Genomic DNA, 66070 nt, shown 5'->3' on the forward strand with positions numbered 1-66070 from the left:
TCTGCTGATTTTTGGGTTAGTTGGAAGTATGTGTGTCGAGGAGGCACAAATGCTATGCATTCATTAGAGCACATTTCATTAAAGTACTTGTAACACAGACACAAGGATGTAACATTGTGGTGATGTAACAGAGGTTGGAGCTTGGCTAATAGTGTGGGATCTATTAGATTGAAGATACTTTTGGGATTCTGTCCAAGAGGAAGAGACTAGTAATATATACACTAGCCCAAATGTGGCAACAATACATCATGCATGGGCGAATGGTGGCTTTGCAAAGATATAGGATACTTTCAGGTGTAATTTTTTAGCATGGTAGCAGGAGCCCACCTTTTTTTGCAGAGGTCCTTTCTCATTCATATTACTTATGAATGTGTTTTGGCCCTAGGAAAAGATCATGAAAAAGATGTGAACAATAGTGTTAAGTAGAAAGAATATATTGTACAAGAAAGTGAATACAAAGAAAGGTTGCCAATATTTACTGATTGTTGAGTTAAGCAATCTGTAGTCTCATGTTAGCTTGCAATATTTTTCCCATAAAAGTATTAACTCTTGAAGTTTTTATAATGGTTAGAAGAGTCCATTATGAGTGAATATGTTAGTCCTCATAACACCCCCCTCCTACTTCCGCAAGAGGTACCAATATGTTTTCCTTTTTGGGATCAATAATTAAAGAATCTGTAAACTACCTTTTCCTTCCCGATTTAATACGGCATAATCATGTTGACACACCGGTTCCCGTCAGATCACTGAAGTTAAGCAACGTTGAGCCTGGTCATTACTAAAATGGGTGACCAATTTGGGAAGTCCAGGTGCTGTATGTAGGAGGACGTCGACACCTGCCTGCAAAAAGTTACAAAAACCTAACGTCGTTATCTCCCCTAACGGGGATATACATGCGACTGGGGACCGCTTGTGAATTTCATACTCCCATGAAACTTCCTCCTTCGGAGGAAGCCGGTTAAACCCTGAATAGAATTGGTGCTGACTGCACGCACACACTTCCCGATTGGCTGTATTCTGGAGCTGTTTGGGGTGGTTCGATGTCGAAAGCGTCATATATCGTCTCAATGGCATCTTCTTCTGTGAGATCCATAGTTGGGATCATCCAGCAGACACTTTCTCGTTTGGTTAAGATGTCTTTTACACGTGAATTTAAGACCTTGAATAATGTACATCATATTTCTGATTCTTTTGTTTATTTATTGTGTCTAGTTTCCAGAAACACGTGTTGTTTTTGTAAGTTTTGTAGAAAACTTTTTCTTTTGGGTCATAGCATTTCTCTGGCACAATAGAGATCATTCTCCATTTTGTTTGCTTTGGTAACAGTTTTTCAAATACACGTCTTATTTTTTGCTCGAACATAGTTTCTGCTGGGGATACTGCTGATGGAATATTAGGGTTACGTGTGACCTGTAGAAACTGTTGCAATGCTGTTTCTGTACATGTGCTGCATGTTTTTTTTGTTTTTTGGGTGCTGCTTGGGGTGGTTCAATGTGTAAAGTGTCGTAAATAGTCTCAATGGCCTCCTCTCCATGGGGGGCATAGTTGGGATCATCTAACGGATGCTTTATTATTTGGTTATGGTGTCTTTTATTCATGAATTTAGGACCTTGAATGATGTATGCTACATTTCTGATTCTTTTGTGTATTATATCCAGTCCCCCCCCCAAAAAAAAACATGTGTTGTTTTGTAAGTTTTATAGAAAACGTTTTCTCTTGGATTATAGTGTTTTTTTAGACATAATAGAGTTTCTTCTCCATTTTATTTTCTTTGGCAGTAGTTTTTCAAATATAGGTCTTATTTTTTGCTTAGTCTTCACTGGGTATACTGCTGATGGTATATTAGGGTTAGGTGTGATCCTATAAACCTGTAGACACTGTTACAGTGCTATTTCTATAGGTGTGCTGCATGCTTTTTGTTTTTAATGCTATATGAATTCTAGACAGGGATTGGTTTGTTTTGGGCAATGGCTTAAAAATGATTGGGAATGCCTTTGCCGTCAAAGCAGAACCCTTGCATAAGTCAATCATACTTTTAATGTCTTTGGCCATCATTAGTCAGTGCACGTAACTACGCATGAAGCTCTTAATTGTGTTTATTCCTGAGTGACCCAGATGAAAATTTTTCATCATCCTTTTTTCTAATGCTTTCAAATGATAACCCTCTTACTGTATCATCACACATTAAAAAACTATTCAGTATTTGCTGGACTTTATTTCTGATTTTATCTTTTGTGGGATATATAAATTCGTCTTTCTGTGCTTCATGTTCAATTTTATGTAGTGTAACTGGAAGGTTTCTGATAGTATTGCACATCATGGTTTTAATTTCACTATTGGTATGTAGGAAGTAATGAATGAGTCTTCAAGAGGTTCACTCCATCTCGGGACTAACTTTGAAAGTCCATCTGCATTTTCGATCTGCTTTGAGGAGAAGTTCTCTAACTTGAAATATTAATTCAGAAGAATCACAGCACAATCATGTTGACACACCGGTTCTCGCTCAGTTCAAAACAAATATGAATATTTATCCTATTGCTAACGAATAAGCAGAAAATATATAATGTCGAGGTGGCCGTCTATAACAGCAGCCACAAAATCAAGGCCCCTCCACATAGTATCCATAATTTCTTGAAAAATGGCAAGTGCTACCTTGACTCCAAATGCTAACCTTTCAAATTTGAATAACCCCTTATGAGTGTTAATAGAAACAAGCTATTTTCCTTGACTGGAATTTGATGATATGCATCACTCAGATCGACTTTAGAGAAGATCTTTCCTCTATTTAGCTTAGTGAAAACTTCTTCTGGGCTAGGAAGTAAGTAATGGTAGTTTTTTAGTACTAAGTTTAAACCCATACTGAATTCAGCTCAAATGCAAATTTCTTTTGACTTCTTTTTAACATAGACAATAGTGGCTGCCCATTGATTGAATTCAACTTTTGATAAGAAGCTGATGTTTATAAGTCTTTCAATCTCCACATTAGTTTTCTCCAATGAAGTGAACAGTACATATCTTTTTTTCTTGAATACGGGTTGCATATTATCTTTGAGTTTGAATCTGGCTGACATTTTTATGCATTTTTCCAGACCAGCTTTAGGGAAATTTTCTTTTAATTCTGACTTTAAATTTTCCTGCTTAATCATTAGTCTCCAATTTTTGACAAAATGCATTTATAAGCAAATCCCACAAACTGACTGCATCCAATCTGTCCCAAATTTGCTTTATTTCTTAACATGAATACTTTTATTTTTTTTTGTTGTACCATTAAATGTAACATTAGTGATTAATTCACCTTCAACATTTATTTTGACCCAATCACCATTCTGGCTGTTTTGCAAGACTTTGGCATAGTAAGTTTATTTAATCTCTTCCATGTATGCAAATTTATGATCGATATGTCTATTTCTGAATCTAACTGAAACTTTTTTTATTTAATATTTTCACCAGTAAATATTTAAGTATATTTTTATCATCTTTTTCGTTTGTTTTAGCGTGTCATACCCAACTTTTAATTTTGTTCTTTGCTCTACAATGGGAGCTTTTATGTCCAATTCAGGCAAGTTTTTGTGCAGTATGGGTAGTTTTTACCCCAATGTAGGGCTCACCATTGATAACATTGACTTGGTGTTGCCTTACTTTGATTTTCGGTGAATTGTCTTTTCTGTAGATGAGTATGTGTGTGTGTGGGGGGGTGGACAATGGTATTTTCATTTTTATTTTCTCTAGAAAATAGGGTTTTGACTTTTATTCTTCAATGTCTTTTGAATCGTTTTTAGTGCTAATCACTCATTGGCAGTATTTAGTTAATTTTTGTAGTGTCAGGTTTGGTTCACTTTCTAATTTCTGTGTTGAATTTCAGAGTCTTTTGTTGATACTAATCCTTGTACAAATATCAGGCATTTGAAATCGTCAGCACTCAGTTCAGCTAGTTTAAAATCATTATAATGTTTGTTGACTATTGATACAGATGTTAAATAGTTCTCGTCATCTTTCTTGGTTAAATGCAGGCATTTCCACCTCTTATGAAATAATAATGTGTTTGGGTTGAACAGTTCTGTTAAGCGTTTGTTAACTTGAATAGAGCACATGGTTGATAAATTCTGTGCAAGGAGATGTAAACACAAGAATCCAAGGTAAAGTGTGTATGTTTTGCCGAATGAGTGAATGTATCCACAAAAGGCCGAATTGTAAGTTTAAACACAAGTAGCTTTATTGACCGGAAGGTGTCAACATACCAAGCTGTGCTCGTTTCAAACATATAGTTTCATACTCAGTTGAAGCCATAGCTATGTACTTCATAACAAAGGATAAACTCTTAGGTATTTACCGGAAGACGTTGACATACCAAATAGTGCTTGTTTCACACATACGGTTTCGTACTCATTGAAGCCATAGCTATGTACTTCATAACAAAGGATAAACTCTCAGGTAAGGTGTTATTTGTCATGGCAATTGGTAGTTGAAAAGATTTCTTGCAATTGTTAAATAAAAGAAGCTTAGTTTTAGCAGCATTAAATGTTCCGATCCATTTGCAGCCAATTCCACTACAGGTTGTTTTCTAGGATTTCTGCCATTGAATTTCAGGAATAATAACGGTCCGAAGATCGACCCTTGAGGCACATCTGCATTAATATCATGTTTGGATGTACATCCATCGAGGACAACCTGGACTTTTCTTTTGTCTAAAAAGGATCTGATTATGTTAAGTGTTCGTCCAGAAATACTGTATGATTTATGAGAAGCCTTTTATGCTTAACCTTGTCAAATGCTTGTGATATATTGCGGACTATTGCCCTAGCTTCCCCTGCCTCATCCAATACAAGGTATTCGCATTCATAGATGACTATTAAAAACTTCACAGGTATTAATTGAGAAGGTTACTTTTACCAAAATTCTTGAATACTGATACTACAGAGGCAATTTTCCAGCTCTCGGCAAAGCAAGACTTGGCAAGCCATTTGTTGAAGAGTTTGGAGAAAGCAGGAGCTAGCTCAGCAGAGCATTTCTTTATTAGTATAGCTGGTATGAGATCAGGCCCAAACTCCTTGGAGGTGTCTACATTTTCTATAATATCATGAACATGACAAAAGATGATTTTCAAATCTACGAGTGTGGCTTCTGTCTACAAAGGGAAGTTGGGGAGGAAATGGTTTGTTAGGTCAAAGTGGAGTTGGAGATGAACTGTCGAGCAAGCAGTTCAGCCTTCTCGGTTGCTATGTAATGGATTTCATGGTTGTTGGATAGTGGGAGAATTGTTGATTACCCATTATTCACTATACTATTATAAATTTTCTGGAAATCATAATTTCTGCGACTAAATAAGTTTCCTTGTCATTTCGGTATACCTTCTTTAGACTGTAACTATTTCACTCCTATGATTTCTAGTTTTTATAAATTTTTGTCTATGTGTACTTGACTTATGAAGGACAAATCAGCAGAACGCATGTTAGCTTTGTACAATAGCTGCTGTACACGTTAAAGTAAATCATTGGGGAGAGCTTGCTATAGAACTTCTGTGTGTGAACATGTGCTTCAGTAGGAAAATAAAATATATTAATCTAGGAGGCATCTCTGATGTGGTCTCTGATTGGTTTGTTGGCAGTTGCCTTGACTGAGGAATGCTGATAAGTTCCTATTTATTTGCCTACCCATGAGGGCAGAGTTAGGCATAAACTTTGGTTGAGAAAATCCAGTTCCCAAAAAGAGGGTATTCTGGATTGGGACAAAAATACAAATTGCCTCAGTTTAAAATGATCCGTTCTTTCACTGAACATACAATAGGACGGAAAATATGAAGTGTAATATCGAAATAGATACTATACTTTTCTCCTAGCAAAACTATCAAGGAATTTACCTTCATTCGGAGTGCCTCTTTTTAGGGTGGGCTTGATTCCCATTATGTCTAAGATAAATGTGGTGACAGTGTCATCATTCGTCCGTAGCCAGGGAATTCCTTGGCACACTCTAATACTAGGGTCTGGCCACAACCGTTGTTATGTTGGCCATGGTCTGGCTCATTTAGGTGTCATTGTGTGCCGAATTACCACCTCCATTTTAGTAAAAAATGGCTGCACTTGATAACAGGAACAGTTACGTGACCAACGCATCACAAGCATGCATACTAATGCCTTCTGTTTTGTTTTCATCACAATCGAGAGAACAGAAACATAAAACTTCACTTTTCACAACTAAACAAAAATAGCAGACTTTTAATTTTGAAACGGAATTAATATAGACTGACGTTAAATAGGCTGGTAAACAGCAAAACAAAATAAACTGAATACAATACGCAAAAGTCCAGCTAGAATTCGTCACTGACAACTTTCTCTCTCAACTTCCAGCACGTCTCTCCCCACTGCCTCTGCCAACAGACATTTTATCAGAAAACTGACCCCATTCCATTTGCATACGTGTGCAGTGGAAGATGAGATCTCGTGAGATTCCACAAGACTACACCTTATAAATCCATGACTACCATCTTTAATTTCTCTTTCTCTCAGATCCAATCCGAAGGTAAGTTGTATGACCGCACGACACACACACACACACACACACACACACACACACACACACACACACACACACACACACACACACACACACACACACACACACGGGGGTGCTTTCCTGTTTGATTATTACATTCAACTCTACACTCCCCCTGGTCTTCAGACTACACATTTGGCATGGTGGACACGGTCATTTGTTGCGGGGACTCTTACGAAGAGGGATTGGCTGGACTATTTCATCTTCATTGGAACTCTCAGAAGATATGTCGGAACCATTAGCATCAGCATTAGGGCGTACAGTCATACCATCAAGCTGGACTTCTTCATCTTCATCAGAGCTCTCAGAAGGGGTGCTGGAACTATTGGTGTCAGCGTTGGGGTTCATAGTTGTACCATCGCGGGGAATAGAACGGATCCACAGGTCATCGTTGGATGATTCACCATCACTGCTACTTGCCAACTGGTTCATATTCAGGGCAGGCCGGATATCCTTCACATGGCGTGGAGTACCATTGACTAGCACAGCTTGCTCACTGATGATGCCAGTGATTTGCCCTCTTTGAAAGCTGCTGGTGCATCGATTATTAGGAGGCTTCACCCAAAGTGTCCCCTAACTCATACGACCCTTGGGTTTCCTGCCGATCAGGCAGACGGGCGTCAATGTCCTTGATGCGCACTCGATAGCAATGGATCGCATTGGTGGGTGCACTTGCAGCAGTCATGTCATCTCTTGGAGTTGCATTATATTTATAGACTGCCTCTGTGATCATGCATTGTTTTCTTGCTGTGATTCACTTCACGTTTTGATGGCACCGCTCTGCTATGCTGTTGCCACTTGGTACATATGCACATCTGTGTCTGAGCTGGATCCCCCACTCGTCTACAAAATGTCTGAACTCCCCACTGCAGAAGGCTTTCATTGTCTGTGAGGATCTCTTCAGGCGGCCCCCCCCCTTTCATAAAATATGGACTCCACGGATTACACTGGAGGAATCCTGTCTTATTAACGGGTGCCAGATTGCAAACCTTGTCGGTCCACAATCAATCAGGGTGAGGAAGTGCTGGCTGCTGTAGTGGGTTATGTCCATACCCAGTCGGCTCCAAGTTACGCTTACTTCCAGCTGACTTTTCCGCCAATCTGGCTGGGGCGGGGTCGATTGACTGGCATGTTTGGCATTCCCTGACTATCGCTTTCACTGCACTTTTGGACATCGACGGATTGGACAACTGCACAAAATAAAATGTCCGTCTCACTCCGGGGTGTCTACTGAGGTGGTGTATCTTCCTGATTTCATCTGCCACCTCAATAGAGGCGGCACATAATGGTACTGGCTCGGCTTTCTTCTTCATGGTGTCATACCATCTCTGTGGCACCCAAGGGAGCCTATCAGCAAGATTGCAATTTGAAGTGACCAGTACCGCATCCACAGACAGGTTGTACTCTGTTACCAGCTTTTTTATAGTCTCCAACCTCCATCTGATCAGCATCTTGCTGGCTGCCTTAGTGCCTGTCAGTGTGTCTTATATCCAGTGGTACACGCATAATGAATCTGTGTGTATGTGTAATTTCCTGACTTTCCACTGAAATGCCAGGTTGATACCTTTTATCACCGCATCGAGCTCTGCCAGGTTGATATGGGCAGCGTCACTCGCCGGTCGCAACCAGCAAGCATCCTCAATCGCAGCACCATTCTTCTCCAACAGCGCACCAATTGCCAGAGAGTTTGCATCCACCCACACATTCAGTTTGTCTCCTTGCACGCACTAGTCTCCTTTGGCGGGGTCATCCTGCTTTACCCTTGCGATGGTTTCCTTCACCATGCAAACCAACAGATCGTCGGCTGTTTCATCATCCCAGCCTTTGGTGACTGCACTTGCACTCCTTTTTAGGATGCCTGTTGCCATGCAAGTCCATCCATACACAAGTTTTCCACACAGGAAAAATACTGCTCGCTTTGTGAAGACATCGGGCACTTCAGGAACTGCAGTTCCACGCCTCCATTTCAAAGTCCCTCGCTCCTGTCGAACGTTCAGGCCCAAGACATGAACGCCATTCACCAAACATTCTGGATCCTTGTATATCAAACTAAACTCAGCCAGTTTGGCCTTCACATGTGACAATGACACAATGTCTTCGTTCACATATATGTCATCAAGGTACGCCAATGTCCCATCTTTTATTGTCTCTTCTTGTAACAACACAGTGCTAATAATGGTCTTCATTATTTGGGATGCCACGTTCAGCCCAAAGCCTAGTCTGGTAAGGCAGTACCTCTTGCCAGCAAACACTACCGTCTGAAATGGCCACATTGTTTCACTGATTCGGACCTGCAGGTATGCTTTTCTTAGATCCAGCAGGGACACATTTAAACCTTGCTAGTGCCACTCTTGTAACTTGCTGGCACAAACGTTAGCAACTGCTGTGAATGCATCAACATGCGCATTCAGTTTGTGATAGTCCATCCCTGGCCTCACCTTTGCTTTGTTGTGCTGAGTGACCGCCATCAGCAGAATCAGGCCTTTGGGAGGTCCAAGTTTCTTATAGGGGTAGGGAATCAACCAGCCATCCTTGATCCGATCACGAAGTTCTTCTTCATATGCAGGCCTCATTTGGTTGGGCATATGGTACTCTGTTACCTCATTTTGCAGTTTGGCTGGTTCCTGGTTTTCTGACCACTTCCACACGGCTGACCAAGCCTTCTGCTGCCGGTCAAACTTGACAATAAAGTCTGGCTGATCAATCTTCAAAGCAGCACACACTGGAACCTTCTCCTGAAACTATATCGCCCCCTCCCCGTCTGCATTATGTGAGCATCCCCTAGGGCTCTGATGGCGTCATAGCCTAGGAGCCGGTCAAAGCTGAGCGGTTTCTCAAGTGCTACCAGCACTTCGATGTTAGCTGAATTTTCAGTTTTAGTGCGAATGTTCACAGTGCCCACCCCGCAACATGTCTGCGTCGCTCCACTGAGGGTGGTTAATCTAGTAGTCTTCTTCTTCCAAGTGCGGCAGAGGCCCACACTCACTATGGTGTGAGAGCACCCAGAGTCGAAGAGTGCTGAGCACAATGTCGAAAGCGCCTTGTCTAATTTCTGTTTAGGGAAGAGGTCAACGCTGGCACCTTGTCCCCGACCCCGTTTCCCGAAAAATCCCGGACCATATGACCAGTCTTATTACATCGGTAGCAGCGAATAGCTGTCAGTCGCCGCCGGCAGTGCCTCACAATGTGGCCCTGGTCATTGCACCTATAACACATGACTTCACCGCACAGGACGGGCCCCTGGGACGATCTATCCTCATTTAATGCGCGCTGTGCAGCAGCGATTACCGGTTCTCTCATCTCATAGGTATTCTTCATTACGGTCCTGGCCCGGTCTACCAGGTCGTTAAGGGAGTATGAAGCTGTGCTTGAGCTAGCCCACAGGAGTTGTTTTGCTCTGGTTGGGAGCCCTGCCAAAAATTTGCATGCTAAGGCCTGCTCAGGCAGCCCACCAAACAACACCGTCAATTTTGTCAGCTTGGCCAAATAAACGTCGACAGTTTCACCGGGATGCAAGGTTCTTGCCTCAAATTGCTCCCAAGTAGTGGCGTGGTCGATAGCGAACGCCTTGTATAATGCCGCCTTGATCTTTTCCCTCATGACTAAGCTGTTGATCTATTGCGAAAGCCCCGCCGGACAGACGTAGAGGAACCACATGTTCAATGTTCTTCACACTATACAACAGGCAATGCAGTTCCACTTTCTCGACACAGTCAAGTACCGGGGTCGAGCCGTTGAATTCCGGTATTAATTTAAGGTCGAATTTGTCCCCCATTATGCCGAAATAACTTGATGTTAAATGGGCTGGTAAACAGCAAAACAAAATAAACCAAATACAATACGCAAAAGTCCAGCTAGAATTTGTCACTGACAATTTTCTCTCTCAACTTCCAGCACGTCTCTCCCCACTGCCTCTGCCAACAGACATTTTATCAGAAAACTGACCCCATTTCATTTGCATACATGTGCAGTGAAAGATGAGATCTCGTGAGATTCCACAAGACTACACCTTATAAATCCATGACTGCCATCTTTAATTTCTCTTTCTCTCAGATCCTATCCGAAGGTAAGTTGTATGACTGCACGACACACGCGGGGGCACTTTCCTCTTTGATTATTACATTCAACTCTACATAGACACAGTCAATAAAAAACGTTTGATCAGGAATTAATAACAGTTATCTGTGTGTTTATTTTCTGGCATCGTCTGTAACTTAAGCACTCTTTCATAAAGAAAGCAGCAAAAATTTCTTCAAGCCAGCTAGGAAGCAGGAAGCCCCTCCAAATTGTGACGTTGACACTCTCAGGCAAATCGTCCAAGCTCAGCTGCCGATGGGACTCAGCAGCAGCAGTAGCTCAAATAGCCCTTTTGAGAGCTAACTGCCACAAATTTATTGTGATTCCAACAGCCCTTTTCAAGGCTAATTACCACAAACTATCTGTATGTAAACTTCACTCACTACTATTACTTGGCTTCTGAGACTCCTTTCTACAACCAGTGAACTCCAGTAGCTCCAGCTCACTCCTGCAGCTTCCAGTACCACCTGCAACCTCCAGTGCTTCCTAACGGTTCTTGCAGCTTCCAACAACTCCTCCAATGTCCACTAACGTCCAGCTGTTTGTTCCAGTGCCCACTCACGTCCAGCTACTTGTATCCAGTGACCACTGATGTCCAACTTCCTGTTTCCAGAGTCCACTAATGTCCAGCCACCTGTTTCCAGTGACTGATCACGTATCGCTCCACCTATCCTGAATACATAATCTCGATTGCCAATAATTTACCATTTCGATTCTCGGTAAATAAAACACGATACCTATCACCTTTAAATGATTATCAGTGTCTGTCATTCTTCTTTGCTATTGGTGTTATCTCTTTGCCTTTGTCTACCGTGTCGTGGTGTGTATTTACTCCGACCTGCTGCAACAACCTTGTTAGTTAATGTTGTTAGTTAGTCGATTGGCAACTTCTTCACACCCTTTAGGAGTGACCCTTTTGTTTGGTGGAGATATTTCAGAGACAGGACGTCATCCCAGATATTATCATCTCTTTCGGGGGGGGGGGGGTAGGCAGATCGCTTAAAGAGCTTCTACAAAAAATTGCCATGTTTCTGCCCTTTCAGAATGTTCCCTTGAGGAATCTCCGTTTCTTTTTCAGGTTAAAATACTCCCCCCCCCCTCCTTCATATCATCCAACTTTCAACCACCATTTACGCCATTGGTTAACAATGATGAATACATTTTTAGAGAGAAGGGTAAACCCTAAATAGAAAGAAAAAAAAGAATAAATTTATATAAATAAAATTGAGAAGTGTGGGATAGAGTGACTTGAGTTTTGATTAAATGAGTAGAATATAGTATTTATTTATTTATTTTTTGTCGTAAATAGTCACGTGGCCTTAAAGCGTGTCTTTCTAGTTTCCAGTATTCGTCGTTAGGTGGCGCTCGCTTTCACCCATCCTTTTTTACTTCCGGTTGTTTGCGACGCACACGTGGGGCAAATAATTTAATCGAAATTAAACCCCGAAACGGATTTTTGTCTCGTCGTAGACTACCCAATTATTCAAAATGACTGCTAAACTCAACGGAGAATCCAAAAAGAAATCAAAGAAGAAAGTTAGTAACATTTGGTACTTTTTATCTGTCTCTTACCAGCGATCTTTTTTTTTTTTTTTTAAACTATGTTCCCCCACCCTCTTTTCTTTTTCTTTTTGCGACCTTAGAACCTGCCATTGATAATTTAAGCAAACATCTTATCTATTTTTCAAAACAATATTCATAATCTCTTAATCTTATTAAAACAAAATCAATACCTATCTTTTTTCTTTTAATCGTTCCAATTTATATTGTTAGTTTGTACTCTAATATCATTTCCAAGATGGCTACTCGGACGCAAACTGTTTTTTACTCTTAAAATATATCTAATTTATTTTGAAATTTAATTAACTGTAAAGCGTTTGTTTGATTTTTGCCAATTATTTTTCTATGTGGATCAGATCTGCGTATCTATATTTCTTATTGTATTAATCTTTGGTTGAAAATTTAATACATCGAACTTTTCCTCTTCAATACATTTTTTTTCTTACAAGGTACTGATGACTCATTCATTCATTGTGTGTGTATGTACACGTGTGTGTGTGAGTGAAATGTTTATTGCTACAATTATTTTCATCTATGTACAGTGCACGCACATTTTTGTCTTGCCTTTGAAAACCTTTTGTCGATTTAAAACTAAAAAGTAAAGTCTAGTGGTTTTACTCACTTTAAAACGTGTAATCGGTTCGAAATCATAGTGTTATCGATGTTTTTTTTAAAAAAAACAAAACAAATGGCGGCGAACTCTTAGTTGAACACGGTAAGTTTGGGAAAATGAGTTCGCACTAAAAACTATACAAAATACTGTTAGAAACTCCCTCAATATATGTTACCGTGACATAGGCGGAAATATATTCGTTGAGTTTCTAACAGTATTTTGTATAATTTTTTTTGGTTTGAGCTCATTTCCCCAAACTTACCGTGTTCAAAAGTCCGTCTCCATTTGTCTTTTTCAAATACATCGGTAAACTTTTTTTTTTTTTTTTTTTATACAACTTTTACGAATCTGTGTATAGTAATACAAACCCACTAATCTGTACTTTCAGCAAATAATTTAATAGACAAGACATCGTAAAAATGAATTTAACTTAAATTCTATCTGAAAAAAGAAAAAAGTATGGTCCATTTTTTGCATAAGTACCGTAAAGTTTTTTTTTTTTTTTTTTTTTTTTTAGGTCCACCTCCACAATTTTCTTTTAAATGACAGCTTTCATAGGTTTTCGACTATGCTAAATACGAAATTCGCATTGAAATTTTGCAGAAATAAGTAGTTATCGAGATATAAGAAGTATTATGCATTGTATTCTTTGGCGGCCATCTTTTTTACGCGCGTGCAGTGTCAGTCAGATGAGTAGATTTGTTTATGGCACGCGCGTAAAGATGGCCGCCAAATAATACAATGCATAATACAACTTTTTATATCTCGTTGACTACTTATTTCTGCAAAATTTCAATGCGATTTTAGTCATAGTCGAAAACCATTAAAAGTCATTTAAAATTGTTGAGGTGGAGGTGGACCTAATCTGAAATTTACCTTTTTTTAACCATATTGAATTAATAATTGGAAAGCGAGAACTTGTGTTACCATGCTTTTTTAGATTTTCCAGTTAAATTCAAGTTTCACGATATTTTAAATTATTAGGTGGAAGTACAGAATAATTACAAAACACTCGCTCCCCATGTTAAAAATGGTTTGCTAAATAACATGATTCCAACATGGTAACATAAGTGCATAAGTACCGATAACTTTACTTTCTTACTATCATTCATTCACTTCCTACGCAGTTTAAATCACTTTCTTTTCTGATTTAATATTGTAGCCACCTCATGTGTCTGTGCTTCTCGCATTTGTGACTTGCTCGTTGATCGAATATATCAACGGCAACGGCTATATCTCTGTCTCCATATTTTCAAACTCTATCTCCTCTGAAACGAAGAGTCGCAGAGCGGAGCGGAGGAGCGGCGCCAGGGACCTCAACTGATTGGATTTTTTATGGGTCTTTAGCCGATTAAAATAGTTTTTAAGGGGTCAAAATTGAAATGTTTAAACATTTTGTACATTCATCTTAGTTTATTTTTAAGTTTTAATTTTTAATCAGTTTATGTGCGTGTCCTCTTCGTACAGTGGTAACGTCATCAGCTTTGAATCATACAATTTTGGTTTCGATTCTAGCTGATGGCACATAAAATACTTTTTACTTTTGAAATCACGAATCTATAAGCTATACGAAATCTGAGCGAATGGAAATATCAGATTTAAGCGTATTTTACGCCCGGGCAAAGCTCCTACCCATAGTCCTTTACTATCAAACACGGATTTATTGCTATAAAAAAAATTGGTACCACAAAGTACGTTTTTCTTTTTTCCTTCGGTCAAAGTTCTCAAATCAAGGGGTCCCTCTTTTCTGGGACTAACACTTAATTTCTATATAAGGTAGATACACATGTATATTCAAATATTCCCTTGAAGTTCTCCTTTACATCTCAAACAGTGAGTTAGTAAAGAAAACATGGAAAAAAATAAAATTAGAAAAAAAAGTTACCAAGGGCAACATTGTTTACCAGTTGTAAAATATTCTGGTTTTCTGAAAAAAAAAAAAAAAAAAAAAAAAAACAGCTAAGTTCATTTGCATATTTTTTTAATTGGTAAACATTCGTGAAGCCGGAAGCCCGAATATCAGCTGACTGAGAATGTAAACAAAGGCGGACGGAACTTTATTTTCAATCATGAAAATTATTTCGTCCCGAACAACTGATATTAACCCCATGTGACGAGGAAGACTTGATATTTTTATTTCAAACTTAACTTTCGTATAGGTAAACTGGAATCGCCTGAAGAGGTCCCTAATTATTGGTAACTAGCTGACTGAAACATGCTCATGACTGTGTAGCAACATATATTACTGCTTATGTAAAAACAAAGAATACATATATAATTTTAATTACCCTCTCTCCAATTTCTCCATAACACTGTGGTGGCAGTTGATTTCGTATTTTTGCTGAAAAAAGTTGAGTTATTGAATTTAAATATAAGAATATTCGTAAACCTTTATTTTTTTTCTATGAATGTATCGCGTGTGATTATTTTTTTTTTTTTTTTCATGAATATTTGATATTTTTTAAATATTTATTTACAGTCACATTTTCAGAAACGAAGAATATCTGTAACCTTATTGGTGCTTTATGTAGTTTTAAGCAAAACAATATTACGTACTTAATTGTCATGTCGAAAATAGTAATATATTCAAAAATTTCGAAAAATCGTGTAGAAAGTTATATAATTCTCGGTAGCCACGGTAAAATCGCATTTCTCTGAAATAGACCGGAGTCCACACGCAGGGCCGGGAGGGGACATAATTCCGAAAGGAATATTTTAGATTATTTGTTCATGGCTGAAATATTTGTCTATGTCGATAGACTTGTTTTTACTCGATGATTTTTCATAATTTTCGGCATAATTAAATACGTAATATTGTTGTTGCTTTAAAACGATATATTTTAAAAAAAATCGATTTTTCGACCAACAAGTACCAACTTTGTTTATTTACTTTTATGAATGTCATTTTTTTCTTTTCAAATTAATGTTTTTGGTACTTAAAAATATATTTAATTTTGGTAAATTTTTTAACATTTTCCTATAAAATGTCGATTTTTATAAGTTTGTTTTAGGTATGCTGAAAACGAATAATGCATTTAAAATTCCCGCAAATAAGTAGTTTTCCGGATATTAAGCAATGTCATTTCTTATGTTATTGTTGGTGGCCATCTTGGTACGCGTGTGCTCACAGTTTCTCCGGGTTGCGTTTACACGCATGAGCGCGCTCGCGCGTGCCAATATAGCCACCAACAATAACATAAGACATGACATTGCTGAATATCCGGAAAACTACTTGCATTATTCATTTCAGCGTACCCGAAAGCCTAAAAGTCGTCATTTTAAAGAAAAATGTTGAGGTGGAAACAAGGTAAAAATATACGAATTTTTGTGTAAAAAAAAAAAATTAAAAAAAAATAAACCTTATTTGATAAAGTTTACGAATATTTCTTATTTTCAATAAATTAAAAGTATTTTTTAAAATAAAAAATCAAGCGAAAATAAACATTTGAGAATAAACGTATGCGATTCGTAGAAGTAAATACTTGAAATGAACCAAGCAATAACTCATAACTTTTTTTTTCAACAGGGATGCGAAATAGATTGCCATAGTCTTTCTACGTAGCATTCAATGGTTGGAATGAGTGAATATACGTCATTGCTATAAATTTTATGACTGAAATCGAAATTAACCCTTATTGATACTTAATTGGAGCTTCAATTTTTGGGAGGTGGGGATGTAATTTTGGTATTTTTTTTAAACGAAATATTTTTGAAATTATGTAAAGTTTCCTCTCCTAAATCCGATTTTATTTTTTATAAATATGTTGAGTGAGTGAAATTATGTGTTGTATATTTTATTTTTAATAGAATAAAAGGTAAAAAAAAAAAACAAATATGCAGCAAATAAATGTCACCAAAGGCAAATTAACTTAAATGTTCTACCTATTTGAATAAATTTGTATTTTAACATTTTAATGCGTTTTTTCCCTCAAAAGTTTTCACTGTTCAGTTAGAAAAAAATGACTGTCATAAACATTGCGCGATGATCCTTGATAATTGCTAAAAACAATCGAAAATTTAAACAAAATTAGGAAAGGAATCTGGACGGAATTTCAAACGGCCTGAATCTACCGGGTTGAGATTGTTCACGTTCTTTTAATCTAGCTCGCTGAGGTTTCCAATAATAATAAAAAAAAATCAACGTTCAAAAAGACGCATATGAAGATGGTCGGAGGTTACATCAGCCGAAACGTGAATATTAGTCCGAATAATACAAATTCAGAATCTTCATAAAAATTCTGAAACATAATTATAATTAGATTATCACCAATGTATATTTAAGCCTTTCTTGCTAAATCACTCATGTTAGGAGATATCGCAAATAATTACATTATTTTGATTATATAAGATAGATCGACATGTTAGCATAAAGTTCACAATTCCAATTCTTTTCCTTTTTTATTTTCAATCTGACACACGTGTTCCTCTATTTTTACCATGTGATTTTTTGTCTGGGTTGATATGTATTTCAAAATCTCTTAATGTGGCGTTTATTCTCGTTTACCACCGCTATCCCAGCTGTTTTGAAAATTTGGGGAAAGAAACGGACCTTATAACCCCCCCCCCCATCTCTCTTGTCTCTTCTCTTCCCCATATTTAAACTTCTTCGTCTCTTCCGCCATTGTGATTTGTCTCGTTCGCTGCTGCTGCTGCTTTTCCTGCCCAATTTCACTTTTCAATTCCGAGTTTTCCAAATACTTCTATCACAAAAATATCTTGAGAGATATTTTCTTCCCGAATGGAAGCCCCAACTGGTTCTTATGGTTACAGATCGTCGACCAGTGGTCCTTCTTGTCAATCTCTTTATCCTAAGTTTAAGTGTTCAACTAGACACGTGGATCGTGTAGGTTTTCCATCACAACGACGGCGATGTCAGGTAAAAGGCGACGGTCGTCATTTTCTTGTCCCCCTTTTCTTATTTCAAAGGATTTATTCATATTCTAATTTTACGTTTTTTTAAATCTCTTGATAGTGATTTTTTATCTACATAACGCTGTTTTCGTCGCAATTATTGACCTATTTCCTCTGCTTATTTCCCCTTTTTTATTTTATTTTTATTTTTCTGTATTCGTAATCAAAACAAAGCCGAATAGCCATTTTCTTTTCCTCCATTTTCTTTTAAAACTAAGATTGATTATTGTTTTGTTTCGAAAAAAAAAAATACATGAATACTAATTTCTCAAGTTATTTTTTATACACTGGAGTTTTTGAAGTCGCCATTCTTATGTCAATTGTGAAACAAAACAATCGAGAAAATTGGTTGCTTTTTTTTTTTTTTATTTACTCTCCTCCTACCCTCTCTTTCATGTTTATTTTCACTCCCCCCCTTTTATGGTCTAGTTTCGTTCTCTCACCCCACTCTATTATCCCTCTGTAGTTTCTCTTTCTCTCACTCTACTCTATTACCCCTCTCTATTTCCTTATCCTCTTCCTCTTTCCTCCATTATATGTAATAAAAAATTTACTTCCCTTGTTTTGTTTCCATTTTTCTAATTTATTACCAAAACTTATTGTTTGTTTTTCTTACCTAATTATTTTAAGATATTTTATTTATATTTGCAGTCAACTTATAAATCTAATATTTTTGATCGTATCAAATTTGGGATGGGCTGCGAATCTTTTTTTGTAATCGCATGTTTGTTTTTTATTATCCCCGTTTCTATACATCCAATTGCCATAAATTACGTGCAAAATGTATGGCCTATCCCCAAAATGTATAAACATTTTAACCCCTCCTTTCACTAAAAATATCAAAACTCAAAGAAATTTCCAGTAATTTATTAACAATTACTGAATATAATGAACCCAATTTTTAATCTTAGTAAAATATATTTTGTAAATAAAAAAAAAGCACTTTTTTTTTTTACTAAAGTTTTAAATAATAAAAAATGCATGAAAATTTATGAAAATAAATCAATGTGGATGCTAACAAATAAAAAAAATTAATATTACGAAGAAAATAAAATTAAAAAAAAAACATCTAAAGTTCGTGTTCTGTCAATGAAATCGGTATAACTTGAAGAAAAATTAATTTTTCGAACAAACGATATCATTGAATTAAGCATTTTGTATTCAATATTTTCACGCAAATAATATAAATTTCAAAAACCATTTCATGTTATTTTCATGAAACCATTCTCATGAAAATTTTAAATGTAGTATATTTTTCTTGTAAACATGAACGTCTAAGAAATTTTATCTTGAAAATAGAATATTTTAACAATTAATTTGTACAGGTACACACGGGCAACAAAATAAACAAAGTATTTGAATCCCATCCGTCGTATTCTATTGTTTTAGTTGCTTGTTTAAAAATAAAAATATTTTCCTGCGATCTTTAAAGTTTCATTTTAACTTTAAAAGGTACTTGTACAGTTTAGTCAAGACATTAAAAAATTAAAATATCGAAAAAGGTATTCGTTATGGAACGAAGTTCTCCGAAAAAAAGAATTTCACTTAATTTCAAGTTTTATTTTTTTATTTTTTTATTTACATCGAAAAAAACAATTTATGATACCGAGCAAAAGGTTCGATTTTAAGGAAGAAAAGCTAGAATTAAAGATGGGGAGGGAGTATCGGCGCTTTACATGGACTTATCTCCCCGTGGTGTGTTCATCAAATTTCATAATGGCTGACTTCAACGCGCTCTCATAAGAACGTGTTTTTCCGCTGTAAAAAAAAAACAAAAAAAACCTACTCTATCAAATTGAATGATTTTTTTTTTTATATCTTCAGTCCAAAACAGATACGTACAATATAACCTTTTTCGATAGTTTCATTTTTTAATGTCTTGACTAAACTGTACAAGTGCCCTTTAAAATGATTTTTTTTTTCTTTTTTTTTTTTTCTTGTAATTTTTTCAATACAATTCTATATGAATTATTTACATCAAACAAGTTGATTCTTATTTAAACCACGTACATTATTAAATAGGTTTCTGCTTGCTTGGATATGGCATTACTCTCCAACAACTCTTTATTTTTCAGTTAAACCATATGAGTAAAAAACAAGTTTCAGCATACACGTGAAACACACTTAAAATAAAACTAAACCAGAAGAAATAGTCACCATCTTTAGAAACAAGAGATGATCTTTGCTTTTAACTGGAAAATTGAGTTTGGGGTAACCTTCTTTCTATTTGTTTCCAGATTTTTCTGCTCTAGTTTTCATTCCAGCATTTCCTGTGTACAATGACACTTAAAACCTGTTTTTATTTTTACTAAAACAGTTCAAGTAAAAAGTTTGTTGCTTTTATTAGTAATGCATGCTAAGTCACTGAAATAGGAATTAATCCAGTTTAAGTAAAGATTACCAAAACTATTTTTCCTACATGTCATGATGGGTTACTAATTAAAGTTTTTAAAGATGAAAGTTGAGGAAGCTATGATAAGAGTAGTATTCTTAATTTGTATTATATCTGGCATTATAGAAACTTCGATAATTTTGAAACCATTTTATCAATAATAATAATAGTAGTAGTGGTGGTATTAACCCTTTTTACCATCTATGTGTCAAGATTGCTTCATCCCAATGTAATTGGACTTTGTTGAATAGTTTTGGAGCGTATAAATAAAAAATACAATTTAAATACATTTTCAAAGAAAAGCTTGTTAAAAAGAAAATATTCTTTTGAATAAATTAGAAAAAAAATTTATTTTTTTTCTTTCAGGAAACAAAATCAGATGCAAACTGCAATGGGAATGCATCAAGTTCATCTGATAATGATAAAGCTGGCGAAGTTGATCCCCAGGTAGAGGCCGGTGCTTTCTCAAATTTCCGTATTTCTGAACTCACCATAAAGAGATTAAAGCGTAAGCAATTTTTTTTTTTTTTTTTTCCCTATACTGAAAATGTTTTGAATTTTATTTTTGTAATATAAATTTGTATTTGATTCATTTTGAGGAAATTAGCAATATTTATAACAGGAAAACAACCCAATTTCTGAGTCGAATTGTGAAAATTTCAAAATGTTCAAAGGATTTTATTGAATAGTTTTTGTTTTTTATTAAACTTGATTAACAAAAAGAAAGATGATCTTATGTCTCGACTTTGCAAAATACAAAGGCTTCATATTATTTGAATTATTCAAACTACTGTTCTCATCTTGAGTGTTGTTCGCAACCTTCTTCGGCTGTATCTTGAACTCTGAAATCTGCATGGAATTTTAAATGTAACCCTTTATGTAATTGATGGTGGTAGCATGCTCTCGTTCCATCAGCCATAACTGAGTGAAAGTCCTAAAATATTTGTGATTGTATTTTGAGTGTCTCCCACACTGAGGATTGTAGCTTCAATTGGGTCTGTGGCATAGTGGATGGTAAAATTGAATTGTAAGTTATACTCTTCTGGAGGTTAAAGGTTCAATCCCCAGTGTGAGTGACACTAAAAATACAATTGTAAATTACTTAGGACTTCTATTCAGCCATGGCTGACAGAAAAAGTATGCTACCCTCGTGGTTCTGTTCGAATTCCATGCAGATTCCCAAGTTCAACAAGAGACACTTGAAGAATGTTAGATTATATCAACCAAAACATTGTGCGAATAACACCCAAGCTGAGAATGATAGTGTGAATAATTCGGATAATACGAATTATCAATCCTCAAAAGTTCAGAAACAAAATACACAGGGATAAAACTAATATCTGTATTACACCTGACGTGGATCAAGTGCATATAACTATCATGCATAGAAAATGCTGATCCATGTAGAATGAATTTGCTGTTAATATAATTGAGAATTTGCAGAAAGTAGAGTGCAATATCAAGATGTCTGTTCTTTCTGTTTAACATTTTGATCACGTAAAAAGTTGAATTCATATAAACGTAAATATTATATTTAAATGCTCATTTGAGATCCATTTAAAAAAATATTTTCATGTCATTGATTTTGAAAGCTTTTTGTGTTTTTTTTTTAATTGTTTAACTAGCTGTATCTATCTGGGTGGAGGGCTTAAGAGAAATCTATTTAAAAATATTTACATTTTTTTTTTTTTCATAATAGAACTTTAAAAAATTCTTTTCAGTTGTTCCTTATTTATATTTCAATATAAATATTCGATTAATAGTAAATAATGATTTGTGTATTTAACAGTTATGTATTAGCAAAGTTAAGTATGCACGTATTAATAGTTTCATTGAGGAAAAGATGATGCACTTGCTATGTGAACATAATTAAGTGCAAGCATGTCTTATTTGGATAAACAATGAGAAATTTCAAATTGCTAGAATTGCAAGTTCAACCAAAATAAAAGAAAAATATAACATTGACTTTTTTTTTTTGTCTTGCTGCCATCTGGCTTTAGCTTTGGGAAGGAGAAACTTTCAAGCTAGAAAATCTTTAGTTTCTTTATTTGGCTTGGAATATCATTTTTATTGGTGGTGTTTAACTTTTCAATTAACATTTCTCTGCCATAACGTTTTTTGCTTTGTTTTAATGTTATTTTCTATTGACCTGTCCACATTTAATGACATCCTTGTAACTTTTTATTTGCAAACTGCTTTTGAAGTTTAAAATATTACATTTCAATTCTTTCCAGAGAGTAGTGTTGAATATTTGTTCCCAATCCAAGCACAGACGTTTGATTTTGTTTATGATGGCCATGATTGTATTGCACAAGCTCGTAAGTATTTCAACATCTATTTTTCTTCACTATCACAGTTAGTTGCAATTTGATGGCCATGTTAGGATTTTAAGAATCTCTGTAAAATGTCCAATGTTGACTAAAATTGTATTTTTGCTTTTTCTTATACATTTAATGTCATTGTTTTTATCTATTTGTGAACATTTATAAACAAAATATGTAGAAGGATCGAAAATCTGACTTAATCTTTTTCTATTAAGTAGATTTACTTTTTTATTAATCTTTCTATTCACTAGGTTTATGCTTTGGTTCTTTTTTTTTTTAAGGTATTATGTATCAAAATTACATTAAAAAATGTGTCTATATAATGGAACTGTTTAAAAAAATTTATGTATCAAAATTACATTAAAAAATGTGTCTATATATTGGAACTGTTTGCATGTTACTATGTTATTGTCTGTTTGAATATCAATAAGAAAATGAGTCAAATTTAATAGTGCTTCAATTATTCCTTGCTACACATTCATCCACTCCCAATTTTGTGATTATGATTTTATTATCACAGTATTTTTAAGAGCAACTTCACAGTGTTATCAGTTGTATTTGCACAGAATGTGTAGCTTCAAATCGTTCAAATGCTTTCTGTGAGATTTTTAGACTGTCGCTTTCAAATTTCTTAGTTTTGCCAACACACTTGACAAGCATATCCAAAGTTGGTTGCGTATTTGTTTTTGTCTTGGGATACTTTTCTTTTCTAAGATATTTAATTTAAATTAAGATGTGTCAAATCCAAACATGTGAAAAATATTTAATGTGTCGAAGTTCAACATGCGTGGATAGATGAAAAATGTATCTTTTTGTTTTTGTTTTTCAAAGTTGGCAAAATACGTTATGGTAGTGATATGGCTCACTTCAGTGTTGGCTTTGGAATTAAATCTCCATCTTTTTTATCAAATGTCAAGATTTTCTTTTAAATTAGTTATTGAAGGCCCTGATAACCTATAATTCTGTACATTTTTCAAGTTCTGTTTACAAATCCAGTTTAATGATACTACTTATATACTACATATATCTATACTCTCGATGTCCTATTTATTTTTTTTCATTTATTCTTATTCTCTTGTCAGCTACTATCGTCCTCGTGCTTGTATACGTTTGCTTGTGTCTCAATCTAATATCATCAGTGTTAGCTACGTGGTGTTGCCAATTTTTGATGTGCATATGAGATATCAGCTAATGGAGTTTCAATTCCCTGAAAATGCCTGGCATGGTCAAAGCGTCTTTGATTTGACCGTATTTCCTCCACGTTGGTGATTCTTTTTCTTTGACAAGCTTAAAAACATGCAAACGTCAGTTTCCCACTTTTGTATTCTGTTCTTACTATTGTTGTGCTCGGCAAGATTTTTAAAGCTGTATTGGTTGAGCCATAGAGGGCTGAAAAGATGGTGTTGCGTTGTATGGCCCTTCTCTTCACATTTGCAGATGTTGGTGTCTGTTTTGTTTCTTGCCTTAATAAATTTTGATCGCTCAATTTGTGTTCTTAGGTGGTTGAGTATTTTCCACAGGACTCTGTGCTTCTGAGCCTTCAGATAGGACATCGGAAGAAGATACTTGAAAGTTGAATCTTCTATGAAATGTACCTGTGGCTGAAGCAATTGCAGCATTGTCATGCCAATGGGGTGATATTACAATTTTTGGTTTCCTAAATAATGGTATTTCTGGCATCACAAGTCGTGTAAGAGGTGGTTTGTAGGTTGAAATGATGGTTGATGCTATTTGTATCGATCTTGGGTGTTGATTGTCTCATTTTTGGCTAACATGATAATTTTCTCATGATCTTTTCATGGTCATTTCCATGTGGAGATGTTTAGGTTCACGATGAGTTTCTTTAAGTAGAAAGCATCACATTGATGCTCTCTGCAGAGTTCTTCGATGTTTAGAGATATGGTGGTTAATATTCGTTTTGAAGGCAAACATTGAGCTCTCTTCATATCTTGGACCAGTTAGTTACTGACATTCATTGAGTTTATGAACATTTTTCTTTTGCTTGCTTCAGTTTTTAGAATTTGTGGGTAATAATTTTTTAACTTGATAGCTATTGCAATGTGAACATTTGATCCCTTGTGATTATTATGCATCAATAAATAGTCCTAGATCATTCTGGAGTGGTTCATCAATTTAGGAAGTAGTATATGTGGACCCCCCCCCCCCCTAAATGAAGCAGGTAGTTAAGGGTATTAATAACACTACAGATGCCTTAACTGGTAAAGCTATGTTGGCCACTGTTGATCATCAAAAATGCCCCAAAGTGCATCCAACATTGACATTCTTCTTTTAATTAACACTTTTTTTTAATTTTCTTTTATATGAAGTTTGCATTTGCCACTCTTTATATTGATCATGGTCATTCTAGTTATTTGAACAAATTCTACTTGCCTTAGTTGGGTAATCATATCCTCCAGCCTCTGGGGCTAAGCCCTCCTTATCAATCACTCGCTTTTTTCTTAATATTATTGGTCACAGCTTGAACATTACTCCATTAGGGTCCACATTGTTCTGGTAACCTAGATTTCTCTTGTATTAAATTCATCTGATTCTGACGTTTGTCAGCTTATGATAATTCAAACAGTTGAGCAGATCTTTGACCGTTCCCTAATTTCCACAGCGGCAAACAATGTCGCTACAGAATACAATTAATCTCTGGGTTTGTGTGAACATAAATTTAACTCTTCTCTTTATCTTTGTGTGTGTCCTCAAATATATACTAGCTATTTAATCGCCTGAAATTCTCCCAAGTCCTGACACTTGTTATAATTGTAACTTTGCTGACCTCCTTCTCCCTCGATATTTTGATCCAACTCATTTAAAAATTCTTAATGTGGTGTAACAAGGGAGCATTTCTATAAAATAATAAAAAAAATCAATAAAACCGTTTAAAGTGTGTGCTATCGTATTCTACGCACCCCTAATGATCAAACCTCAAAAGTTTTAATTCACGAGATAGTTTAAAGGCCAGAGAATAGTTAGAAAGAGTAGAAGGTTTTAAGAAGTATCTGAAAAGTCTCATAGGCAATAATCTAGAATGGGTTAAGATGTCATATAAATAAAAGTGGAGAGGGGAAACAAATCAGTTATCAACTTGGTCCCATCAAGATAACTCGGGTCTATGATTCACGGATACGTCCAGCCAAAAGAATCCAAACCACGAAAAGAAAAAAAAAATTACATCCCTCCAATCCACGGAAAGTTACAGAAAAAGCCCTCTGGACTAGTGGTAAATAATATTTGGAAATAATCTCCTTGACCAAACTTTTAAAAGAAAAAACCAAAAGAAATCTTTATAGACATTAACTTTCGTTGTTAATAGAGCGAATAATCACTAGAAGACTGGCCTGTAGCCGTTCTTAATTTGAACTACCTCCATTACCCTCGTAACCCTCCACCTCCTCGTTCTAGTTGGCGACCTCGAGTTTCAACAAGCCGTATTTTAATTTGTGATAGATAGTAGTAATCCAAAATAACTGTATTTTTATTAACTGACCTTTTTTTTTTCTTTTTTTTTTTTCATTTGTTTTGTTATTGTAAATATTTGTGAATCACCTTATTTGTTAATTTTGTTATTGTCGAAAATAAAGGGAAATATAATTTTCCGAAAACCATATTTCATATCGACCATATTTTTGATTGTTACACAATTTAAACGTAACAGTGGTGTCAATTATGTAAATCTTTATTTTATGGATTGTCGTTTTATTTATATGTATGTTTTACTTAGCAATGTTGTTCTTGAGTATGACGTCAGTATTTGGGGGGCGGGGGGGTCAGAATTTTCCCCTATATTAAAAAAAAAAAAAAAAAAAAAAAAAAAAAAAAATCTGTACCTGCAACGGAAAAATATTGTACACCAAAAATCATGTAAATTGGTCAGTTAGTCTTATTTTTAGATTAGCTGGACACCCGACAATATGCTTAACCGTAGTATTTTAACTTATGCAGATTGTATATGTATTATTATAGAATCCATCTTCTATTATATATTACTAGCCTGGGTGTTTGGAGAGAAAAAAAAAAAAAAAAATTGTAGGCAGGCTCAAACCCGTGACGTGAAGGCGGAAAAGAAAGTGGAGATGTGTGTAAGGGTTTTGATTGAGCGCAAAAAAAAAAAAAAAAAAAAAAGATGGTGGCAGGCAGACTTGAACCCTTACTGCGAAGGAGGAAAAGAAAATGAAAAAAAAAAAAAACGTGATGCATTAGTTGTTGCACCCATCGCCAAACCGGAAGTGACGTAGGTTTAAATTAAGGCTAGACAATCTAAAAGAGGCGATGACTTGTGAAAATATCGGCGGAAAAGGCAACACCTCCCTGTAGAAAAGTGCCCAGTTGAGGGTGAAGAAATTAATGTTTTTGGCCAATTTTTCGATATTTGTTGTCCGAAGGGTCGAGCTTAAAAATGATGTTGATTTAGTGAAAATCCGTTGCCTCTGTCAAAAGTTTTTGTGAAACCTACATTCATAGATACATTTAAACAGACAGGTGAGATTTATATTATAGAAGTTGAGGAATCATTTGCCGAGTGGGCTAATTTACACCCCCACCACCCACCCCAAATAAAATGATGATGATGTAGTTCATCAAATTCTTTCTGTTTAATATCACATCTGCTGATATTTGGGCTTGACAATGAATGCTCTGGAAATTCACTTCTGATTGTTTAGTTTTAAAATATGCAAACAAAGAAATGATTAGTGGCGATATTAAATGGTACCTCTTTTATCGTAAATTGAATTCCTTAATAAGAAAACATTAAAATAGAATGATGAAGTACACCCGAGCTTGAAATGGGATCATTTGATCTGTAGTCAAATGCTCTACCACGGAGCTATATTTCCAGATGTGAATAATTCTGGTTTTAAGAAATTATTTGAGATGTTATCTCCCTTGCTGGTGCAACCTAAAGTATAAAAATTCTTGTTCGTCTATAAGAAAGACTAATTTTAGGATTAAATTTTTTTCGATACTTATCAGACGAATTTCTGTATAAAATGTATAAAACATATGTAAGAACACTGCCAGACATAAATTACCTTTGTCTAAAATTTGCAAAAGATAGGCTTAGCTGTTTCAGAACCTATAAGGAACTCTCTCTCAAAAATCAAATTTATGTGCAATTTGCAAGAAACTATTTCGAGACACCATCTTCAAAGTATTCTGAAAGAAGATACCTTCAAATAATTTAAACTTGTAAGGTTTTAAAAGCCATTTTTATCATGGGGAGGGGGACATTGGAAAAACTCATATCCATTTTAAAAATTATTTTCTTTATAAAAATAAAACTACTTGATCAATTTACATGATTTTGGGTGGCCGATATATTTTTTTCTGTCACAGGTATGTACATTGTACAGATTTTTTTCATTTTTATAAGGTAAATTCTGAAGGTCCAAAAAAATTCCTAAGACAACCATATCAGATATTCCAAGTTGAATTACAGTTTTCATAGGACCAAACTTGAACCTTCTAATTTCACAAAATTAAAATTCATAACCTAATTTTCTAAGGAATTTGAGAAAGTTGCAGAGAGATATCCGAGACGATTGCACATCTTCATAGACATATATAAACTACGAAATAACAGGATGTGCCACAGAATATAACAGGATTTTTTTTTTTTTTTTACAAAACTTCTCGAGTGACATTACCAGGGCACTTGCTTGCACAAGCAACGTAATTCTCAGCTTCATATATATATATATATATATATATATATATATATATATATATATTTTTTTCATTTGTATTGAAATTGGCATCATTAAGAGGTAGGAAATTTGATAATAAAAATGCTATGCAAATTACACAAGATGTCAATGATGGAGATATACGAATATGTTGGGTTTCAAGCCCTTTGGAGAGAAAGCAGCCAGGCCGGCTTTAAATAAAAATGAATCATATACAGACTTTACTAGAAATTAAACCTACATTGGGAGAATGAAAAGAAAGTTTGAGGAAAAATTCAAAAGAGTAAGTGATATAAGCCAAACTATTTTTAGGTCATGCACAAAAACAGAACACCAATGGCATGCATAGCAGACTGATTAATGATCTCACTAAATGCATCTGTTTGATGCCGAAAAGAGAAATCTTTTTATTTTACAAACACAAAGGAACTCTTTCAAAAGAGATAAAATAGGTAACAGTATATTTCTGTAAAAGCTGGATTTTAACAAATTTTCCAAATTTGATATATCAAAGTATACTAACACAAATGCTATTTTTAAATTTGTCAAGTGAAACCAACATGCAACATAAATTTACTAAATTTATGGAATTTGGTTCAATATTAAAATGTAAAATAAAATTTGATATACCATAAAATGAATTTGATGAGGCGATGTATCTATTAACATTTTAAATAGTTACTGTGTGTAGTTTATGTGAGTTTTTATTTCATTCAAATTTAAATCCAAATAATTCATCTGATGTATCACCATTTTATTCAGGCTAGCCTATTTTTATTTTAGACTAGTCTGGGAGCCCGGCGTTGCCCTGGTGTTTGGAGGTGTGTATTGAGCAAAAAAGAAAAAAAATAGTAGTAGGGAGTCATGCTCGAACCCATACCGTGAAGGAGCAAAAGAATGTAAAAAACAAAACGTGACGGCTTTGCCGTGCCGTCCATTGCCAAACCAGAAGTGGCGAAGGTTTAAATTAAGGCTAGTCAATCAAAGAGGAAATGACTTTTGAAAATATCTGCAAAAAAAGCAACCCCTACCTGTAGAGAAGTGCCCAATTGAGGGTGAAGGAATTGATGTTTTTAGCCAATTTTTTTGTTATTTGTCGTCTGAAGGGTCGAGCTTAAAACAATATCAATCTTGTGAAAATCTGTCGGCTTTGCCAAAAGTTTTAGGCATACATACATTTAAACAAACAGGTGAGATTTATATTATAGATTTCTCCACCGTTGTTGGCATGAATATAATTCCTTTTGATTTGCTTTTTTTTTTCTCTTCATAATACTTTTTGCCGGGTAGGAGTAATATCAAAGCTGATAACTTTTTCCTAGCTAGCATTATAAAAATGTTTCTCAATTTTGTCTTCATACTTGGGCTACCTGATAACAAATGTTTCAGATAAATCTTTTATTTCTGTCTTAATCTAATATTATGTAACCAGTTTTTCTCCTTATTTGATACTATTTGAATGCTTTAGTTTTGAAAATAAGGGCCCTTCTGATATTTGACAAAGCTGTTTTTTTTTATCTATACTTTTTATCAATCTATTTAATAGTAACACTATACAGTGTAACAAAATGTAATGAATTTGTTTAACAAGATATGAGTAGTTTTAAGAAAGTGGCTCAATTTCATGCTGTTGTCATGAGAAAGACAAAAATTGAACAATATGTACCAGTCTTATGGCTCTTGGATCAAATTATTTCTGCAAGAATGATTGAATTGCAGACTTGTGTTGCAGTAAATAAACCATTTACAAACCATGTACACATAGAAATCAATGACTACATTGAAAACAGAATGGTGAGAAATGAGTGGAAATTTTGTATTCAATAGATCATTACTCTGGAGACATTTTCATGTCAAATCACACACAACCATGTTGCCAATTCACTATGAACAGGCCATCTGAATGATTGCTTTTCCTTCAATTTCAATCATGCTATTCAACATGAAGATTCTAGGCAAATATTTTGCAGAAAATTAGGTCACCTGAAAACACAGGATTTTTTTTTTTTTTTTACAATGACATTCAAGAATCTGTTCAGATGATTGAGGAATCTAATATTGAGTTTTTAAATTAAAAGTTGTGTGTGTGGATACACAATGAGATGTCACGGTGACAAAATATATGAAAAAAGACGAAGGGAAAAACAAACACAAGAAATAAACTATCTAGTTTCATTTAGATCCATGAATATCAGAAAAAAGTGAAAATGTGAAATTTATATACACATTTCAATAATTTTTTTTTTTTTTTTTCTGAAGACATTTATTGATTCAAATAAAACTGGTCAATCTAGTTTTGTTTTATTTCTCCCTGTGTTTAATTGGTTTGCTTTTTTCTCCCCATACATGTGTTTGTATTTGTTTACACTGTATTAAATTCAATATTATGATTTTATAACTATTTTGGAACAAAAAACTTCTACATGTATTTCTAGAGGAGCTGGATTATCCTCCTCCTCAATATAGACCATCTATACTTGTAGTAAAGTGATTCAGGTGTAAGTCAGCCCATGTTAAATAACTGTAAACATGAGACTTTGATATTGTCCTCTTAGCCATAATTTTTCAATATTTTCCTTGTTCCTTCCTCATCTGCAATTATGCAATTCACTTGAACTAGCCAATATACTAGCTAGTTCGAGAACTTATTTTCCCCTCTGTGTGTGTCACTATCAAATTTGTAGATGTGTGTTTGTACACATGAAACATATGTAAATTATTTTCATTTTTTTTTTTTTTTTTTTTTTTTTTTTTTTTTTTTTTTTTTTTTTTTTTTTTTTTTTTTTTTTTTTTTTTTTGTCTCCTGAGGTTAGACACTTATGAATGACTTCTATTTGTTGCTATTTTGCTTGTGTTGCCTGCTAACTGACCTTCTCTGCCTTAAGCAGTTCACCAATATAGCCTTGGACAGTTGTCATTGATATAGGGAACACTTTGGATTGTTTCAAATGACTTATGGCAGGTGACGTAATAGTTGAGATGCTCTGTGATCCAATTTTTCATGCAAACCTTACCCATGAGATCATGTTTTGACATCTACGCTCTCTTGCAGTCATACATGCATGTTGAGTATGGCGTTGTAAGCTGCCTCTGACATGATGGGATCCTGTTTTGTAAAATTGTTGATAGCTGCCTAAACTCTCCATATACTCTAATAATGATTATATAGGAAAAAGCATTTTTAGTTATGGAAGGTCTTCAGATCTATCAGTTTGTTAATTTTTGAATAAAATCAAAGTGGAATGGTGGTAGTAATAGTTGTGACCCAACACTAGATCATTTTTCATAATTTATTTTTATATTTGTTTATCTATTTCAATACATAAAAAATAATGCATCCCTGAAAATGATGGTGCTATACTTATCGAGTGGGAATTGGTATAAGTTGTATCTTATTTTCAAAGAAAAACTAATTTTGAAAACTTTTTCATTTAAATTTTTATTTCTATTTTTTAACAGGAACTGGTACAGGCAAAACAGTAAGTTTAGTTTTCAAGTTTTTAAAAACATTTTTGATTATCTTATAGCAAGATCTAACTTTTTTTTTTTTTTTTTTTTTTTAATAATTGAATTTTAATTTCAGTGTATTTTTATGAATATGATTAATGACCAATTGTCACATAATTCCATCAGTTATTTCATTTTAATATTAATGTTCCTGAAATAGTTTTCATCTGAAATTTTTGTTCTGTAAGAATATTTAACTCTTGATATTTTTGGTTAGAAATATGATTTAATATATTCTGTACAAAAGATCCCAGCAGTATTTTTTAGAAAGCAAAAACAGTTCTTTCTGTACTATTGCGGAATTTGACACAGATCCTCGGGATTTTCTGTCAATTATGATGAGGGTCAACCGACAATCACCGGATTAAGCCAAGCGTTGTTCAAATGTTGAAATGCTAAATTGACTTTTTTTTTTATATATATAAAAAAGAAAGAAAAAAAAAGTTATTTTTAAATTATGGGGTGGGGGGCATTTTTCTGTTTAATTTTTAAGCATTTGTTGGCAAAAAAATAATTTGAAGTTTCTTGAAAAAAAAACTTTTCTATACTTTCACCTAACAATTTACGGATTTCATAAAAATCATTCATCTTATAAAAAACCACCCGTTTACAAAACCAAAACAAAACAAAAAAAAAACCATAACTTTTAAAAAATAAAACAAATGTAAGTTTTCTTGAAAAAAAAAAATCTATACTTTCAACTAACAATTTACACTTAAGATTCTTTTCTTGCAAAAGAAAAAAAAAAAATCAACAATACAAAATGCAACTTTTTTTTTTTTTTTTTTTTCAAAAGTGAACGAGGCATAAAACAAATGACTAAGTTCACCATTGCCCCCCCCCCCAATAGCCCCAAAAATCCACAAGGCTTTAACCTATCCTTTTAACTTTTCCTGAAAAATCCTTTGTTACTTTTTTTACTCATATCATGTTTTATGCTTGTGTAAAATTTCAAAAAATTCCAAGGCGTAGTTAAGAAAAGTGCGGACAGACGAACAGACAAGGGTGGATTTACATGTCCACCCTCCTTTTGTCGGGGGACCAAAAAAATATAAATATATGCACATTCAGTAAATTTACAGTAGGTTTTGTTATTTTTTATTTCTATTTTCTCCCCCCCCCCCCCCCCCCCCCCGTTGTTTGTTTTGAAATTCATCTGTGTCGGTTACTTTGCTCAGCTTAATCCAGTGACTGCCGATCAAGCTCGAACCATAATTAACAAAATCACAAGGATCCTGGTCAAATTCTGGCAAGAGTACCATTCTTTCTATGGAGTTACTAGTTTATAGGACTGTGTTGCACATTTGTTTGTAAGTATCTAAAAAAACATTGTCAAAGATTAAAGATAAATGTGTGTAATTTTGAATTTCAGCTTTCTTTTGTACTGCCATTGATTGAGAAACTCCAAAAGAAGAAAAAGACTAAAGAAGGCAGAATGCCCAGGGTAAGATATTTTAAGATTTAAAAAAATATATATATTTATGAAACTAGATGTGATAAAGAGTTAAACATGTCAATACTTGACTTTTTTAATTTGTTGCAGACTTTAAGATTTATTTTGGAATAAAGTATCTCTTACGAAATGCACAAACTCTCCATTCTAAGAAAAGATACAAAAAACGTGTCTAATAGAAGTGAAATGTTAATTTATGATTTTAAGAAACATGTGACTTTCTAATGTTATCTAAGCAGTTTCTTTGGAAAAGCATTACATTTTTTTTATCCATTAATGTTTTTGTGATTAACAAACTTTATTTTTAAACATGTGAATTTATAAATAAAATTGAAAAATGGAATTATAATTTCTAAATTATTTCTTATGATAGTCAAAATATTTTGATCATTGCAAGTTTGTCCTGAATACAAATAGTTTTTTAGAAAAAAAGTTTAATCTTTTTTTTAATTCTAGGTAATTGTTCTGGTTCCAACTCGTGAATTGGCCAAACAAGTCTATGAAGACTTCTTAACTGTGTCTGGAGATCTTTCTGCTTTTTGCATTTATGGTGGAGTGCCATATGAACCCCAAGGTAAAAATTTTCCAACATATTCTGGTTAACATTGTTGAGAATGATTAGCGATTGATAACATACTTGCTTTGTGGAAGTAGCAAGTATCAAACATTTCTAAAAACATTTCTAACAAATCATGTGTTAAGTGTTTGGCAAAGTCTGAGGGTTGATCAATTCAGTTACACAAGATTTTATGGCAGCAACCAATTATGCACAGTACAAATGGGAGAAAGAACATAGATATGCACTAACAAAAGCCAGTTGTCTTATGTATAGTCAAACATGAAAAACATGAAGTTGACCTCCTGAGCCATCATCATCATGCCCACAATCAGACATTGCAATATTGTACAGTTGAGTGTTTTCTGTAAAGTAGCAATTATATATATATATATATATATATATATATATATGCATGCATGCTTCCTTAGTCTCAAGACCACAGCTCTTCCCTGTAATAGTGCCTGTGCATGGAATTTATAGTGAGACGATGGTTGTGCAATATCCACTCACACCACTTCTAAACATAACATTACATAAATTCAGTGGCAAGGAAAAGCCCAGTTTTGGGATGAGCAAATTTTTTCCCCCCTCCTCGACAAGCTAGAGTCTAGTCTACCCTACTACTCGATCTGTAACTGGAAAAAGAGCCAATGGAGTCATACCCTTTGTAAGGGTGTTAGTAAAAATAATGTAGTATCGATAACAGAATTTGAACCTCTAACCACTCCATTTCCATAAATTTGAAACCTATATTCATAAAGAACCTCGAAATGAAATATCTTGCCTCATTTCATTCTTTTCATTTTCTTTTTGTTCTTATTGTTAGATTTTTATCTTCACATTATATCACACGTACGCACATTATTTCAATAACATTTCTTTGCAATAATAAAGGAAATAAATGGAATAAATGTTTATTTCTTTTAAATTCCTTTCCAAAACCTGATAGATCTTGTGTGCCTCTTTATGAATAAATTTCAGTTATTGACAATTGGGCTGATTCCTATTGCCAACATGTTAATTGCATTTGTAATCTTGTCATTTCAAAGTAAGATTTTAGAAGTTTCTACTTCTACAAAAGTTTACTTTTGAATTATGAACTCCACCCACTTTCGTTTCAAGTTTTGATTTATACACAAATACAGTAATCATTTTCTAATTTGAATTTCAGAACGTGCTCTATGGAAAGGTCTCGATATTCTTGTTGGGACGCCAGGTAGAATCCTTGATCATATTCAGAAAGGAAATGTTACACTGAAGAAGACGAAACATGTTGTATTGGACGAAGTGGACCAAATGTTAGATATGGGATTTGCCGACTCAGTTGATGAAATCTTGAAAGTTGCTTATGAGAAAGATGATGAGAGTAATAAACCTCAAACCCTCCTCTTTTCTGCTACTATGCCCCCCTGGGTGTACAAAACAGCCCAGAAATATATGAGCAAAGATGTGAAGAAAGTAGATCTAATTGGCCAGCAACAGGTGAAGACCTCAACAACTGTACAGGTAGGTTTCAGTTATTTCAAAAAGTGGAGATATTTATTATTTTTTCTATGTCCCCGTTTTATTTAATACAGTAATACCTTGAAATACAAATTTAATTCATTCCATGACTGTCAATGTACTTCTAAAAAATCATATCTCAAAATACTTATTCCTATTTGAATTTAAAAAAAAAAAAATTTACCCAAAAGATCAAATTGCACACAATTACTAAAGAAAGATAAATACAGCATAGAAATTGATATATAATAATATTCATTAAAAAAAAAAATAATTGCATTCGCCACCTAAGCAAGTGTTAATGTACAGGATACATGCAAGGAGGGAGGGAGAGGAGCAACGCTACTAAATACATTATGATAACTAAAAAAAAAAAAGGGAAGCTTATACACAATTAAAAATATTGAATGTTTAATATTTAAGTCTTAATGTAACAGAAAGGATGAAAAAAAAAAAAAAAGAAAATTGTAACCAACTTACCATGGAAACATAAGTGGCTAAGAAAGGTAGGAGGAGGCAGTTTATAAGTTTAGGCTACAATACACACTCACTTACATTTTTTTTTTTTTGTTTCTTATGCGCTTTTAATTTTTAGCATAGTGCACTTTTTGAAATTATATCTCGAAACAATTGTATCTTGGGGCATAAATATAATGTATTTCCCAAAAAATTATATCTTAGTGCATTTGTGTCTCGGGTATTACTGCATCATGATTCTCATGAATGAAATTGAAAAAGAAATTTGTCCATCAAAATTTTATGTCCTTTTTTTTTTAACACACACACACACACACGCGCATCTATTAAAATATAAATAGGTCAATTTAAATAAATTAATTCCTAATATCAGGATACAATCCATATTTGTTATACTGACTTTACATTTGAATTAAAAATCCTTTTAATTGGATTTTTAAAAAATTTTTTTATGTAAACGTGTTTGTCCAAAGTTAAACATGAACCGCGACTATTTCCTAGACACCTCTAAAATGGTCAAATGATTGAACAGTCTTTCACTTATATTGTAACACCACTGCTCATCAAACTATAACTAATTTTAGGTGATTATGAAAATCTTTATGAAATTATTGGATGTAAATGACTTTCAAAATTTTTTGGCCTTTTTAATACATGGAATTTTTAAAGAATTTTGAAACCAGAAATTACATTATGCGACCATTTAAATATTAAACTTGTTTTTAAATTTTTTAATACTTTACACTATTAAATTTTTTTTGTAAATAAATGAATATATTAAAAGAAATGCCACTTAGAGGTAAGAAATACATATAAGGAGCGGTCCCAATTTTCATATGGAAATTTTTATCATTTTTACAATTTCTTTTATTTTTATATTGTGATTATTAAAGTTTGCATCATTTTTGTATTTAGAAAAATGTCACTTTAAATGTTAACTTCTATCAATGTTTTATTGTGAATTCACTGTTTAATGCTTTTTATTTTTTTTTTCTTTACTGTAGCACCTTGCCATTAAGTGTAACTTTCAAGATCGTTATGGAACAATTGCCGACATCATCCAGGTGTATAGCGGAAATCATGGGAGGGCGATTGTTTTTTGCCAGACCAAGAAAGAGGCTGATGAGCTTGCTCTCAGTGCCTCTATGAAATTAGATGCCCACGTACTCCATGGTGACATTCCACAAGACAAAAGAGAACTTGTTCTGAAGGTGAGACTTTTTTTTATATAGGGTGGAGTAGGTACAGGAGCAGTACTAACCCTAAGCAAATTGAACTGACTTCCTCCAAAAGAGGAAGTTTTATGCGAGTCTAAAATTCACAAGCAGTCCCCAGTCGCATATATGTCAGGGGAAATGACATTAAGTTTTGCAGTTCTTACAGGGAGAAGTCAATGTTCTCCTACATACAGTACCTGATATTCCCAAATGGTCACTGATCTAGTACTGATCAGGCTCAATGTTGCTTAACTTAGATGATCTAATGAGAACAAGTGTCAAGTAATTATGCCGGGATTCATCTACATTAATCTGATTATATATTAGAATGATTGTAAGAAGATCGTGAATATTAAGATCAATCATAACATTTAGAAACAGTTTGATTGGATGAAAATACAAGAATCATAAATCTCTTATAAATTGAATTTTTGGTGTTTTTAAAATTGCAGATAATTTTCTTAACCAAAAGATATTTTGACAAGTTTTAAAATATTTTCACAAATCTATTTATCTCTTCTCAATTAAGGAATCCATGAAAGTTTTTTTTTTTTCTTTCTATTCTAAACCTTATTGGGTTAGTGCTATAAAAGATTATATTTCAGAGCAGTTTCGTCAGGACTCCAAGTGTGATTAGTCATAACAAGTGTATACAAAACAGAATAAGCGTCCCAGGATAAGTATTCTACTAGTTAATAAAATTAATTTTTAAAATAGTTTTACACTACCTTCATGGTTCCTTACAAATATATATATATATATATATATATATATATATGCTATTTAATCATGCCTGGAATTGTTTTTGACAAAAATCTATTAAGTGGTTTTAATCCTGAGAAAATGTCTGAAATTTGAGGCTTGAGCATACAGGGTTTAAGAAATTGAGATGCAAGGGGTTTTGCTTGGTGATTAGAAATCAAATTTAATAAAACTTAAAAAAAAATTTAACAATTGTCTTATGGGAGGTTACACATAGGAGTTTGGTTCGGAAATTCATAATCTGGTTAGTTTCAAAGTTTCTCTCACAAACATAAACAGACGAAAAGAAATTTATGAATCCATTTTTATATATATATATATATAGAGAGAGAGAGAGTTGAGACAATTAATTGGAGAAATCAGAACTTTTTGGGGTATTGGAATCAGAAAAATTATAACCTAATTTTCGATTCTAAACCGATTCTTTCATTTTTTTAAAAAGAATTTTATGTATTTTATTTATTTATTTTTTTTTTTTTGACAAAAAATGAAAGCAGCTCAAATTGTTTATTTAAAAAAAAAAAAATTTTTTAAATTTTTTTTTTATTAGTGTTCATTTACAATATAAGACTGAAAAGGGCAACAGAATGAGTTATAAAATCTTATTTACAGATTTAACACTGACGTTTAATTTTTTATTTTTTGGTCATTTATCAAGATAACTTGCCTATTCCCTTTGCAAACATTTAGCATCTATTCGCTAAATGACTGTATCTCCACCTGGGGGAGTTCACTTGATTATTAGGTTTTAAATCTTCTGGAAGGTTTTTTTTTTTTATCAGAGAGGGACCTGTTTTCAGTGGCTTCCATGCATCTGTTAGTCCAGACTATTGCTAGATAACCGTCCATTAGTTTTTTCTGCAATTTTGTCACAAATTGTATTTCATTAAATAAATGTGCACAGTAAAAAAAAATTTTTTTACAAAAATTCTCGCTGCGCCCATAGGGGCTCAAAAGAGGTAAAAAATGTCCCAAAATTGCCAAAAATTACATTTTGCCCCATAACTTTTGATCCATCCAGTAGACTTTTGTAAAATTTTGGCCAAAATGTGGAGCCCATCGTTTTTAATATAAATCCAGTATGGGTGACCCTGGCAAAATTCTGGTTCACGTCCCTGGGGACTTTCAGTGCTAACAACATCCCTTTTTGTGGCTCTTTTTTTCATATTTCTTAACAAAAACTTCATATGTCTGACTATATAATGGTTTTTCATGGTCAACTTAAATATACATGTGTTAAAGCCTAGAACTGCACCGTTATCCATTACACTGGGATTCGCCATCCCCAGGGCCTCAAAAGAGGTAAAAAATTGCACTTTTTGCCCAATAAATTCAGTATGGTTGACTCTGGCAAAATTCTAGTTCGCCTCCCGCTGGAACTTTTAGGACTAAAAAAACATGCCTTTTTCTAGCTTTTTTTCATATTACTCAAAAACATATGTATGTCTATATAGTAGTTTTTCCATGGTGCTGAATTCAAATATACATGTCTTAAGGCATGAAACTGCATCGTTTGTCAATTTTAACTGGGATTCAGCATTCCCAGGAGCTTAAAAGGGGTCACAAATACTTCAAAATTGCAAAAAATGACACTTTTTACCCCATAACTTTTGCCCCAGTCATTAGATTTTTCTGAAACTTGGTGAAAATGTGAAAGCAACGTTGGCCCTTCACACTTTTCACATTCATCATTTCTTCTATTTTTTGTGGCGTCATCTCACATGCAGTACAAGAGGGGAACCACGCACACGCAGCTTGTTTAAATTTTGTTAGCACCAGCTGTACATTGGCGGTGTCTCTTGTCGGCTTCTGAACTGATGCTACCAGATCAGGCTGTCCTTTGGCTTCCTGGGACAAAATGCACCTACATTGACGTTTTTTTGTTTTTTGATCTTTTTTGTAAAATTTAATTTTATTCTGCAAAACCAAAAACAAAAACAGCCCCTCTCCCTCCCCTTTTTATTTTACCCCCCCCCCACTCCCAGATCCTGTCGGAGTATCAGAATACACCGACTACCCCCTTGCAGAGAGTAAAAGTCCCTCAATGGGGCCACCTGTTGGCCATAGGTGGCGACCCGTAATGCCTTAGAACGGGATCCTGGTGGCTGAGCACCTCATTACCTCGGAATCAAGTGGCCGTGAGTTAGCAACACGCCACTTTGGCCCTTACTTCGGCTAAACGGGCGGTCGGGCAGGCTCGACCCGATCAACTGGCTAGTCATGACAGTCCCTAATAATAGTAAACCCCCACAAAAAGAGAAATACAAACACCTTACACTTATAAAAAAAAAACCCCCAAAAAACACACATACTATCATTATAAGGCGATGGCAAGAGCCAATCAAATGGTGAAAACTGATGCTATTGACAACTAACCCTTTTTATACCTTGCTGGGTCCGAGGAAATGTCATTTGCAGCTATACTCACTGTTTGAGTATATCATCATTGTATCCCTGAGATGCTTGGGCGAATGGGTTTCCCCCCAACATTTCCCAATTTAGGGCTCTGAGGAGGGTGGGGAGCAAGGATGATGAAAAAAAAAAAAAAAAAATATTCTATGGCTTCCAAAAAAAAATTAAAAGATCCCATCAAGAAAGTGATGAAGATGAAAACAAACTTTCCGGAGTATATAATCTTTGAATCGTAAGATAACACACAAATAACTAAAATGTCCCCATTCATAATCGAAAAAATTATCAACAAAAATCTGAACACAAAACAAATTAAAAAATGGAACTTTACTCATACAAGTATCTACTAAAAGTAGTGCCAAAGAAATTTTAACATGGACAAAGTTCCATGACATAAACATCAAAGCCTACCCTCACAAAACCCTCAACACCTCAAAGGGAAAGAGTCATCAGATGTCCAGAATTAAACACCTGCTCTCTAGAAGAAATAAAAACAAACCTAAAAAAACAAAAGTTATAGATACCAAAAGAATTCCAATAAAAAGAAACAAACAATAAACACCAACACATACATATTAACTTTCAATACTCCCACCCCACGAACTGAACTCAAGATTGGATATATTAACATTAAAGTAGAAACATATATTCCCAGACTACTTCGATGCCTAAGCTGTCAAAAATTTGGCCACTTCAAAGAATACTGCACCAGGAAAACAGTATGCCCAAAATGTAGCAGTAATGAACACCAGGAAACAGAATGCCAAGGAAATATAAAATGCCCAAACTGTGGTGAGAACCATCCAGCATACTCATCGCTCTGCCAAAACTGGATCAAAGAAAAAAAAAAATAAACAAACTAAAATATACCAAAAACATAAGTTTTACTGAAGCTAGAAAAATTATTGAAATAGCCACCACAACAGAACCAACTAGATCATATGCAGGTGCAACCAAAAATCAATTAAAAACAATAGAAAACATTGAACTAAAGGAAATCTCTACCCTCATAAAACCACTTCCAGAACTAGTTGAGGCATTGAGGGCTCCCTTATAGCAACTGCCGTCAACTAAAACTGTACTTGAAAATAACTACCAAACAGTTGAAAATAAAATCCCACCAGATCACAAAAATCAAACCCAATCCTCTAACAAAAAACCCACACAAACTGAAAACATCCCAAAACCAAAAGAACAATCGCTTAGTACTCTCCGCAAAGAAAAAAAAAAATCAAATCTCACACCAACCAAACAGAAAATAAATGAAAAACCCAAAAAAGACAGATCTCGCTCCACGTCAGAAACCAGAACTACAGATCAGAACAAATTTAAATCCTTGGAAATAATGGAAACAGATGACAGAGCCTCCGAACACCCATAACCAAAAACCTCCCACCCTGGCTACTAAAACAACCTGAAATTATCCTTGAACTAAACAAGCTCCCAAAAAATCACTCATCCACTGAACTATCAAGAAAAACTATTTAACATTCAGGAAAAATACCCAAATCATCAGCATATCTATACAGATGGTTCTAAGGACAGCAACAGAACTGGATGCGGAATAATATCCAATAGCACTACCTTGCAGAAGCAACTACCAGACTATGCTTCAATTTTTAGTGCTGAAGCCACAGCTATAGACCTGGCACTAGACCTCATTACTGACCTCATCTACAACAAATTTATAATTTTTTTCAGACTCCCTATCAGTACTCGAATTTCTAAAGAACCAAAATTTAAATAACCTGCTACTCATTAATCTATTACAAAAAATACTCTTTCACAAAATAAAAATATCAAATTCTGCTGGATACCCAGTTATTTTGGAATCCAAGGCAATGAAAAAGCCGACAGAGCTGCAAAAAATGCACTAAATCTTGATGTAAGCGATTTAAAAATTCCACATTCGGACTACAAACAACTAATACATAGATTCATTATGAAGAATTGGCAAGAAAAATGGAATTTTCAAAACAACAAACATTTCAAAATCAAACCCACAATAGAGAAATGTTTACCAAATTTCAGAAAATCGCGTAGAGAGGAAGTAGTTTTATCTTTTTTTTTTTTAAATTTTATCTATATTCGCATAGGACATGCACACATAACCCACTCCTTTCTCCTAAAAAGAAAAACCTCCAGAATGTGTGGCATGCCAAGAACCCTTTACTGTAAAACATTTTCTTTTGGATTGTGGCAACCTCGAGCGTATCCGGCAGAACTATTACAACCTTAACAATTTGAAAGAACTATTTAAAAAAAGTCAATACTAACAAAATACTACCATTCCTAAAAAAAAAAAAAAAAAAAAAAAAAGCTAATTTATGCAAAAGAATATAATTTTACCCGATCACCCCCCCCCCAAAAAAAAAACCCACCACCTAATGACCCCAAAAGGCTGACTGAATAAGTTAAAATATCTAACAAAAAATAAATGACGGACCTCAGCATTATCTAACAAAAAATAAATGACTGACCTCAGCATTATCTAACAAAAAATAAATGACGGACCTCAGCATTAAATAACAAAAAAATAAAGGTTGATATGCCGTAAGACCCAACCTACCCAACTCGTCCATTATTGGATGAATATCGATTGAAAACACGTTTTATGACCGTTCTTGAAAGAGATTGTTTTTAAAAGCTACTATATTCCCCTATAATATTTTAAATATTTTTACTCGTTTACTGTTTGTTTTAATAAAGATAAAATCGATTTTCTAAGGGTTCATTTTCTACCTAGCTGGCTAAGTGGCTACTGGTTTCACTTATTTTAAAGCGTTTACTAAGTTCAAAAACGAGACTAGAGACGCATAATATTTAAAAGATATATATACTTATTTACTGTTTTTAAAAGAGCAAAGTTGATTTTTCTATCTAGCTGGCTAAATGGTTTAATTCATTTAAAAGCGTTTATTCTGTAAAAAAGGGTAGCATCGACTTTTACGTAAGAATGAGAAATAATGTCCAACATAAGGGGATTTACATCTTATGGGTCTTGATAATAATCATTCAAAAATAGAAAATTAAAGAAAATACTGAGGGAGATTTAGTTTTAAAAAGAGCTCCCACCCTCAAAAAGAAAATAAATTTTAATATTTAAAAAAAAAAAATAATTATAACATTTTATTTAATAATTATTTTGTTATAAATATTTATGCATAATAATCTAAAAAGAAAAAAAAAAATGAAAATAAAATTTTACCGCTGCCATATTTACCTAAATTTGATTTATTTTTTTAAGTCCTGAAAATGGAAACTTAATTCAAAGATTTAATCGCTGGTGGCCATTGCTTTTAATTTTTTTTTTTTTTTCACCAAAACGATTTTACTTATGACAAAAAAAAAGAAAATGTTATACAAAAAATTGGCAAAATTGAATAACAAATTTACATGCACAAATAATGAAATAAATTTTTTGATAATATAATAGCAATGTTGGGGTTGTTTTACAATAGACTTCAAAAATTTTACTCGGTTCGAAAAACAAGTAGTGTCGAACGTTATGTAAGAATAAGAAAAATGAACGCCACGATAGGGTCATATCTTTTGAGTCTCAACAATGACTTAAAAATAAATAATAAAAAGTAGTACTGGTAGAAATCCCTCCAATAAAAGTTACTGAACGTGCTGAAATAATATTTAGAAAGCCACTCTTAACATGAAGAAGAAAGTTCTTTGTTAACTATTCTGTACTTTCACCTAACAATCTAATAAATAAACTTGGCAAATTAAAGCTCTCGCCGGAAGTTATATTACTGATGAAGTTTAATATCAGGAAAAGGATTCGACCAAACACAGGTTTTCTGCTAACTTTGAATAGGGTACTCTTCTGGTTTTCCAATATTTATAAAATTATCATTGTTTTTGTTTGTTTTTCTCCAATTCACAATTATAACTATTTTGTTTTGAGAAAAAATTAGCTATTACTAGCAGAGACCTGACGTTGCCAGGGATTGTAATGATGATCAACGAATGTTTCACATTCCTATATTTTATTTTATTTTTTTTTTTTTTTTGGCCCTGTCGGTGAGGCATTAGAATACGCCGACTGCCCCCCTGCAGAGGGTAAAAGTCCCTTAATGGGGGTCCTGGATATGACCTTAAACTATATCCGATGGTGAGGCCCCCAGCTTGCGGGCTTTGGGGAGTGTGGAGCCACCCTTTAATTGCCATTGCTCCCAGGTCCACTCTGACCCGGAGTGGTAGTACCTGTTAGGGTCCCAACTATAGGTTAAATAGAAACTGACTTGCAAAAAACAAATATATTCTATTAAAAACATTTTCTTCAAAATCACCGGATTTGGCATTAAATAACCTGAAAAGGGTTGATATGCTGTAAAACAACCAACCAACCAACCTATATTTTTTATTGTCCTTGAAATCGGTGAAATCGTCCATATTTTTTTTTTTTTTTTTTTTTTTTTTTTTTTTTTTTCAATCAAATCATGCACTGGAAGGAAGCTTCACATTCCACATACATTGTAGTCTACATTGCAAAGTAGAGAACTTAATGTTGATTTTATAAAAATTATTTTATATAATGGCTTGAATTAAAGTCTAAAACACAAAAGTCATGTATCATGATTACATGGTGCTCTAAACATAACATGTCTTTCAGATGCGCCCCTATCATAATAAAGAACCCACTATGTAATGAACAGTCAAACTAACAGAAAGAAAGAGTGGATATAACAGCAATAAAATTTTATAGTCCTTATCTCTACTTCTCTAAAGATTTTTCACACTGGCTGGCTAAAAGAATCAGTCAAACTAAAAAAAAAAGCATTTTCAGTTTTATGTAGACCATGATTAACCTCTACTTAAAAAGGTTAACCACCCCTACCTGTGTAAATGTCTACTAAAAATATTTACTTAATTTTTAAGGATTTTAAACTAGAGGAATGAGAGCTTAGTCCGCACTTCTCGAACGTTTCCACGTTTCCATTGTCAAATTTTTACTTATTTGTTCACTTTTGCCATTTTTTCCGGTGCCATTTTTACCTAAATTTGTATTAGAATATAAGTTGAATTTTTTAAAATAATAAACGTAGCTTTACATATGGAATTTTCTGTTTATTGGCTAGATAAATGTATAAATGTTGTTGTAAAAATAAACTTCATTCATTTTTATTCCATTAGAAAAATATTTTCCTAGTATGCCACTGAGAGATTTATCAAAAAAGTTAATTGTGTTTTTGAAGCAAAACCTCGACTTCAGCTCCATTGTTAGATTTAAAAATAAACATAGTTTTTCCTATGTAATTTTATGTTTATTCGCTAGATAAAAATGTATAAATAAGTTTTGTTTTTGTTTTTTTTTCTGTAGAAATTTTTTATGACTGATGAAATTTGGTGAACCAAAATGGCGGATTGAAATCTGGTGTGCTAGCGTCCCCTCCCCCCAAAGATTTCACGTTAAATTTATATTCGAAACTGATCATCCACTCTAAATACTAAAATGATTGCTTTTCTTTCCGTCAAGTTTTTTTTTTTTTTTTTTTTTTTTTTTTACAGCAAGGCAAATTAATTTAATAACCCACCAAATTTTTATAATTAAAATAAAATTTGAACTTTGTTAATAGAAGAAAGGCATACAATAGTTAACAATGTCCATGCCCTCTCCATGTTAAAAATGGTCTTCTAAATTGTAACATTTAGAAATTTGTTTGTAACAATGGGAGGGGATGTTGTTAATATTTTGTTCTTACATTTTCTCATTTTGCCTATCAATTGTCGACTATTTTCAATTGTTTATGAAAACTTTTTAAGTAGCCTGTTGTGCACTAACAACGAACTGATACAATCTGGCTTTGTTTTAAATCAAAATAAATCTTTTCTTGTCTTACAATTTTTAATCAATTACAAGAAAAACATTCAAGAAAAAATATATGCAGAAATTTCCCGAGAGTTTATGTAATTTGAAAATTTACAAAAAAAAAAATTTCTAATTAAATATTTATAAAATATAAAAGAATCTGAATTGGAAATTTGGAATCGTCCCATCACTAATATATATATATATATATATATATACACACACACACATATATAAATAAAATGGTGCTGTGGAATTTTTTTATACATGTGATTGAGGAGATATCTGAGGAAATATATTTCCACAATAAAAAAATCATTTCTTGTTGAATTTCCTGAATTTTGTGTGTGCTTTTTTAAATCCATAATTTGTGTAATGGCACCATTGGTTATATATGCACAATGAAACATGTGTAAGATGTTTATGGAAAATGAAAAAAAAAATATGGAAAAAATAAATATTTACATATATATTGATAAAAATCATTTGAACTTTTTTGTAGTAACTGGGATGAAAATTTACTTTTTTTTTTTAATATAAACTAATATATATATATATATATATATATATATATATATAAAGTGGCAGTTTTAGTCGTTTAGAACTGCTTTAAAGCCTCACCGCTCATTTTCGACTAAATTGCAAGTAATAGTGCAAGTTCATAGATCACCTTCTCAGCTATATTGTGAAAAACAATTTTCAATTTTCGTTCAGTAAAAAAAAAGTTATGATGAATTTAGTGGTGTTCAAAATCATAAAAAAATGTAAGGTGAGCGACATTTTTTATGACTGGTTTCCATAGCAGCCGTGTCACTTCAGCTTCACTGCTGTCGCGAAAAGAGAAGTAACAAGTGAAACAGAAAATGAAAGATAATTGGAGGGGATTTTATTGAAAGCAGACAAGTGCCATACATTGTTATTACAGATGTGTATGTTATGTTTATGGGGACAAAAAAAATAAGACAAATTAAACAAAGGACAAGTGAATTTATTGGAAACCTGGAAAAAATCATGGATTAAAATAGAAAACTGCGAGCATGAAAAGTAATATGGGTAAGCTTAAACATGGAAAAGTAAAGGACTAATTGTTAAAACTGGAAAAGGACAAAATATTCTAGAAAAAGATATAAATTTATAACTTAAAACATTGCAGCATTAAAATTTAAAAAAAAAATTCAGTTTAACATAATCAATTCTTAATGCTGCAATATTTCAAGTTATAAATTTATATTTTTTTACTAGAATATCTTGTCCTTTTTTTTCTCCGTGTTTAAGCTTAACCACTTTTCATACTCAAATTTTTCTATTGTGTGGTGTGTGTTTCCTGTGAAACATAGAACATTTCTATACATATATTGTATCTATCTATTTTAACGTTTCACATTTTTCCTAATTTTTTTTGTAATTTTTAACAATCTTTCTATGATTGTATTTCTGGCCTTCAGTTGTCTATTGGTAGGCCCATGTACAACAAGTGAAAATGGTAGCATCCACTCGGATGAGAAAATGTCTGAAACGTGCCGCCACTTCAGAATGTTTTTTGTTTTTCTTTAATTTTCAAAGCTTGTTAGTAAATTTTGAATATGATTAGCTTGTTGGTTGGTAGTTTTCCTACTAATTTTTAAAGGACAATTAGATTCAACGAATTAACTTTTAACATTTTTAGAACTGCATTCTTTACTGAAAAGTTGACCTTTTTGAGAAATTATTTTTTGCAATTTGTGGTTTTCCTTTTTTTTTCTTTTAAAATATAATTTTGCTTATATTTCAGAGTTTCCGTGAAAGTAAATATAAAGTTCTTTTAACAACTGATGTGGCTGCGAGAGGATTGGATATTCCTGAAGTTGATTTGGTTGTGCAATGTAGTCCACCAAAAGTAATTTTGTTTTCCTTATTCTTTATTAACCTTTCTTTTCTAAGTTGGGAAATTTATTTTGGTTTTTAGATTTTTTTTTCTTCTCCGTTGGTCACTCGCACCCCTACATTATTATATGGGTAAATTGTACCTAGAGGTTTAAGGAGATAGCCCCCCCCCCCCGATTTATTACCATATATATTCTGAAACTACGTTCTTCAGATTACCGTCTTGTATAAGTATGTCATTTTGATTAGAAATACACATTATTGTGGGCTCGCACTTTACATTTATAATAGAGAAACTGCAATGGTTTATTTTATGTATAACTTGCAAAGTATACAAGTTAAATTGGAATAGAGATTTGAAAAAGACTGCACAGGGATCCCTGTTGATTCTTGGGATATGTTTAGTGTACTTCAAGGGGGACTAAAGACTACATTTACTGAAAATTATTTCCTTATAAGTCACCATACTTATACCTCATCGTATTAATACAGAGTACATCCATGAGCCTCCATCCTCAAAATAAGATGTAAAAAAAAAAATAAACTGGGTGCAAAACAATATTCCTCTTTCATTGCTGAGTTTTCCTGTTTTTTTTTGTTTTTTTACACTTTTGTATGTCCACTTATAATTAAAAAAATTTTTTTTTTATTCTTTGTAGGATGTAGATTCATATATTCATCGTTCAGGCAGAACAGGACGTGCTGGACGAGCTGGGACCAGTGTGTTGTTTTATTCACCTCGTCAAGAACAGGACCTCATGTGGGTTGAACGAAAAGCGGTATGCAAGTTTATATTTTCGTTTAAACAAATCTTTTTCTATATTGGTCGCTCCAAAGTGTTGACTGCTACAAAATCCGCCTCTTTTTAAAGAATCAAGATGCTTTATTTTTCCAAGTTTCTTAATGATTTTTTAATTATCTAATGTTATTAAAAAAAAAAAGTGGTAGAATTGAACAGCTTTTAAAAATTAACTTCCAAACTAACCTATCTCTGGCCCGGTCTTTATCCCTTTTTATCTCACATCCATCCTTATCACTTCACTTATGAACCTGATAATTCAACTGCTCTACATTTACTAATCCAAGAATTCTAATCCATTGTTTTAGCGTGGTCTTGCCAACAACGTATACCTTTTCCTTTGTATCATTCTCATATCATTTCTCTTCATGCAACGCATATCCTCAATCCTTAACCATAGCCAGGTGTTATTTCCATACATCACACTTCATACACATCCTGAAAAAGCTTCCTCCTTGTTGACAATCTGCTGGTTAATTAAGGCAAAAGATGTCTGAACTTGTTCTATCCGCACGTAACTCTTGCAATTAGATTATCATAAGCTCCACCCACCTATTCAATCTTTGTATTTTGAAATGGAAATATAGATCCGCTTTACAAAAAGTGGGAGGGGTTTCGTTTTAGGATTTCTTTTTTTTTTTTTTTTTTTTTTTGGTGGATTCTTTAAAGAAAAACTGCAATTAATTCTAAATTTGATCTAGTTTTATTTCAACTCTACCAACTAGACAGAATTTATGTAAAAGCCTGGAAGACTCTAAACACTTGTACAAGAGATATCTACAGCGGTACCCTCACCCTTTTTAGAATTATGCATGGAATGGAAATTCCAGCACATTTACATGCAACAAAAATGCTGGGAATGTTTTGCTTGTCACGGTGTGATACTATCGGCATTCTCCTCTTTCAACTTTTAAGAGGGGATGAATTGATCAGAAAGAGCAGAGGTTGTGGGGAGTGGACTCTGTAGAAAGACAGTGGAGAGGGAGTTGTTCATAAAGGTACACAAATGAAGCGGAAAATAGTTTACCGGCAGATTTAGGAGTGGTGTGGAGTTTTACAACAGTTTGGGACAGTTGGCGGCTCGGATGCCCCTTGAAAGACTGGAGTCTAAGCTAGGCAAGATTATATTGAACCAGGAAGAAAATCACTGGGAACTGATGCAACCAGACATCTAGCAACAGATAACTTTCTGGTTCCTCTTTCTAAGTTATGACAGTGTATCACGTGTACACACAGTTTAACTTATTTACATCAAGTATTCATCATTTGCTTTATTGTAGCACGATCACAAAAACGATCATTGGATCATAAACATACACAAATGTTTTAGATGGTTAGAGGGATAGTAAATAATAGAAATGGGATGATATAAATAATTTAAAGGGAGATGCATTCTAAAATCCTTTGAAAATTTATATTGTCTATCCTTTCACTTTTTTGTTTTAATTTTTTTTTTTTTAATCTATCTAATGTACCAAATAGAATAAAATTATTGAGTAAGGTTTGTTGGAAGAAACTTGTTTAAATGAAGACTTTTTGTTGATGTCTAACCAAGTCTTATTGGATTAATAGCCACAATCAGTTGTTGAATATTTAGGATATATTTGAAAGCTATTACGTGTCTTTTAATATGCTTATTTATTTTAAAGTTTTGACATCTTTCAACATAAAAAAAAAAATGCTTTTATCAAAAACATGTAGGCATTTAATTTTTTTTTTTTTTTTTTTTCCACATAAACGTTGTATGTTAAATACCTTTGTATACAATTTTATATTTTAGGGTGTAAACTTCAAGAGGATCGGTGCTCCAACTACAGTTGATATTCTAAAAACATATGCCAAAGATGCTGCCAGGTAGTTATTGTATTCCTAAATTTATCTTTTGTGTATGTTTTTTATTATATATATTTTGTGTATTTGATGTCTTATCCTCTTTCACTTCTACTTTTAGATCTTTAGATAACGTTCCAGATGAGACCCTTGAATTTTTCCGGGAATCTGCTACAAGTTTGATTGAAGAACGAGGAGCAGAAAATGCCTTGGCTGCTGCATTGGCCGTCATTTCCAAAAGCACAAAAATTATTTCACGATCTTTATTGAGTTCAAAAGAGGTGAGAGAAATAATTATTTTTAGTAATAATGTTTGCAATTTATTTACAAAACATTTTTCATTGAAATACTTAGCAAACCAAATAAAATTTAGTGTTATGTAAATTATGAAGTGGCTTGAAAACTGATTTTGCTTAGCTAATTAGTGGTGAGCATTTTAAGTTTACTTTAAATGCAAAATTAATCTACGAATTGAACAGAATTTTTCCTTTATTTTCCTGAAGATTTTTTTTATCTGAAAATTTGCTTTTTGGTAGGAAAAAGAATTGAATGATATTTTAGACAGTGGGTAAGTATGTCGGCATCTACAAAATATTATGATATCCTGCAACTTTTAATTGCATTGGTATGTTTTAGATAAAAGTTTATGTAAAATCAATTAGAACTTGTAGAGATTTTTTTATTAGAATTGTCTACATGTGTAAAAGTTTATCAATCAGGTTTCTTAAAAAAAACAAAAAACCAGGCTTGCAGAGTTGGAATCCTAAGAGTCTGGAGTTGAAAAGTATATGGTTTAATTCAGCAACACCAGTTAAAAAATTTTTTACAGTAGATATTTAAATCTGATGGAAATACTTGTTTTTAATGATATAAAATTTTTTTCTAGATTTGAATTGCATTTACCTTTTCCTTTCTTTTCACTCTCCAGGGATACGTATCGTATCTATTTAAAACAAATATGGAAATACATTCTCCTGGTTACATGCTTAAAGCTATAGAAAGACAGGTTCCTGAAGTATGCTCCAAAGTTGGCCAGATACGCATGACAAAAGATCGCAAAGTATGTATCTTTCTTTCTTTCTTTTTTTTTTTTTTTTTTTTTTTTTTTTTAAATCTTGTCACAAAGCAAGTAAAATTTTGAAACTGAAGATGTAACAGGCATCAAGTAGTGCTGCCAATTACTCAAAGCTTCAAATTATCTAAAAATAGTACATTTAAGATTGTCTTTTATATAGTGTTTTAATACTCGAAGCTTCAAATTATCAAAATGACTAAAATCTAAAAACTTTTCTAAAATACGTTTAAAAAAAATTATTTTTGTAACTAAATGGAACCACGAAAAAGAAAGGTAAACAATTTAAGTAAAAAGTTAAAGGGAATGTTTAAAACAAAATTCCATCACAAATTCTGATTAGAATTTGATAACGTCTTGTATTAATGAGACAATTGGAATCTGAAAAAAAAAAAAAAAAGCAAACGTATTGAAAGATATAATTTTTAAAAAAATGTTTAAAACAAAATCTAGTTAGGAAAGGAATTTTGTTAAAAATTGGGTGACAGTGTCAGATAGTTTGTGATTACATAAAGTCTGAAAAATGATATGTACAGATGAAGACCAGGATAGGATAGCACAACGGCCATGTTGTGTAATTACTAGTTGTTGAAACAGCAAATGTTAAGTCATCCACAAGTGTCAGCAAAATATTTGTTGTACTGTAAATAATTTATTTTCGGGGGAGGGGGGGTCATAATTGCACACATTTTGTGTTTCTTGTGTATCTTATGATACACAAGATGAGAACTACAAATTCATTAAAGTAAAATACCAGAGAAAACAGCGGATGACAACTGTAAAAGGAAGGCTACTCGTCAGGCACTTATGATTTCCATATGAACTTTAAAAACATAGATTATCTCCCTTTTTATAATTTATTTTCAAAGTACTAAAAGTTTTATTATTTACTAACGGTGTTGCCCAGGTGTTTGAAGGTGTAAAAGAAAGAAAATGTTAGTTGGGCAGGCTCGAACCTGTGATGCGAAGGTGCAAAAAGTTGACTTGTTCAGTGAATATGCAGGTGAAGAAATGAACGATGGCTGAAGGCTAGTTCAGCTTTCTGCCATTTCATTTGTTTTCCCACGATTTTGGGGAAACCAAGCTCCCCCGAAAAAGGGGGAACTCAAATGAATAGCAGTTGTCTGGTATGAAGGTTTTTTTTCCTCACATTGATCAAAGCTAATTGCTTTCAAGACGTGCCTGGCACGAAGGCCAGTGAGCTGATTTGATTCGATTCAGTGTCACTTTATTTATACGAAAAGGACAAACCCTGGAAACCAGTTTTTTTTTTTTTTTTTTTTCTTTTTTTTAACTTGTTCAAAATAAATGTAGAGACGACGATCGTTTGCAAATCGTAGATATTACCATCTAGTAAATATAAAGTTCTAAAACATAGTACCCCCCCCATCCAGAACCCGAGCAAAAAAAAGTCTTTGTTGGACATACAAAAACGCGTGTGGCCATTTTGCCTTTTATATAGATGTACGACTGATTTAGGCACAACTGCTCCTACTGCTTCATTCAAGCAAACGGTGACAATGGGCAACAACTGATTAAAAAAAAAAAAAAAAAAAAAAAAACTCAGAGCTTCCCTCCTTGTCTTAAAGAAATTTAATTTATTTTGGGTCAATATCTTTTCAGATTTTTAGTATCGATTGGCCGTCATCAGTGTTTACTCAAATGAAATGCCTAGAAAAGTAACTGGAGCAGTTGTCTTACCTTGTACATTAATTGTGCCTAAACCGATTATACATACATATTAAAAGCATGTTAAAAAATCACTTAGTCTGACACACAACAGATGTCTGAGGAATGTTTGTATAGGGAGAGATGTTGTATTCCTGAAAGGTGCAATTTCCTCTTGAAAAATTGTACGTTTCATATAACCAACTCTTTACGTATTTTGTCTAAAAACCAAAAACAAGTTAAAGAAACTTGAATTTTTAATGATTGATTTTCTTCCAAATATTAAAAATGTCTTCCATATCGTATGCTTGTGATCTTTATCACAACCTTTCATTTATGATTACAGAAAACAAACTTAAATAAGTTTTTATATTTTTGTAAATTGGCTTTTGTTTTAAACCTAAAATTACACATTTTTTTTTTCTCTTTGAATGTTGAAAATTGAGATGAAATTTTTTTTTTCTCCTTTCTTATTGTTTTTGTTGTTTGTTCCATTAGATTCAGATTCTTTTGCATTTTTGCAAAGAATATTATAAAAGATCTATCAAACCTAATTTAAATATCTTACAAATGTGTAATGGAAATTTTTATGCATGTCTTTTTTTTTTTTTTTTTTTTTCACATTCTACCATTTTGTATATTTCAGGGCGGTGTACTTGATATTCCAAGTAACATGACTCAAATCATAGACATGAAGTGGTTAGATACGAAATATGAATCCTTTATCAAAGCCACAGAATTGCCAGAACTCGTAGAAGAAGGTCCCATGAGAAATGACCGACGTGGTTACGGTGGTGGTGGTGGTGGCGGCAACATGAATCGTGGCGGCTGGGGTCGTGACAGAAATTCAAGAGGAGGATTCAGCCGGGGTGGTGGTGGAGGAATGCGCAGGCCAGTTAATGGCTGGCGGAATGGTAATAGATTTGATTCAAATCATGGCCCCTCACCCAACAAACGTTTTAGATTTGACTAACACTTTTTCATGCCATTTATATTGGACTCAGGATTGGACTTGAACTTTTGTTCAAGGAAGAGGATCACTGGTTGACCACATTCTCCTGTTCTTTTATTTTTTCTTTTTCTTTTTTTTTTTCTGAGGGTTTTAGCAACCTTGTGCACAACATCCAGGCATCCTCTTTGTTGTCTCAGAACCTGTAATATAAACACCATGAACACATCTAACCTTTTGTTTGTTGTTTCTCATTTACTTAACAACTTGAGGGCCTTTCACTTGGAGACTTTTTTTTTTTTTTTTTTTTTTAATGAAAATACTGCAAGACCTGAGCTGCTTTAAAAAAAAAAGAAAAAAAAAAAAAGTTTTTGGTAAGCTTTTTAAAATAACACTTGATCTTGTAGATTCATCCCGGCCTTTGAACTAAGATCAAGCATACCATGTTTTGCCTGCAGTTAAATAAGAAAAAATATACTCGGCTGAGGCAATTATTTTTATCTTGAACAGAGCTCCCCTTTTAAGGATCTGGATATCCCCCACATTAAAAACTAACTTTGCCTTTGTGGGGAGGCAAGTAAATAGCGACACCATTTAACTGTTTATATTTTTGGTGTTAAAGAAAATAAAGCCAGCTTTAAAAAAAAAAAATCCCTCCCATTTTGAGTTTGATCTGTTTGTTCCTTTAGACAAAAAGTGGCTCAAATATACCACTTTAGAGGTTAAAATTTATTTAATTTTTCATAAAAATAATTTTGAATTTCACTGTATTTGATTTAAAAGTAATAACTAAATTAGAATTATACTTTTACTATATATTTTTTTAATACTATGGAGAATTTTAGTCCTGTCTCGTGTAATATTTTAGAAAAATGTAGTTAAAAAAGAAAAAAAAATTCCAATCTAAAGTTTTTTTTTTTTTTTTTTTAATATAAATTTAACTTTTAAAATCTTTAGATTTTTCAAGAGTTTAAAATGAATAAGATTCTATATTTTCTAGATAATGTTAACACAATCTGCTTAAGGGACCACTGTTGGTGACATATACAAAAAAGTTTTGGAAAGAAAAATACAGAGTGAGGAAAATTTGGGTTTTGTTGCTATGTAAGATAATGGTTTTTATTCCCTCTGATAAGCAAGGCTGCAATACACTTGGCCAGCAACTTTTCAATTTCTCAGCACACGACATTGGGAAGGGGGGAGGATCTTACCTTGGCGTTTCAAACCTATTTTTCCCCAAAACTTAACTATATGTATCTCAAATTAGCTTAGGCCTTTTATATTATACAAATATATACTGTCAGTCTTTTCGGGACCATGAAGTAAAAGATTATATGCATATCATCAAATTTTTTTTTTCTGGCTTAATAATTTAACCCACATTTATTTTCAATAATTGAACCATTAAAACAATTTCTATGCGACTGGGGATGGCGGGTTAATTTGGTATTTCCTGAAGGCTGCTGGCATATTAAAAAAATCTATATTTTCGATGTGTGGTTGTCAAGAGGATAGTATATGAAGCAGCAAATCATTTTTTAAATAAAATTGCCTTATTTAGACCCCCCCTCCCCTTACCCACCACTTTTTAGCTTGTAATATTTCTAAATTTCAATTTTAGCTGATAAAATTGTTTATTAGAATTCAATAAAAATGGTCATAATTTGTTGATGCTTGTATGATTTGTTGTGCTGAATAACAGTTTTTCCGAGGTGCGTATGACTGGAATTATAGTGAGTTCATATCTTATCAAATCAGTTATTTGAAATTATGCACTAATACTATAGGGGAAAGGTATGAACCCATAATTTCACAGATCCTCAACTATGAGTAAAATAACAACTTGTGTTAAACTGATTGTATAAACTGAACTGTTTACAATAATTTCAGCAGTAAATAACAAAAAAAAGGTTGATATACCGTAAAAGTTACTATTGTTGGGTTCAATGTAAAGTTTTCTGATGGAAATTAACATTAAAAAAAAAACTAAGATTTGGCTACATTTGTCAAATTTCATCTCTTTGCTAAATATTTCATAGTGTGTGAAATAAGATGCCACTTCATTTCATTGTAAAACATTTAATGTTTTCAACTTTTGCTTGTGTGGTGATAACTATTTGTCATGTTAAACATCATATATGGCTTCTGCCTCCCCACACTTGGCATGCCAATGGTAAAATATTTGATTTCCCCCCCCCTCTTTTCTGCTCATCTAAGTAATTTATATATATATATATATATATATATTTTAATTTTTTTTTTTTTTTTTTTTTTTTTTTTTTGACAAAATTACTTGATGTCTATTAATATTATTTATTCATTTTATTTTTTTTGCCTTGAAGTCTCTTTCCTATCCACTCCCTTTAAAGCTTGGAGATATATATATATATATATATATATATCTACTATTTATATAACTTTTATGGTGAATATTTGCCTGCATTTAATATCTGGAAATTCTCTTGGCAACCTAGAAGTTCTTAAAGTTATCAATTCAGTTTTAAAATGAAAAACTTTAATGGAGATATTGAATATTATATAACACAAACATTGAACTCATATTTTTTTTTAATATTCAGCTTTAGCTACAAACATACTGATTACATTATAGCCATTATACATGATCACTTGTACTTAAAAAAAAAAAAAACAGTTGTTGAGAAGAAGGAAAAAAGTTCAATAATTTGCATTCCATAAGTTTGTCATTTGGAGAAGCTATTTTTAATATAATCTCCTAGCTAATTGAAAGATGGGTACAGTTTGCCAGAATTACTGCTTTATTTGGCAAACTTATACAACCACACGCACTGACACATGTATATATCGAAATAATATTCCAACATGAAAAAGGGAAAAATCAAAATTTATATTCATCTATATTTCATCTTTATTTCAAGATTTTTTTGACAAACACACCATATAACTTTTCAAACATTGTACATCTATTATTTCAATCAATCATCTTGAAATAAACAAAATGTTGATGAATAATAATTTTCTTGAAAAATTTTTCAGAAATGTTATCGATTAAGCCCAAATTTGTGATAAAACAAAACTAGGAAATTTTCATGAAATAGTACCTCTTAAATTTATATAAAATGGATTCCTGCTCCTCTACTTGACTTTTCACCTGGTCTTTAACTTTTACAAATGCCTTGGAATTTTAAGTAGGAAGATACTTTTACATATCAACTTGAGAACTCAGAAATAGTAAGTTAAAAAAAAAAAATGAAAATTGTGTTCAATCAATTTTGAGATGAAAAAAAAAAAAAATCTAATTTTTAGAAAATGGTAAAGTTCTTTAGTGATATTAACTTGGAGAGGGGGAATCATTCTACATTAAATTTACTTCCTATAAAACAAGGATTTTATCTCAAATGTTGGTGCTTAATCAATAATTTTTTTTTTTTTTTTTCCAAAACAATAGATGCGTGCGTGTGTGTGTGATCAATGTTGGCTGAATGTTTTCGATAATGTACGTATGAGTGCACTCGCTTTACAATGATCACTTGCTCACATAAAAAGCCTGCGCTCCTGGCTGTTTGATGTGTTGCTCCAAGTAGCAATAAATTCTGGTTACTTCAACTCTAGATTCAGTCTACTTTGTTGACTTGAACTGTTTGACTCCTGTTCAGGATTGCAAGATATGAATGGCTGAAAATAGTGAAGGACTAGCAACTTTTTAAAAAATATTTTTGATTTAATTTTTTTATTTATTTATTTATTTTTTTTAATTTTTCTTTCTTTTTCGGATAAGAATATCCATGGTCTTTCACTTGGTAGTGTATAACATTTTTCAGTCATTGAACTTTTTTGTATCAAGCACAGTTTCTTTAAGAAAAATTAATAAAATTTTGATAAAAATAGACATTTTTAAATGACATCTCTAATAAAAAATTTGAAGAAAAATATGCTTCCCAATTTTTTGTTTTTTGGTTTACTATCTTCTTTCAAAGTTATAAGATTTTATTTGCACGATTAAGAGAAAATAACTCCTGAAAAATTCAGGAAAACATGAAAAAATCCATCTCCGGGGGTTTTTTTTTTTTTTTTTTTCATGGGTGCTTGGAATTTTAAACTGAAAAAAAAAAAAAAAAAAAAAAAAAAAAACTTATCACTCTCTTGAGATTTTTGTTTTATAAAAAAAGAATAACTAAAATTTTATGTTTTCAATATATATATTATTTTATGTAAAATGACTACGGAATTTAAATTTTATATTAAAAAAAAAAAAAAAAAAAAAAAATGCTCAGTTTTTAAATTCAGCTTGATTACAAAATTTCCATAATTTAAGATAAGCAATTTATATATTCGGTACTAGATAGATTTTAATCTTATTCTTTTTCAGGGCGGCAAGTATAAATTTAATAAAAATTAATTCAAATAAAATCTGTGTGTATGTATGTGTATATATATATATATATATATAGGCAATACAATGCAGAGTGGTAACACACAAACTGAAATTTTAGATATGAAGGAATAAGTGATGCAGATTCACCTTTTATTAATATGTAAATGCATGTGTTCTTGTCAGCATGGTCTGATGGAAGCCCATCTCGTAATATTTCATCGAAATATTTCTTTTGTCAGAGTTTCAAACATGCATGTTATGGCTATTGTAAAACTGAGCAACTCTGCAGAAATTGGAAATTAAATTATTTAAACTAGTTACCAAAAGCAAAAATTGCCACGTTAAAATTTTTATTAAATAGAATTTTTTTTTTTTTTTTTTTTTCTTTAATTTTAAAAAAGTAGCAAAATGTTTTTTTGATAAAATCTATTTGAAAATAATTTTCACGGTTTGTCTGAAAAACTATGACCTCCATGTGACTTTTATATCATATTATATTTTGTGGAGAACACTACTCGCTCTCCATCAAGCAAGAAATTTGTACAGATGTACTAGTTATACCATGAATCAGACCTACCTGGTTGTTGTAAGCATTATATTGTATTTTTCCTTTCCCCAAATTAGTTGTCTTACTAAAGCTTATCCCCCTTTCACTGTATCAAATTCAGAAAACTGGCCTCTGCTGGTATATGTTCCATTTAGACACTTTCTTTTTTACGCACAAATCGAATATTAAGTTATCGACTGGAAATCAAAGATTTTTTTTTTTTTTTTCTCTACCTAGTTTCTCAATTGCAGTAAATCCTGAACTTTTCCCTTCTGAAAGACAAAGTGAGTTAGAGAAAACCTAACAGTGCTGGATTTCCTTGCTGAATTCTCAAGACAATATAATCAGTTGCATTTTGTGGCCAAGAGACCCCCATTCTATCTGCAACTGGAAATCACATTAAGAAACAAACTCCTGGACTAAGATGATATTGCGAAACCAAAATCACTCAGAAATTAAAAACAATAAAAAAAACCCACTGTAATTAGAAAATGCATTTAGAAGTTTTTCTTTTTCTAACCAAACACTGAGTTACTGAAAGATGTTTGAATTTATTTAAGAACATCAAAACATCACAAAAACTAACGTAAGGCAAAAGAACGATGTTAAATGTAAAAATCGAAAAAAGAAAACGGAAAAACGAACACGTGAAAAATGGCTTAAATAAGCCTGTTTCGATATTAAAATTTAAAAAATCGGTAGGTACTCAGGTGTTTTTGGGTGTGTGGTCGGGGGTGGATAAGCGAAGTAAAAAAAAACAGAAAAACAAACGTTACGTGAAAAATGGCTTAAATAACACTGGTTCAATATTTAAATTTAAAAAATCGAGAAAAAAAAAGACATCTCACACCATGATTCGACCCCAAAACGTTTAAATAACGAACCAACGCGCTAACCAACTGAGCTAATGCAACATACATGAAATTTAGTCAGTTTTTAAACTATTTAAAATAAATCAGGTCATGACGTCATCTGACGCATGCATAGAACCGGTCGTCGTTATGAGAGGACCATTTTTGTTGACCCTCCCCTATCGAATTGTCGATTTTGGGGTGAAAAAAATGAACGTTTTTGGCCAATTTTTCAAGCGAAGGATGGAGCTTCAATATGATACCGAGTTTGTGAATTTTCGTTGTCTGTCGAAAGTTTTTAGCAGGCACACATACACACATTTTCGCTTTTATATTTATAGATATAGATTATCAATTTAATGTTCTATCAATTTATATAAATTGCGATTTCAAAAATAAAAATATCTATGACTTGGGTGCATCAGCTTGAAACAAAACCAAAATTTATGAAAAAAAAAATATATATATGTATAATTTCAGTTCTTTCAGCTATAATCGAAACTGAAACCAAAACTTATGAAGAATTCTTTGTAAAAGTATTTATTACAAGAAATGGAAGTCCATAACAATTAAGCGACAATCACTTGGATGTAAATGTGTCACACAAAATAAACGCTCTTATTAATAAATAGGTATAAAAATGTCCAATCTTGTGAAAAAGACATTGTGTATGACTGCTTGTTCATCAACTGTTGCTGGAGAAATTTCGTTTAATGTTCTTTCATACATTAAATTGGTTAGTGGCAACTGTTAGAAAACATTTTGCGTTGGAGAGGAAGTTTGGATGAGAGCTATTAAAACAGTTAAATTTTCTGTAACAATGGGGGAGAGTAAAAAGTATTAGGTTACACTGAGGATGGCATTGTCAATTGTGGTATAAGTCAGAAATCCATGAAAACTGCAGAAATACTACTAAATTAAAAAAAAATGACAGCTGTTGGATTTTTGGCAGATATTTTACATTTCAAAAAGCAATTCCATTACAGCTTGCGACTAACTAGTTTTGAAGGTTAAAAACTGCACCAAGCATACTTTTACATTGTTGGGCTTTGAAAGAATGTTCTCGAGTGGAATTACATCGACAGTTTGCTCATGCATCTAAAGAAAAATTAACAGCTTTGGTTAAAGGCATTTCATGGCAAGGAATTCTGAATCAGATAAAACGTTTGAGTCTTCAGTTTGTTAGGCGGTTTAGAAGACCTCCCCCCCCCTCCCCTTCTCGATCATTTGTCAGATTGACTCTTGGTAACAGATTTAAAGGAATATCAACATTAGTTATGCTGGATTTTGAACCTAATCGATACATCCACTAAATACTCTATTTTCAGATTAATTAAAACCTAGAAAAGCAAAGAAATTAGTCACAATATAAATGTGGATATCTTATATTGGAGTTACCAAACAGCTTTCGTGGAAGGAGAGCTTAATAATGAAAGCTAACGACAGATGAATGAAAAAATGAATATTAAAACATGCAAGACAGCTGCTGTCCATTCAGCAAGTCTACCACAGAAAGTCGCCATCTAATAATTGCTGAAATAATGGAACAAACATTAGATAATGAAAAATGTGAGTCAGAAATAGCTTTGGCTTGAGCTGTTAGTTCCAAAAATGCACTTCAAAATCATTTGGGATATAATCCAGATTTGCTTGTATTTGGATCAAATATTAACACACCATCAGTTTTGAATGATCGTTTACCTGTGTTGCAAACCAGTGATATGGTTAGAATAAATTTAAATGCCTTGCATGCAGCAAGAAAAAAACTTCATGGAAGCTGAATCAAGTGAAAGAATGCGGAGAGCCTTGAGATGCGAGTGAAGGGTTTTTGAGAAGTGACTGCAGCCTAAATCAATGATAAAATATAGCCATTGGCTAAATATAAAATCAAAAGCAGAAAATAAAAACCCTCTTTGTGTCAATTGGAATCATATTGATCAATGGAGAAAACTTTCTCAAGAGAGAAAGTAATCAAGAACATGTAGTTTTGTTTCTAAAGAACAAGATGTGATTGCTGCAAAGACAAAGGAGTTGGAAATAATGAAAGTTTGTATTTAGTTCTCTCCCACTGCAAGAACTGTGACACCAGGGTTGGAAAGTGGGGTTGAGAAGTCAGTGCCCCAAAGGAGGGTCACTCTGACCTGCATAAAGTACCTGGACAGCCTCGTCGGCATTCTCAAAGAAAGAAGGTAAAGCCTGGGAGGGTGAACCTCCTAGAACTCCACAGAACTGAAAGTTCCTGAAGTATATGAATGTGTGCCTGATATGGGACAGAAATGTATATTAACAAGACGGGTGATAAAAAGATAATGCAAGCTAGTCTTGTTGCGCATGGTTATGAAGAAGAGTCTCACAACTTAAAAACCAGATTTTCCAATGTGCAGCCATAAGCCTGTTGGTTTTGGTGCTGAGGCACCTTGAAGCAGTAGCTGGTTCATTTATAAGGATTGAGGAAGAAATAAAACGGGAAGCAAAGCAATAAGATGAACAAGGTTAAGGACAGAGTAAAACTTAGGGTTGCATTCGTCACAATCCTGGTTCACGGGACAATATTTGTGATATACCCCTGGCCGTATTCGTCGATCCCGGCTCACAGGATGATAGATGCAACCCAGCAGGCCTACACTCTTAGCTTTGTCTAGTGGTGGACCCCTCAAGGGTGACCACTAGTTACTGGAAAATACCGCTCTGATGCTTAGGGCATGCAAAACGTGCATAACCCTAAGTCTGTGTGGCAACACTGTTTACTTCGGCTGTCGCTTTGACTTCGTGCTGAATCGACTCTGTCGCTTCCATTATCTGGCGTCAGCGTATATCTGAAATTAACCGCATCTTCACTCAGACTTTCGATAAGTTAAGAAAAATCTTGATAAGTAAAGAAAATCTCGGATCATTTTCTTATAAACAAATAGAATAATTATTTATAAAATATTCTTAAGATATACAGGGTACTCTTGTATAAAGTTGAGTTCTTTTGGTTCTTAACGGCTTTCTGTGAACTCAGATGTGGAGAAAATATATTTGGAAGGTAAAGCTTTTGTTACCAGGGCAATACTCTTTAAGTACAGGTAGTGTAACGTAGCAGTTATGTCGCAAATGGACAAACAAACAAAGCAGAAATAGAAATAAACTTCTGGCTCGAAAATGTTTCTTTTTTAACAAAAGTTTTTTATCACCTTTACTTTCGGCAGCACTTCGAAGTCACTCGCCATCGTCCATCTCACCCAAAGTACACTTTTCCTCTCAGACCCCATGCCGGCCGCAGCCAGCTATTAGTCGCCTTCGCTTTACACGTCCATTTCCTTCAACATCGACTTTCTTACTGAGCACATGTTACATTTTTTTTTCCTTCTTCTTGCGCATATTTCCTAATTTGCATCGATTACTGCTGCTGCTAATCTCTTTACGCACAGGCTATCCTTCACTGCTGCTGATGTTTTCTACCGCGCTCATACGCGATCTGTTGCAGTAGGAACAGGTGTTAGCGTGATTGTAAGAGGTAGAAAAGGATGGAGTAAATCGAAAGAACTTCTAGCTTTACTAACCTGAACAGCATTATCACTGACAACCAATAGAAAAGTATATCACGTGTATGCAGCATGATGATGCATGGAAGTGAGACCCTCTTGCTGAGCAGAGTACAAAATGGAAGTTGATAAAAGGGAGTGCCAGCTAGACTATTTCTATTTTCTGGTCAGGAGACTACATAGTGAGCTAACTCATTCTACAGTGCTTCTTTCAACGTTTAATCTGCTCTTGTGAGGCTCCTCCACCCCTCCACAGATTTTTTTCTGACTTTGGGATCTGACAAGAAGCTCCATAGATCCAATATGGCTACTACAATATGTCTTTGTTTTATTGTTATTTTTATGGCAAGTGCTCGTCTGAGCTCCAATCTATGGTCCCCACTCACCAAACATTCGTGAGAAACACTCGTTTGGCTGTAAACACTATCAATAATTTCCCCTACTCTTTATATGTGCCTAAACCTATACGTAGATTCCATGAACAAAGCTTTCTTAGAACTGGACGCCTGTGAAACTGTCTCCCGTTTTCCTGCTTTCCAGCTGACTACAATATAGCTATCTTCAAGTTCAATGTAAACAAGTTCTTGATGAGCCGTTCCCCTTAAGTAATTCAATTTACCAAATTTACAGTTCTAACGATTACTATGATATTGTCCTTTTGACCACTGTACACTCTTTAACCCTTATCCTCGAGTGGCATCTGGGCCTTCATAAGTGGTGATTCCTTTGGTGAAAGAAAAAAAAAAAAATACAGCAGCACACACGAATACCGAGATAACCGTAGGCGAAAACATTTTTCAGACATAAACTCTTTCTTTTCCTTATAAACTCTTTGGTACTTATGCACTTAAAAGAGTGTTTTGTAACTATTCTGACCTTTCAACCTTTCAACTAACAATTTAATAATAATAAAATAAAGATAAAACTTTAATTTAACTTGAAAATACTATTTTAAAAAAAGCGCGGTTCAATAAGTGCATCAACACGAACTCTTCCCTCTTCTCTACTAATAAGGACATTAATTTAATACTAGCAGGATCTGTTGCTCAGCATTGCCCGAGGAGGTATGAAAGAATATTAATTGTAGAAAATATTAAATAACTAGCGGGGGTACCCGGCGTTGCCCGAGTGTTTGTTTCCGGGACGGGGGGGGGGAGTTTTAAAAAATGTTATGGTAGGTAAGTAGGAAGGATCAAACCCGGAGTCATGAGTAAAAGTAGGAAAATAAAGTGTGAAAAAAAAAACAAAAACATCTGCAACGTTAACAGTTCGGCCACCAAGAAAAGTCCATTCCAGTTGTTTAGGAAAAAAAAAAACAAAAAAAAACGACTACGGTAGGTCGGCGCGAACGTGAAAATATAATGTGAATTGTCCAGCATGCTAACCACTACGCCACAGAGCACTGCAGCTTAGTTTAGTGATTTTAAATAACTTCACATGAAAGAACTACGAAGCCAAACCGGTGTTCTCTTCTCAACTGTTCCTTGTAAACGATCCCCAAACGGTGTTAAGTGGTGACAGGGGGAGGAGGAATTTATTAGAGAGAAAATAATTTACCACTTCCATTGATCTTAACCGATTTTGGCCGTGACTTCTCAGCAGAAAAAGTATAGAAATCTAAGATTATCGAGGAATTTGAGAAATAATAAGCCTATAACACACCTCAGATATTATTCTGCCGTTTGTGCATATTATATTTGCATTAAATATCTTCATTTTTAATCCTATTAAGGTCAAAATCCGACGGGAAAAAATGAGTTCATTTTATTTATATAGAGATATTTAATACCTCTTGAACTTTCTAATCACTTGTTTTTCATCCATATTCCTCTACTAACACCCTTTTCCTTTTATTTGCAAGCATGTCTCTGCTATATCAATATATTTTTTCATGGCAAACGCTCATCTGAACTTCAATCCATGGGCCTCCCTTGCCAAGCCTTCTCAAAAAATTGCACTCTAGCTGCAACCACTATCAACAATTTCCCCCACTCTCAATCTGTGCCTAAATCTAAACGCAAATTTCATGAACAAATCTTCCTTTGTAGAACTGTCCATTTGTGGAACTCTGTTCCGCTGGCCTGCTTTCCAATTGACTACAATATGGTTGTCTTCAAGTTTAATATAAACAAGTTCTTGTTGAGCCATCCCCTTAAATAATCAAATTATACCCAATTTCCATTACTAATGATTGTTGCACTATACCATTATTAACCCTTATTCACGAGCTTTGATATATGATGACAGTTTAGTCAAAAAAAAAAAAAATTTACACATTAACGAAGACAACTTAATAAAGTTGTTTCAAATGTTAGTATGAGACTTTGTTTTGAAATTCTGCAACCTTACCAAATATTTTTTTAAATTCCATTTTCACCCCAAACAAGTCCACTTTGATGTAGGGGGCTACTATCGGGGACATAAGTTGCAGAGATGCTATGTAATTATACAACCTTACCAAACAGGTAACTGCCTTGCTTATCTTTACAAGCGTACATATATATCTAGCCCGGATTTTGTAATAATCCTCAGACATAATTTCCATGGACGGTGATCATGTCAAAATCAAAAAGATAACGATCGCTGCCTCCATTCAGTCTTAAAAGACAATGGATACTCCCTGTAAGAGTAGCTGCTAGTGATGGGACAATTCTAATATTTTTTCCAATTCTGATAAAATTACCGATTCTGTAATAAATTTCATATTCCGATTCTTTATAAATCTCTAAAATATTAAACTATAAAATAATTATTCCCCCCCCCCCCCGATTACTGTAAAA

General features: G+C 33.4%; 1 protein-coding gene and 1 pseudogene across 3 annotated transcripts; both read left to right on the forward strand.

Annotated features, from left to right (window-relative positions):
• Positions 1-702: 702 nt before the first annotated feature.
• On the forward strand, positions 703-821 carry LOC145293601 (5S ribosomal RNA; annotated as a pseudogene).
• Positions 822-11869: 11048 nt separating this feature from the next.
• LOC145293025 (nucleolar RNA helicase 2-like) lies at positions 11870-54244 on the forward strand. Of its 3 annotated transcripts, none has more exons than XM_080139317.1 (14): positions 11870-12162; positions 20469-20610; positions 22337-22420; positions 31579-31598; positions 32999-33070; positions 33536-33653; positions 34810-35144; positions 36623-36829; positions 47602-47706; positions 48353-48472; positions 50273-50346; positions 50444-50603; positions 51251-51382; positions 53709-54244. In XM_080139317.1, the coding sequence occupies exons 1-14, from the start codon at positions 12115-12117 to the stop codon at positions 54033-54035; spliced, it is 1944 nt and encodes a 647-aa protein (XP_079995443.1). In that variant the 5' UTR covers positions 11870-12114; the 3' UTR covers positions 54036-54244. The 3 variants fall into 3 exon arrangements, with proteins under 3 accessions (XP_079995443.1, XP_079995444.1, XP_079995441.1); XM_080139318.1 differs by lacking the exon at positions 11870-12162 and adding an exon at positions 15878-16106; XM_080139315.1 differs by lacking the exon at positions 11870-12162 and adding an exon at positions 17376-17675.
• Positions 54245-66070: the final 11826 nt, after the last annotated feature.

Source organism: Euprymna scolopes, chromosome 14, assembly GCF_053919585.1.
Source record: "Euprymna scolopes isolate OS-2025 chromosome 14, ASM5391958v1, whole genome shotgun sequence".
Taxonomy (NCBI): Eukaryota; Metazoa; Mollusca; class Cephalopoda; order Sepiida; family Sepiolidae; genus Euprymna; species Euprymna scolopes.

Excerpts from the sequence above, each read along its gene's own strand:
- LOC145293025 (XM_080139315.1), top strand. The coding sequence starts at position 17,538 with ATGGAAGCCCCAACTGGTTCTTATGGTTACAGATCGTCGACCAGTGGT. Across the intron at positions 33,071-33,535 it reads AAGAAGGCAGAATGCCCAGG|GTAATTGTTCTGGTTCCAAC; the intron begins GTAAGATATTTT and ends TTTTAATTCTAG. Across the intron at positions 33,654-34,809 it reads AGTGCCATATGAACCCCAAG|AACGTGCTCTATGGAAAGGT; the intron begins GTAAAAATTTTC and ends TTTGAATTTCAG.